General features: G+C 36.2%; 1 pseudogene, besides 2 other annotated features; it reads left to right on the top strand.

Annotated features, from left to right (window-relative positions):
• Positions 34,701–34,995: a silencer, noted in NCBI's record as "tiled region #14356; HepG2 Repressive non-DNase unmatched - State 24:Quies". NCBI's record gives its function as "represses a minimal TATA promoter and a strong SV40 promoter by Sharpr-MPRA in HepG2 cells {active_cell/tissue: HepG2}" and the evidence as "EXISTENCE:reporter gene assay evidence [ECO:0000049][PMID:27701403]".
• Positions 39,321–39,615: a silencer, noted in NCBI's record as "tiled region #1143; HepG2 Repressive non-DNase unmatched - State 23:Low". NCBI's record gives its function as "represses a minimal TATA promoter and a strong SV40 promoter by Sharpr-MPRA in HepG2 cells {active_cell/tissue: HepG2}" and the evidence as "EXISTENCE:reporter gene assay evidence [ECO:0000049][PMID:27701403]".
• TMEM248P1 (transmembrane protein 248 pseudogene 1) lies at positions 50,518–51,703 on the top strand (annotated as a pseudogene).

Below are 72,089 nucleotides of genomic sequence, written 5' to 3'. Positions count from 1 at the left end.
TTTCAATAATGCTACTTGGAAGGAACTATGCTGGTTCTACTGAATGTTTCTCTGTTCCAACGAAAGGTCGTAGCTATTAAGAATTCAGAGTAGAAAGGGGACTTTGAAAGGCAGCTTTGATGCATTTCCTTCTAAGAATTCTACAGAGTATCAGAAAACTTAATCTCCTCAGTGACTACAACAACCTGACATTTTGCACTCTCTTCTTTCTGCAGTTTCTACACATCTGAGGTTAAAAATCATCTTCAATGTTCTCTTAAGCTCAGTCTCTTCATAGGCCTCTCATATACCTGAAATCAGCAATGACGACTGGGAGTAATTCTCCAAGAGCTTTAATTACATTTTTTCCTAAGGTAATGAACTCGAGTTCCAAGGGTTTTAATCCATTACTGGTTCAGAAACATTCCTGTTCAAAAGACTCAGCCATTCTTGATGAGCCTCTACGTGTTATAAAGTCTGATTGAGTCCAAAACTCAGATACAGAATAAATACTTGTTTTCTATTATTCAGTTTACTCTCTGACTGAGATCACATCCTACTATAATGACAGAAAGCATGATCTCCCCTCCTCCTAGGTTTCGGGTCTGGGCTTGTAGCCCTATTTCAAGCTGTTAAAGGTTTGTGTCATAATCCTTAGTCTCATTGGGCCCAAGGCTTCCACTGACATCCTCAGCATCTCTTTGTGCTTAATCTTTCAAATTCCCATTGCTTCAAATTAAATATTCATTCCACTTTGGGACAAGGCCCAGACATACTACAAGCGATTTCCATCCAGAATATCTGTCTCTCTGTCACATATCCTGGCACACTGCTGAGAAGCTGGACTGGGGTCTGGTCCTAAGCAAAACCATAGGCATCTCATTGTTTCTCAATAGACTGGGGAAATGTTTTTTTTTTTTTTTTAATCTCCTATGTACAGGACAGACTTAATCTCTACCTTCATTACTCGGAAACTACTGAGTTTCTCCAAATATTGCTTTCCAGTATACTCACATCCTCTTCTCTTGATATTTCTTTTTGGAGCATTTTGCTTAATATCAATGGACTCAAGATTTAAAATAAAACCAACCCATTATTCCACAAACCTAACAAGCAGAAAGCAAACTCAGCACTTTCCATCTTGTTAAACAGAAGGAAGGTAAAACAAAACAAAACAAAACAAAAAACAGAAAACTATAAAGCAATTTTTAAAATAAAATTCAGCCCCACTTGTCTTAGTGGAACATGTGGATGAGTTAATCTTTCTATTGTTTGAACACTTATTTATGAGGAAAGAAGCTGATGTTCAGACTTTTGTAAGACTAAGGTCACAAGCAGTGTCACTTCAACATCAAGCTATCAAAGCGTCTCACTAAGTTGGAGAATGGAGATATTTACCATCTCTATGTTGAAACCAGAATTTCTCCATCACTCCATCAGTTGACTAATGTATGTACACAGAGAGACAGCAACCTGACTGTCTTTGCCATTAAAACATATCATGATATTAGCATTATCACAGAGAGCTTATGTGCTGGAGAGACATAGGAAAGACCAAGCCAGATTTTTACTTGGATCTATAGAGACACTTCATTCTGAATACTCTCAAATATAATGGGAGTAGAATGAAGGAGGGCAGACATGGAGCAGAATTTAATTTCTTGAATGTTAGATGGAACATTATATGCATTTCAATTTAGGCTTTAAGATTAAAGCAACTTTGATTAGACTGCTGACCCCTGTGATATACAGGTTATGTTACTGGGCAAAAAAATTAAATTATTCTAAAAACAGGGCATCTGAAGTGGGAGAACATTTGTGTTTTAGAAACAACAAGAAAGATCCATGAAATGATGATGACCTGGTCTAGGACAGTAGTAATGAGAACAAACAAGTAGATACAATTTAGACACAGTTGTGAAATATTAACTTATTACACCTGAAACCTCAAGAAGAGGCACTAACTGAAGGTAATCGCTTAAAGTTTAACTCTTGGAAATGACTATGTGGTTGATGCTGTTAATTAACATAGGATGTATAAGAAGATAATGAGGAGGAGCAAATTCTTCACAGAAGAAAACAAATTCCATGTGGGATCTATGAATTTTTCTGATTAATGTCCTACCAAAGATATAAATTGGTAGTTAGGAATTTGATTAAGCTCAAGAGAGTTCATCAGTGGAAAATTAGCTGCAAAAAAAAAAAAACCAGAAAATGTCTTCAGTGAACAAATGGGTTCTCAAACAAACAAGTGAATGATGTATTTAAAAGAAAAGCATATAAAATAAAATAAAAAAGAAGATTCAATACGTAACCATAGGAGATACAAACATTCAAAGAGCAGGTTAAGGAAAGAAGCCTGAGAAGGACCGTTCAGAGAGACACGATAAAAGAAAACCCAGAAGAGAAGTGTAAATCTGACGCCACAAGAGGAATGCACTTTAGAAAATAGGAGGGCTCAATATTACCTTACAGAGAGACCAAATAAGACTAAATTGCACAAAGTTCTTGAGGAAGTGAAGACTCAGATTATAGACTATATTTTTGAGAATATTGGGTATGAAAAAGGGTGACTTGGGCACTCACCAGTTTTGTTCTAGGAGAATTTAGAAAAAAAAGAAAGAGAGATGGTATTATTTTTGGAAACAGAAACTGAAAATTTACCTTATCCAGATAGAATATAGAAAGAATGAGGTTTCCAACAGAAATTAATTCCGTGGTCTTGTTTGATAGTCATAAGATGAAAATCGATTTCACCGGCCCAGTGCAGTGGCTCACACCTGTAATCCCAGCACTCTGGGAGGGCGGTGGGCGGTTCACGAGGTCAGGAGTTCGAGACCAGCCTGGCCAACATGGTGAAACTCTGTCTCTGCTAAAAATACAAACATTAGCCAGGCAGTAGTGGCACGCGCCTGTAATCCCAGCTACTCAGGAGGCTGAGGCAAGAGAATCACTTGAACCCGGGAGGCAGGGGTTGCAGTGAGCCAAGACAGTGCCACTGCACTCCAGCCTGGGTGACAGAGTGAGACCCTGTCCCTCTCTCCCAAAAAAATACAAAAATTAGCCGGGCGTGGTGGTGTGTACCTGTAGCTGGGAGGCTGTGGCAGAAGAATCACTTGAACCTGGGAGGCAGAGGTTGCAGCCTGGGCAACAGAGTGAGACTCTGTCTCAAAAAAAAAAAAAAAATCTATTTCACCGCTTTTCAGAGGATCACAAACAACACGCAATAGTACATTAACTCTATAATAACCAACATGTTTCCCTGCTTCTGTAGTTTCCTTCCATTGTGTTTAATGTGCAGTCTTATTCTACACTCTTTCACTCATGATATCAGAATTTATTTTATCCCAGAGACAATGAAAAAAATACCTAATTTAAAAGCTTAAGCAACGCAATCTAATTAACTGCATGGCTAATTTTTTCTACAGTGAGTTTAGGTTTATAAAGTGCATCTCAAAATTGTTACTGTGACCATATCCTTACTTTATCTACCAGTTCTAATAACTAAGCCTCTTTTTTGAGTACCCGATTTCCCAGTGTCAGGTCACTCACTGCGACTTTTTTACTAGACCTCCCTGAGTTTCATTTTTGTCTGAATTATTACCACTGTGCTTTCCAGATGACTATCTTTGCCTGCAATGGGGACATCTAATTTCCTGTGTCTTGTCAGAGACCTTATCTCATTTCTAAATCATAACCTTTCCAATTCAAGCCTGTCTCAACAAAGACTCTCAACCTTGATTACGACTTGTTCAGACACTGCTTCTCTTTTCTCCTCTCCTATCTTATCAGCCTTCAGATTGATGGTTGTAGTGATGAATTGGTGGTGTGGTGTGTTGTCACATTCCAAGGTGACAAGTAGGGATCACGTTCTATTTTATTTGACAGCTACATGAGTAAAGATTAGTTATTTTCTAGGAATTCTGAGTTATTTTCTCTATCATTCTGTAAGCATTACAAGGAAAGAATCAAGATCAAACTTGAGAAAAGAAAATGAACGGTCAAGAAAACGAAGGTCAAGATTAATAGTTGCACTTCTTTTGAATATAGAAAATAGGAATATATAGAATAAGAAAAGGAGATAATTATAGCCAAAAACAAACAAACAAAAAACACACAAAAAGTCAATAGTATGTTCAATCCAGGGAAGAGACTCTAGACATGACACAAATAATATCAGCTGTGCTATGGCTGATTTACTCATGGTGTGTTGACGGTACTTTAGTTGGTATGTCATATTTGGAAAAACAATTACTTATCATTGCAAGACTTTTATAAAATGAGAGATAAACAGGCCGGACGCAGTGGCTCACGCCTGTAATCCCAGCACTTTGGGAGGCCAAGGCAGGCAGATCATAAGGTCAGGAGATCGAGACCATCCTGGCCAACATGGTGAAACCCTGTCTCTACTAAAATACAAAAAAAAAAAAAAAATTAGCCAGGTGTGGTGGTGCGTGCCTGTAGTCCCAGCTACTCAGGAGGCTGAGGCAGGGGAATTTCTTGAACCCAGGAGGTGGAGGTTGCAGTGAGCTGAAATTGTGTCACTGCACTCCAGCCTGGGCACCACTCTGACTCAAAAAAAAAAAAAAAAGGAGATAAACAATATTTTCTTTCACTTAGGAACTTGTGAATGAAGGATCCTATTACATGCTCACATGATCATTGATACACAGAAAAATATACACTTCAAGTATTATAGTTGCCAACGTGTATGTTTAATATGGGTTTGTTTAAATCAGTGTCCATGTGCGCCATTAGCAGAAAACATTTCCACCAGCTTGGCCCAGAATAATTGAGTGCATTTATACTCAACAGTGTACTGGCAAGCAACCTATATAGCATGCTGGGAGGACTCAGTTTGATGTGGGCCTTCTCCCAGCATCTATAGTTACTGGCAGTACTTCCATGTTGTTATATCTCAGACCTTCACACCCCATGGAAAGGTTTCTCTACCTTGGCTCTGCATAGGGAGGACAAACTTTGGAAATAGTTTGATAATCTGACAGTCCTTTGGTTGATTTTCATCGTATCTTTTTCTGATTTTGACATTTTAATCACCAGCTGTCATTGTATTGGAGTCCTCTCCCTTTTCATGGATGATTAAATTGATGATCTTCTTTGAAAATTGTGTGCTAAACTTGGATCACAGTGAATAGTAAGTAATAATCCTGTAAGCAATTATTTTATCTTAAAACATGAAATATTCTTGAAATATTCTCTTCAATAGAAGTCTGAAAATCAGGCAAAAGTTAATTAAGAACAGAAATGATAAAGTAATAGTTCAATACTTCAATATTTTAATTATTACAAGCTCTTAAACTTAATAATTAGACCCCATATACAATTTTAGAGCTCAAGTTACATGATTTAATAAAAAAGATATTAATGTTTAATGAGTAACATATTTTCATTATCTTACCAGAAGAAAAATATGGTAATATGCAACTAAGTGAATAGATCATATTTTTACATAACGCCTACAACTAACATTAGAGAGCTTGTTTTGAAAGAATAACCTAATAAAAATGGAGAAAGAACAAGTGGGTACTAATGTATATCAATACCAAACATAACTCAGTTACCCTGTCTGAGAGTCAAAATCTATTACATTCTATAAAACAGATGGATTTTCTATTTGCCAATTATAGTTTAGGTTTTTAATGAGGTCAATAAACACAAACTGTATGAATCTTTCATAATATTTTTTTCCAGTTAAATATATGTACTCTAAATGCCAAAAAGTACATTCCAGTATATAAAAATAATAGCAAAAATAAAAATTTCTGAGACCAAGAAGCAACAGTCACACTGAGAAAGTAATATTCCTGGAATTACATCCTACTGAAATCAATAGTACCTACTGCAATTTGTGTCTACTTTCTAAAATCTTTTTCTTTAATATTTAAAAATTCAATGATTAATTTCACATTATTTTGAAGGTTGGTCTTAGGCTTTTGTGTGTGTGTACTTTGCAGGTTAAGATTGTAGAAATAATATAGTGCAATTTCTCATAAATTCATCATCATGCTAAAATTACTTTTTAGTTTTTAACTTTTTTATTTTGACAAAATGTTACCCACTTATACTAAATTTGGAATAAAAGTTCATTTTTTTTTTTTTTTTGAGACAAGGTCTCACTCTGTCACCCAGGCTGGAGTGCAGTGATGTGATTATGGCTATGGCTCACTGCAGCCTGGACCTCCTGGGCTCAAGCAATCCTCTCATCTCAGGCCCTCCAACCTGGCCACTAGCAGGGACTACAGGCACCTGCCACCATATCTGGCTATTTTTTTTCTTTATCTTTTTTTTAGACATGGGGTCTCACTATGTTGCCCAGGCTGGTCTCAAACTCCTGGGCTCCTCCCGGAATATTTTGGGTAGTAAGTTGTCAATATGATACTTCATTACCCTGCAATATTTTCAGGCATATTTCCTACAAATAAGGCCATTATTCTATATAATCACCATATACCACCAAAACCATGAATTAACATTTATACTTCATTACCATTAATTCTTCAGATCACATTCAAATTTCTTCCAATGTCCCAATAATGGCTTATAAAAAAAAATCCAGTTCACAATCACATTGCATTAATTGCCATGACTTTATATTTCTTAACTCTGTGACGTTTCCTTAGTCTTTCCTTACTTTCCATGACCTTGACATTTTTAAGATCATAAGCTAATTATTTGGTACAATGTATTCCAATTTGGATTAGATTAGATTTGGGTTTTAGGTGTTGAGCAGTAACATCACAGAAGTGGTACTATGGTCTTCTTATTGTGCCTTATCAAGTAACATCAGGTTTTAATCTGTCCCTTTGCTGATGATGTTTGCTTTGACTGTTTAAGGCAATATGAGCCAAGCTTTTCCACCGTTAAATTATGCCATACCCCTTTGTGATTAACATATCTTTTGTAAGGAAGTAGTTTGAAACAATAAATATCCTATTGCTCACCAAACTTTCAATCTACTTGTTTTATATCTGTATTGATCATTATTTGCTATTGTATTTAATAGATTAAATTCATTAATATTAGTATTTACTTTGATGATCAAATTATTCTTTATTCAGTCAGTGAGTCCCCATTCAAGCTGACTTCTGGGGCTTTTTCCATCATCCTTTGAGCTCTTTTGACAGTACAAATGGTCCAAGCTCATTTTGTGCTTGTTGTGCTAAACTGATCTAAAATCCAGGATGCTTTTCACTACACTGTTTTACTTGTAAATGATCCACAAAAGTAATAAAGATGTTTTCTATTGAAAAACCAAACATCCAGAGTGGATTCATGCATTTTATAAAATTCATTTTCATTCCATAAATTGTGGTATGCAAATTTGAATGAGGCCCCACTCCTGGCTTCCTGGAATTAACAGTGGAAAAAACGAAAAAAAAAATAAACACATGGACAAAAAAACAACAAAAACAACTAAACAGAGCCTTTCATTGGTTTAGACCAAGTTAAGTTTTAAATGCCAAATGACTTATGACAACTCTGTTACAGGACAATGGATAAAAGATTGGAGATATGAGTAAGTGTTTAATTTTTTAAGTTTTTATGCTGATACCAGAATCTGTGTGTGAGGTTTACAGAGGGGATTATTTTCACAGTTTAAGACACCGATAATTCAAAGTAATTGACTAACATGCTATCATTGTCACAGAAGAGTTAGACAAATTTGGATGACAAATTTGGAAAAGATATAACACGGGTAGAAAACTTGTAAATATCTTGATTTACACTGCAGTTATTAGACCTAGGTGGCCGCTAAGCCTTGTATTTATATATACTTGCTCTATCAGAGCATACTTCTCAAGCACTGGCGAACCTAATATGCTGACCTCTGAGAGGAATTGGTTTACAGAATGATGAATAAATTCAAGAGAACTAAAGTCTCAGGGGGCTCAAGTATGAAGCCTGAGAGCAGTGCGACATGGGATCAGCAGCCAGGCTGGCAGTGAACAGAAGTAACCGTTATACACTTGTCGGACTTTATGAGACAGTTTCAATATAAATAGCATGAATAGCAGCCAAATCGAGTCTTTCCAGTCCTCTCTTGCCTCTATAGCTGTGGCTAAAACCTGCACCAATGACCACTGGGATTTGTAACATCCTTTTGCCAGCAACAGAATCCAGACAGTCATTAAATTGGATATAAGCAAGACAGGAATTAAGAATGGAGATTGGGTGGTTTAGACCTCTGATGAAACCAACTGGAAAAAAAACAGATTTCCCAGATGTAATATTAGGCCTTGGAGTTCAAATGACCAGCTGTGCCCTGAAGTAAATGAAGGTGAGACCATTTTGTGTGAGGGTGACTAGGTGTGCTGGGAAAAATAATTCTCACTACTGAGTGAATAGAAGGCATATATGTGTATTTGAACTCTCCCAGGCTCACTCTGACTATACATACATTTATGCATATACCTCTCACTCTTATTTCATCCTCACACTTTATATATGTATCCATAAAGTTGACTCTCAGATTAATCTTAATAATCAGCATATCTCTATTAAATAATTAGATGAATTATATTGTATGCAAGACAACTAAAGAAATATACCTAAAAATGACAATAGTTCCTATACAGTTTTAAAATTATTCTCAAAGTAAGTTCTATTGCATTTAATGGAAACAGAATTCCTTCAGGGCCTATCTCCTCCATGAAACCCTGTGATGTAATCTCTCTGGAGTTCATCCAGAGCAAGGAGAGTTGCCTCAGATAATGATGACTTAAAGATTCAAAATCCAGCCACTAAGAAGACTTCTGTACTACTTCAGTACCAAATGCAGAAGCAGAATTAGCATAAAATTAATAAAGTTGAGGTTCAGAGACCCTCACTTGCATGGACTCCTTCCACAACACTAAGAAGACCCTATCAATTTCATATTAATTTTGTTTATTATAGATCTTAAGTAAGCGCATCTCTCAAATTGGATAAATTTTAAGCCCTAAATGAATATATAGAGAGAAATTTGAATATACATATATACTCATTTAGGCATTACAAATATATACATTTTTCTTATAGGATATCTATCTATCTATCTAGATAGATAATAGGATATAGATAGGATATAATAGGATATAGATAGGATATCTATATAGATAATAGGATAGATGTATATTCTATTTTCTCCTAACAAATTTTATTTTTAGGCAAGGTATACAATTGTTCATTCATTCATGTACTCATTCATTCAAATTATGTCTATTAAACATTGGCGTTGTATGAGGTGGTAGGATAAAATTCATGGGAAAATAAAGTCACAGGATTGTCTCTTAAAGAGATTACACCCTAGTAGAAAAGAGAAACAGAATTATAAAAATGTAAAGAGTAGGAAGCTAAGAGTTTACACACAGTGTTCTCTGTACTCAATACATACCAGTTTGCAGGAAAATGGAATAAGAGTTCAGTGCACAAAAACATAGTAAGTCATTGGAACCTGCATTGAACTTCTGAGTGTGCTTTGACTATATTTACATCTGTGTTAAGAAATATTTGGAAAGTGATGCCTAAATTTACTAGAGGTCCTTGGGGATATAGCATAATGGGTACTAAAGATGGAAAACATTTGTTAAGTTAATGTCATTTAAACAAGAAAAAAATGTATTATTCATATTTCAATGTCACATTGTGTTTTGAAAGCCTAATGACCCTTCTTAATTAGGCTGTGGGAAGTCATAAAATGCCACCCAAATTTAACTGTTACTTCGAAGTTAAACAGAATGTGTTTTTTGTCTTCATTAGGTGGCTATCCTCTTTTCTGGTAGTCTAAAGCCTCAGGTCAATCTAGTACACAGCTTTTTCTTGCTAATTTCTATTGAGTTCTTACACTGAAGTTGAAAATAGGGCAACATAATATTAGGCTTTTAAAAATTTTGTGCTACTAGTTTTACTAGTAGTTAACTACTAGTTAAATACTAGTTTTACTAGTATTTAACACTTTCATAAATATATCAGATTAGGATTTCATTCAAACACCATGCAAAATTTAAATATTTTCTAAAATATGTCATATGTGTTATATAAACAGTATTTAGTCTTCTGCTGACATTAAGATCAAATTTAAATTAAAAGCAAATTTAATAAAGGTTGACAATTCTTCAAACAATATATATAATCAATTCTGGTTTTGAAATAAACTGCTTACCACTGCCTCAGTTATTCACAGAGAACATCATGGCCTTTGTAAACCTCAACTATATCAGAGTGCATTTTCCTCACTGACAACAGGTATGTTCTCATAGGAGAAGTATAATTTTAGCTAGTTATTTATTCAAGAATCACAAAATTGTGACTAAAATGTGTCAGGTAATGGGCTAGGCTCTGTGCTCACCGTAAACATGAAAGCCAGTGGAGACAGACAATGTTTTATTATAACATTGTGTTATAATAAAAACACAAATTATAATAAAGCAAGGGAAGTGCCACTATGTAGGTAAGAATAAAATGTGGTCACAGCACACTGAGGATGGAGCCAATTGCTCTGCCATGGATTATGAGGTAATTCTCCAAGAGGATGCAACAAGTTCAGCCTTTAAAAAAATCATTGGAGCCTTCAGGTAAAGAAGGAGATAAGGTTTTCAGGCAGAGGAACAGCTCAAAAAATGGCATAAAGCCATGGCAAAACGTGCTGTACTCAGGGAATGATGGAAATTCTGTAACTGGACTTGAGAAATTGTTCAAACAGGTGCCAAAGAGGCTGGGAGGGTAGACTACAGTAAGACTGAAGGGCTTGACTCAATCCTGTGGGCAAGAGAAAGCCAAGGGAGGTCTGAAGCTGGGAAATGAGGTAATCGGATTTATTTTGTTGACAGGCAGCTCTTTTGGAAATGTGGAAAATGAAATACAGGTAATGAAAAGAGCAGAAGTGAGTGACCAGAGGAGAGAGATTTGAAGCAGGCCTTATAAGACATGATATGCATCTGAACTAAAGTTCAGTGGAAATAAGGATGAAGAGGCAAAACCGGAAATTTAAGACATAGCTGGGATTCTCTAATAATTGACGACAAATTGATATGAGGTATGAGAGCAGTGGAAGGAATCACTTAGATTCTACCTGTTTACATGAAAAATTTGGGGTTCTCTTAACTGAGATATAGAAAGCAATAAGATCACTAAATAGAAATAAAATCTCAATTTTTAACATAATGAGTTTGAATTTTCTTGAATCATACCAAGCAAGACAGCAATTTATTTACAAACTGATACACTGATAAATTGTTTTGCTTTATCACAATTCTCTCTTTACCCAGCCTCAACTATTCCCTTGCAGTGAGAAAAGAAAAATAGTACAGAGCTGTCTTAACTATGTGAGGGAGCCAAATTTATCAGGCCCAGAGAGACATGAAATTGAGTATGGGACTTCAGTCATGGCCAGGCACCCATACCCAGGGGCAATTTTTTAAAGACTTTTTTTCCCACCTACCTGCTTCACCCAGCATCATCATGTTTCTGGAATTTGTGAGACAAAGACCAATATACAACCAATTAATAGCTTATGTTATTTTTCTTCAAATTCTTGATAAAAAGTTTAGGAACTGCCTCTTTTCTTCTTTAAAAACTGACTTATTACTGCTGCTAATCCTCGTACATATTCAGGACAAATTGAATCTATGTTCTTATGTGACCATCTTCAACCCTCTCAAATGAAAAAACCCTCTTCGAACTAGATTCTGGCCTTTTTGGTTATCTTCGGTTGCCAATAGCAATAGTAAATGGACTAAGATAGGTACCAATCAATAATAAACACTATAAATATTTATTAATAGAATACTGGTTAGATCAATTATGATACAGAGAAATAATAAAATATTTTTAAGAGATTAATAAAATTTGGTGCATTTATATATGTTGACATGAAAAAAAATCCAAGGGAATCAAAGTGCAAAATGAATAGTAAAAATCAGTGCCTATACTGTGTTACTATTTTAATGAAAGACCAGTATATTGAATTCTTAGGGCTGATGTAACAAATTACCACTAACTTGATGGTATAAAACAACAGAAATTTATACTCTTACAGCTCTGGAGGCCAGAAGTTTGAAATCAAGGGGTCAGCAGGGCTGTCTGTGCTCCCTCTACAGGCTCTATTGAATAATCCGTTCCATCTCTCTTTTACCTTCTGGTGTTCGCCAACTTCTTTGGCTTGTGGTCAAATCATTCCAATCTCAGCCTCTATTGTCACATCTCCTTCTCTTCTGTGTCTATCTTGCCCTCTGTGTGTAGCTTGTAAATACACTTGTCCCTGGATTTACGGCTCAAACAGTGCAGGATGATCTCCTCAAGGTAAGATCCTTAATTTAATTATGCCTGCAAAATTCATTTTTCCAAATATGATAACACTCACAGCTTCAGGAAATTAGGTCATGGAAATATCTTTTGTTGGGGGTCACCATTCAACCCACTGCAGACAGCTTCTTGTATTTGTTTCAATATGGACATTATCTAAAAGGATAGGCAAGAAATTACTGAGTTTTTGTTTTGTTTTGTTTTCCTCCATAAGAAGGAGAAATTCGTAATCCTGGCATGGACAAACAACTTAGTTTTCCTTGTGTGCATTCATTTATTGTTTGAATTTTCTTGTTTACCATGATTATGTGTTACATTTGAAATTAAATAAAATATAATCTAAAACTTAAAGTGACTGTAAAATTATTTGACTTGAAATTAAGTCATTTAATAAAATAACTTGCTTTTGAAAACCCCTTAGATGTACAGACTAAATAAAATATAGGCAGAGTGGCCTAGGAGCTTTGTGAAGGCTATCACATGTTAAAAGAAAAATAAACTGGATATGCTGAGTTTCACTCAATAACTAAAACTTTATCATTGGAAATGAATAGAAATGCTAATTCTAGAGGATCATATTTTTCAAATCAATTTCTGTCCTATTTCCTTGAACTTAAGAATTCTAAAATACATTGATGCCTTATCAAAAAATATCAGCCTCTCTGTCTCACAAAAGAGAGTGTTCATTCCCTCACATCCAGTCCACCATAGACTGCGTTACTGCTTTTACCTCTCCAGGGTTAGGGGTATCCACCACTGGAGAACTGCTATAATATGGAAATCCACGAATTTCTGTTGAGCAGCTAAAAGTGCCCTAGTGTCCTCACTGGTGATGAAAGTGACAATGAAAGTGACTTGCAGAATGACTTTAACTTAGTGGAAATGATGGATTCTTCAATATGTGTGACATTTGGGAACTCCCAGACATAATCAATGGAGTTTTCTCAGGAATAGGAAGACTTTTAAGAGTAATGAACCAATGGATTTTTATGATTGACTATATTGTGACATGATTACATTTTCCTGAAACAAATCTTAACATATTTCTGCATAGTCATGTACTTTTCAAGGTACAATTAATGAAAACAAAATAAGCCTAATGATTTCCTGCCTGTCCTCAGAGAAGTAACGAGTTCTCTACTATCAACTGATTTTTCATTTTAATTTACATTTTAATTCGTTTCAGTCTCTAGTCTTATGCTTATTTGTATGTAAGTTGTTACCAAAGGTTAGTATCCCTCTTCTGAGGAAATAAATAGGCAATTCTGAACTATTTTTAATGAACAGCAGTAACACTGGCTAAGCATAGGTCACATGCTTATCTGTGAAACAGGCAATATAGCACTCTGGTGCCCTAAGCCATGTGCCCAGCATTATTATGGTGGTTACAAGGGAAGTGAGACTATTGAATTAACATATCCAACAGGTGGGGAGGGCAAAACAGTCTGAACAGACTAAACTTAATGTCATTTCAGTTAATATAAATAAAATTATAGAGGCTCTCTTGGGAGGGTAAACGTAACACAGACACTTTGCTTTAAAAATCACGGGTAATTCTCTTTTCTTCACATTAACAAAATGTATATAGCAATAGAATAATGGTTTACAAATAAAAATAAAAAAAGAAGAAATGCTGGGATAGAGGAAGAAGCTGTAATTTTGTTTTATTTGACTGTAGGAGGTTGAATTCACAGCTTTCATTTTCACAGAAATCGATTTCGTTTTTTCTATTTTTGAGAACAATTAAGAATAGCAATATAAAAGAAAAAAACTAAATGGGCAGATGATGGCTGTAATACTGAAATGCTTGTTGTAGGCATATACACTTATGCATTAGCCTAGTTCCCCTTGATGCCTTCTGCCCACCCTTCTTTCCCTCTGTTATCAGTGACATCCTCAGTCAGTTTCCTCCAGCTGCTCTGTATGTGCAATCATTGCAGATGTCTAGGGGTAAGGCTTAACATTTTAAACTCAATGAGTAGTTACTACTGCAAGTAGCTATCCTTTTCCAGTGAGAATCATTTGGGGTCAGCCTGGCTTCCAGCCTTTATGTGAGTGAGAACACTGCTATTGCTGGATTTCTGTCAGTGACAGAGAGATTTTGGATCCCATTTCTTCCCTCTTCCCTCACTTCCTCCCCACTTTTACCATAGATCCCTTTCTTTCCACATTAACTGAGTACATGGCAGTAAGGGACTATGCATGACATTGAAACTACTTTTGTATGTGACCTAATTTTTAATTCCACATGAGCTGGAAAATCTGCCTTCCAAAAAGTAAACTATGCCTTTCAAGCAACAGATTCTGTTTCCAAAAGCTTATTTATTTTTAAAGGATGTTTTTCAGCGTTGTTAAGATATTGGCTGAGTTTTAGAAAATTTTGGAGATTTTTAAAGTAACTCTTATGGCTTTTCATTAATAATAGAAACATTTAAGATTGTTTGAAGATCCTTTATACATACACATATATATGTATATATTCATTTTTTTAAAAGCTAATTGAAGGGTCAGATAAGTGGTATATCATGTGATTACTTTTTCAATGGAAAAAAGTCTAATTTCAGGAAAAATTGTGCTTTTTTCTCATCCTGTAAACAGTAGTGATTACTTCTAGAGAATAAATGTTATGTGATTAAATATTTGTAGTCATTTACACATACTGTATTATTAATTTTATCAGGTTCTTGCTGTATCTGTCACGTCAGCTCCACTGAGAGACTACTTGTAGTTAGCTATGAATTATCTGAACTCCCTACCATGTATGTAAGAATTTCTAAACCTGTGAGCCTGTCACTAGTGGAAAGGATAGCAAGGAAAAATAAGGGAACAAGTTTTTCTGCCTATTAGTAGGAGGTGCCAAAGTGAATTAAGAAATGGGATCTTTGGCTGGGCACGCTGGCTCACGCCTGTAATCCCACCACTTTGGGAGGCTGAGGTGGGTGGATCACTTGAGGTCAGGAGTTCGAGACCAGTGTGGGCAACATGGTGCAACCCTGTCTCTACTAAAAACACAAAAAAAATTAGCCGGGCATGGTGGCATATTCCTATAGTCCCAGCTACTTGTGAGGCTGTGGCAGGAGAATCACTTGAACCCAGGAGGTGGAGGTTTCAGTGAGCAGATATCGCACCACTGCACTCCAGCCTGGGCGGCAGAGCGAGACTCTGTCTCAAAATAAAAAATAAAAATAAATAAAGAAATGGGATTTTTTTTCAACCTACTTATGCCAACTCCAAAACCAACATACGATTCTGATATAAACCTTCCATATTTTAAGGATCATACCTAATTGAGGCAGTTTACTGCCAGAAATATATATATTTTATTCCTCAAGTGTATTTAGATGGCCAAAAGATTGAGAACCATCAATAAATCAGGAAAGTAAAGAGTGTTAAGCTAGTTGTTTAGCAATTATTAAATAAAATATTTTAAAAAGTAATTTTTTTTGTATTCACAACACATTTTGGGGGGTACAGTGAAATATTTATTCAAACTTCATATTCATCTTAAACTATTACATGAATATTTTCAAGGAAACTTCTAGGGATGAATTATCTTTGTTAGAATTTTAAACATTTTAAATTATTTTCTCAACATAGTATGTCATACTCATATTATGGAATGATTTTATTTGTTCAATGCTAGTCTTCCCAATACACTATAAGCTTTAGGAGTCTAGAGATTGTTTATGTCTGATGTTCCATCCTCAGCATAGTGATTGGTACATTATAAACATTCAATGAAACTTTTAAATGAAAGACGTTTATTGGGTGAAAAAGAGATCTTCTCAATTCATTTTGAACTTTATTTATATTACAAAATAATAACATTATGCAGAAACTCTGCCAACTTACTTTGCCAGAAGGACAATTTAACCTAATTATATTTCTTTAAAACAGACCTCAGTAGGAGATAGCTATCAAATTGAAATAGTATGGTAATAATACCCAAGATCTTGTAACACTGATAATGAATAAAATGCATATAAAAGATCTTAAAGATATATATTAAACCAATAATCTTCTATTATTGAAAACCTATTCTCCAAAAGTACTTATTTCTAGATTGCAGAAACATATTATTTGCTTCAAATTTAAGTGGATGCCTTTATGGAAAAGTAAACACTAAATCCACAATACCTATCTGTTACACTAAATCCACAATACCTATCTGTTAGAGTTAATCTTTGAAGACTTCAAAATAGTCACAGGTCATTCCATACTTAAAAGTATCAGATTAATGACAGCTCTATTAAACATAATCATCAAGTTCATTACCACAAAGTATTTTTTAGGGAAGAGGACCAGAAGCCTGCTGCTAAGACAAGGAAGAACTGTTTCTGTCATCAGAGTGGCAATAAACAAGCAAAACAAAATTACACTTGTGTAAACAAGTGCAAAATTAATGGTTCACACACTATTTTTCTTCCACTGACCCTTTTGGTAGGCCAAATGACCCCTTAGACCACCTACGCTCAATTCCACCACACACGGACACATAGTTTTTGGGGTTTTCTAAATTTGAGGTCCTTCCCTCCCCACCCTGAAAATGTGATTTTTATCATTTAAAGTTATAGCAAAATGAAGAATGGGAAACAATTACTAGGAAGAAGGAAAGAAACAATCCAGCAGCTTCTCATGTGTTGGTCAGCAAGGTGCTAATCACATACCTAATTCAGATAATGCTTCCAATTTAGCTGTAAAATCAGTGGTAGGAGATTATGAAAGAAACACCAATAATAATTATAGTGCTTGTCCAAATGCCCTTAAATTTTACTTTGACCATAAATTCCTGCACCCAATAAAATGCCACAACAGCAGTTGCTATCTATTATTTGAGATTTCTCAGCAACTTAGCACTTTAAACAAAACTACAGTTAAAAGTAAACCTATGTTTTTCAACCCCACCCCTTTCTTCATCTTTAATGTTTTCTGAAAACCTAACTGAATCTTGGAACTGAAAGTAGTTGTTTTTTTAATTACTCTCTTTGTTTTCTACATTCACTCTCTGCCTAAAATCGATCTCCCTTCCTCTTTTATAAAGTGGAGTTAAACTAAGTCTTAATTTGTACCTTTAACACTGAAATTGAAAGACATAATGGAACAATTTCACTTAAAGAATCTGTATTTGAAAGTATTAAACAACATACATTAGTATATTATAATTGATTTAATAACTGGAAACAATTCTATTTCATTATTCTATGAACATTTTTTCAAGTTTCCTGTATTATTAGTATATGTGATATAGTGTTTTGCTTAGAATCCATGGATCTGTTTTCCATGGGTGGTGGTGTTAAATGCTCTTTCTTTTATAGCTATTAGGTAATCTTGCTAAGCAAACCTCTTATTGATATTTCAAAAATGCATTTTCTCCTTAGAGAATTCACAGTAATTTAGTTTATTTTGTGAAGTTCTGTGAGTACTTTAACGAGAGAGTTCCCTTCAAAGGCAGATAAAAACTAGAGGTGATAATGAGTGCATCCACATGGAAAGAAGAGGCATCAAAAGCAAAAATATTGTAATATAGACATAGCTCTACACCAAAGGATGTTTCCTTTTTCTGATCTTAAGATTTGTTACAGTCTTACAACTAATGTTCCCCAAACATCTTGTCTGGTATGTTTCCAGGTTACGTGTTGCAAAAGAAAAAAACCTCAGATTCTATCCACTACCAAAATTAAATGCTTTTTAATACTTGTTCTTTATGTATATTTCTAAAAAATAAACAACTTTTGTTCTCTACCACAGATAAAATGTGTCCTTTTGAAGAACTCTGGATAGGAAGTATTTTACAAAATGCCATATGACAAATAGGATGGAAAAAAAAATGTGCTGAAAGAGAATCAGTCCAGACCTCCAATTTGGGTCGTCACAGGAGTATATTTCCTTTGTAGAGGAATCTGACAAGCATTCCCTCAGAGACATAACTAAGCAGAAAAATAGATGTTAAACAAAGAAAAATGAAGCCAATTAGAAGCAGAAGAGAGAAAGCGAAGCAAGGCAAGTTGGTTTATTATATTAAGAAAGAAATGAGAGCATTAAGATAAATATATATAATATTAAAAACCAGAAGTAAAAAATGTATTTAATAACAATATGAATGTTTGAAATTAATTTTTCATAGCATACAATATTTCATTTTATGAAAGGAAAACATAAACAAATATATAAGGTAACATATATTACCTTATCTGTTTTATTCCATTATAAAGAAATGCTGGAAACTAGTTTAATGAGGGAAGGGGGCAGAATTGTAACTTCTACACATATTTTTTACTAAATATATAGATTATTACATCTATGAAAATGTATTTCAAGAGTTGTTGAATAATTCTCCACATTAGCTACTTAAGTTAATAAGAAATTATGTGAATATAAGTAAATTACGTTAAAATTATGTATTATTTAATCATGATTTAAAAATCATGTCTATCCTAAAGGAGATAAAATAATATAATAATCTGGGAAGCATGAATTGCTTACTCTAAGTACAATTATAAATTAAATCAAATCATCAATGCAAGCTGTGTTTAATTAAATAAATAATCTAATCACTTTTCCATTATTAATATAACATATGACCATAAAATAAAATTTAGATCAGAAACATTTTCAAACTTTTAAAATCATTATCCAAAAAAAAAAATCATAAAAATGTGACCTACTTTTTCCAGTCTCTTGTCTATACCTGATTTATGTTTGTTCTTATTTTTGGCTTTGCTGTTCTAAGGTTGTTTGTTTTTACCTACTCGTAATCATATGTCACTGATCCTGTTGCTTTTACTAAAACTTTTATCATAAACATTTTCTACACCAATATGAATGAGCATAGAAAGCACTTTTAGTGACAATATAATCATGTCATATGAATATAGCATGTTATTTATTATTAAATATGCTCTTGCTTCTTTTTGTTTACTTAAGATTTTAGTTCAGTATAAGACTCTTTGGGATAAATTTATACACTAAAGACACAATGCATAATGGTACTATATAAACATAATCAACCTTTTATGTGTCAGATATATATATATATTTGCATGCATATATATTAGCGTCATGATCAGTATATAGTGGTTAGTAGAGGATAATAAATAGATCAGTAAAATATATTTTTATGTTAAATATATTAAAAAATCATGTCTTCCTGTTAATAGACTACTTAAAAATAGAATAAATAAAAATAACATCACTGTCAATACCTGATTTCATTGTCTGTAAGTGCTCCTGAGAAGGGGATGTACACCATGCAGGCTTTAAAAGACAATTTTAATGTGTTGGTTTATACTGTGAGTGAAATTGGAAGCTTCTACAAGGTTTTGAACAGGGATTTGACATAATCTAACTTACATATTACTTGATTCTTTGAGCTGATTTTGCAATGCTTATAGCTCAATCATTTCTTTTATTATATTAACCATCAGAACAGCATGAGCTCAAATTTTGCAGAGAAAGGTATTAGTTGCATGAGTTTGCTAGAGGATGCCTTGCTTACCAAGTATCTGTTTGCTAATTGGCTCCCTAATTCAGTGTCTCTCTCTGTGTGTATGGGAGGGGTATATATGATAAGCCTATGGCATTCATATAAAACTGAAACTTGGTGGGGCACCGTGGCTCATGCCTGTAATCCCAGCACTTTGGGAGGCCAAGGCCGGTGGATCACCTGAGGTCAGGAGTTCGAGACCAGCCTGACCAACATGGTGAAACCCTGTCTGCACTAAAAATACAAAAATTAGCCAGAAGCCGGGCGCGGTGGCTCACGCCTGTAATCCCAGCACTTTGGGAGGCCGAGGCGGGCGGATCACGAGGTCAGGAGATCGAGACCATCCTGGCTAACACGGTGAAACCCCGTCTCTACTAAAAATACAAAAAATTAGCCGGGCGTGGTAGCGGGCGCCTGTAGTCCCAGCTACTCGGGAGGCTGAGGCAGGAGAATGGCGTGAACCCGGGAGGCGGAGCTTGCAGTGAGCCGAGATCGCGCCACTGCACTCCAGCCTGGGCGACAGAGCGAGACTCCGTCTCAAAAAAAAAAAAAAAAAAAACAAAAAACAAAAATTAGCCAGACGTGGTGGCAGACACCTGTAATCCCAGCTACTTGGGAGGCTAAGGCAGGAGAATTGCTAGAACCTGGGAGGTGGAGGTTGCAGTGAGCCGAGATCGCACCATTGCACTCCAGCCTGGGGGACAGGGGGAGACTCTGTCTCAAAACAAACAAACAAACAAACAAACAAACAAACAAAAAAGAAAGAACCTGAAAGTTTCCATTGACCCAAACCTTCAAGCCATCTATCCATGTAACTTAACAATACAGAAGCATTCCAGAACTCTGCAAATTCCCACTTAGACTGGAAGTATACTGACTTCTGGCATAGAGATGAGACACAGTATTTCCTTAGTGGAAAACAAGACTGGAGTAGTATTCTGCTTTACTCTAATAAGCGCCTAATAGCCAGAAATTGAATCAAGAAGAATGCCTTCAAAGAACACAGCACACAATTTTACAGACTAAGCTCTTGAGGCTTGAGAACAAGAGATCATTCGCTATTCACTTGTGGATTTGCTCTTAACTTTCACAAAAATTAAATTTAGAAGTTATAATATTCCTCCAACAACTTGAAAATACTGAGATAGTTTGAGCAAAATACGGTCACAACTTACATTTTATGCCAAAGTGTTAATATTTATTTTATCCAAGAGAATTTTCTTAACCAACACTTAAAGAGCACATACTGTTTTTTTTCTGTGGAAAATACTTAATAAATGTTTTTATAAATTGGAAAATGATAAAAACAAAAGTAATCAACCAATCATGGATTTCCATGTGCTGAAACAGAAAAAACGCACAAGTAGTTTTATGTCTTAAATTTGTACAGCAGTGTGAAAATTCTATATTTGATTTCATTTTGGCATTATTTGTTTTACCATTTTTGATTTATTGATTTTATTTTCTTCCTATCTCACTGCTTCCTCTACAAAAAGAAAATGTGTTACATTATTAGTTATAAAGAACACTTCAGTCATTACTACTACATTTTATCTTAGATTATTAAATATGTAAAATACATGCATTCATTATGAATAGTTAGGTTGTAGATAGCATATATATAATTATAAAACCAACTATTTCAAGTTATTAATGTCATCTAAACTTTAATAAAATACAAATTAAAATCCCAAGGTTTTCCATATTTTTGTCGTTTTTGACTCTTCATTTTTAAACATGACATTTTTCATCTCCAGTTGTTCAAGAACTTATGAGAACCTATTGATTAGTATCACAATTTTTGTACCAGTTTTATTTCATCAAATTTTAATACCATTATAAAGAAAGAGAATTCAATTCAGAAAAAACGTGACCTATAAAAATTAAACATATTCGTTTAAACTTTATTAATTATATTAAATGTATTAAGGAAAAAATTTAAACACATGGAAATGAAATTTTATACAATGGATAACATCTTCAAAGAAGATGTATGTAATATCAATAAGAAAATATGAAATAGCTATGACCTTGCTACTGCCCTCTGGACAAGAGATTTTCATATGGCCAGGCAAGTTATCTCCTTTATTTTAATGGTAACCGGAATTCTATACTTTTTTCAGGATTTAATATGCATATTTATAATAAATTAGTATTTCTGTTTAAGGAGGCAGTGCTTTATTTCAGGAACTTAAGTGCAAGAGCATTTAACTGTGAAAGAAAAGCATGTAAGTAAATTTTAAATAATGTGGACTTCAGAGAAAAGTTAACAGTAATAATAAAAGAATGTAGTTTAGGAATAAATATGACTCTCAATCATGCATAACAGAGTGGACAATCCTCTCACTATGACTGCCTCATTCTACATTTGGCTTACCATGTCTTGGACACTTTCCTTGATCACTTCTTTCTGCATAAAACATGCTGGGACAAATGCTGGAATCCCTGGAGAAAGAATAAAATGGATCAAGAAAGAAAAAAGGGAGAGAGAAAGACAAAAAAAAGAAAAGAATGAAAGAAGGAAGGAGAGATTGGGAGAAAGAATGCTCACCCACTACTTACATTAATAAATGTAAATTGATCACTAATTTGAATGGCACTTAAATATATTACACTTAGCATTTCAATTATTTTAACTTAAAATATTATATACTCATTAAAAATTCTACTCAATGTCACAAGCAATTTAAGAACCATCATTTTTTGTTTTTTGTTTTTTGTTTTTTTGAGATAGGGGTCTCATTCACCCAGGCTGGAGTGCAATGGCTCGATCGCTCAGCTCACTACAACCTACTGGGCTCAAGTGATCCTTCCACCTCAGACTCCTAAGTAGCTGAGACTACAGGCATGTGCCACCATGCCGGGCTAATTTTTGGATTTTTTTGTAGAGATGAGATTTTGCCATGTTGCTTAGGCTGGTCTCAAACTCCTAGGCTCAGGTAATCTGCCCATCTCAGCTTCCCAAAGTGCTAGGATTACAGGAGTGAACCACCATGCCTGTCCTTGCTTTTTATTGTTATACAAGCTATAGCAAAAGATTATTTTCATAGAGTATCAAAATATGTGTTTTTCTTGTTTGACAAAGGGTAATACTTTAACTGATAGAAATTAATAGAAACAAAATGGCTTGAACTAGGGTCATGTAATATGGTTTGGGTATTGAGTTCTTACATAGTTGATATGCTATCATAAATATAATAAATTTAAATAGAAAGGAATCAGTAGTTTGGTGCATGTAATAGAAATCATATTTGAACAAAGTTTTAAAGGGCTGCTATCATTTGCATTTTAATAATATTACCTTCTCCTTAGTCAGCCCCAGGTACTTGTCTACTTCAAATTAATTAAAGTTAGAGTACGAGTGCAAGAGGAAAATCAAATACCAATATTCAGATTAAGATAATACAAATATGATTTTTCAACAAGTCATTAGACTTGAATGTGAAGCATTTCTGAAGAAGAAATTACCAATCATAATTTCAGCTCTATGAACTAGATGACAGAGGGAAATTCTAGGCTGACAGGAAGAAATAAGCGGACACTCCAAGTCCTAGGGGAGTATAGAGAAAATACCAGGCAGGGAAGCTTTCAGATATGTCTCATTTCTCTTTTCTGGGTTTGGCATTGAGGAGGGGAGGTGTCACTTAGTTTGATAAGGAGGCTGAGGACAAGGAGCTCTTGTCCACTTCTCCATTTGGGACGCTTGGAAGAGACTGGAGCAAAGGACCTTGTGTGTCCATTGGGTGGAGCAGTAACACTGGAAATGGAGTAAAATGACCACAGATAAATAGGGTCCGGAACGATCTGCCAAGTTTCTCCTGGTTCCCATGTGGCTACAGAGAGTGGAGTGATTAGGCCAAGGATCCCGATGGAGAAAGTGGCAGAGAATGGGCAACACAGCAAGAACTGAGTCAGGACAGAACCACTGACTGAGTCGAGAAAAATTATATTTTATGTTCATCAGCCCCAGATGTCAGCGGCAGATGCCAGCAGAACATCCTGAGAAGGGACTAGGCCAAACAAAATCCTGCAGCAGACAGAGAGCACCCACTCTCCAGTGGTCTGCAAACCAGTAAGTTTCTGATAGATGGCTCTAAAGACTCTCCCTTTCTTCTCTTATATGTTCACAAGACCTCAACAATTGACTCAGTCCCTGCATTCCACCTGCATTTAGCTGAATTATTTGACAATGAAAGCCACATATGACAAGGGATTTTACTAAAGAAGATCTCTAAATCTTCCTTAGTTTGCACATGGCAGAAGGTGTGAGTTAACAGTAAATCAGCAAAAATTTAATTTAATCCTTTCAGACCAATTTGTGAAACAAAATGCCAAATAATCTTTCCTTTTCTTTTGTTGGAATTCCCTCCAACTGCACTCCACCACTGTTCAACTCCCTGGAGTGTACAGAGCAGTTGGTAATGAGACAGGCACAGGCACTCCAGCCTAATCCTTCACACAACAGGCTGACTCACTTTATATGTGTTGAATCTTACTCATATTTAATATTTAAATGGAAAAGAAACAAATTATTTCTCTTTTACATACACACGAACTCACAACTTTGCTTCCATAATTTGGGATGAGATCTGGCATGTTCAGGGTGGTATGCCTATAGACTGCTTCCAAGATTTCAAATTCTTCTGAAGTTTTTACAGACAATTTGGCTAAAGATGAGGGATCATTCCATTGACTATAATCATAAATGTATAAATGTTACTCCGGCAAATGACTAAACAGTAGAATTAAGTGCATTGTGTTCATTTTATTACTATTACATCAAGCAAAACAAAATGAGATTATTCTGTTACTTATTGAAAATTTGCTGTAGACTTTATCTTGTCCTGGGTCTTGAAAAAGAAGAGCCAGGTAGAAATGGCCTCTGCTATCAAAGAGTTTATCATCTAATGAGTGACACACTCATAAACAAAAAGACAAATGACTTACAGTAGGAACAATTCAGATGGAAGTGAAAGAAAAGTTGAACTAAATTAATGTAAGCATAAAAAAGGAATTCAGTTTCACAAACTCAAAGCATCCAGGGACAATCTGACTTCAGGTATGGTTTGGTTCAAGGCTCAAGTAATGTGCCTTGAACTTGGGTTTTCTTATTCTGTTTCACAGCTGTGGTTTCTCAAATGTTGGAACTGGCCTGTACCATCGTTACTGCAAAATAGTTTAATTTAAATGTGCCCACAATTGAACCAACTACTGTGCATCTGGTGAACTCTACCCCAATCAAATGATTGAAAATGAGTGACGGATATTACTCCACAGGAAATTTCTAGAATTGTTATGAAGAGGAAATCAATGCTGAGTGACAAAAATGAAGGAAGGAAAGAAAAGAAAGAAAAGAAAGAAAGAAAGGAAAAAAGAAAAGAGAAAGAAAGGAAAGAAAGAAAAGAAAGAAGAAAGAAGGAAAGAAAGAAAGAAAAAGAAAGGAAGGAAGGAAAAAGAAAAGAGAAAGGAAAGAAAAAGAAAGAAAGAAGAAAGAAGGAAGGAAGGAAAGAAGGAAGGAAAGAAAGAAAGAAAGAAAAGAAAGAAAGAAAGAAGGCAAGAAAGAAAGAGAGAAAGAAAGGAAGAAAAAGAAGCAGTAGAGTGATTAAGGGATAAGGCTTGCTAACTCAGACTGCATGGGATTAAATCCTGGTCCAAACAAGAAAATGTTTTCATCTCTATAGATATTTTTTCTTCATGAGTTGAATAACAATAACAGTACTAATAGCTCAAAATCATTTGAAGATTTGGTGACACAATCAATTGCTTCAAAGAGAATAAAATGCCTAGGAATCCAATTTACAAGGGACGTGAAGGACCTCTTCAAGGAGAACTACAAATGAGAACTACACTGCTCAATGAAATAAAAGAGGATACAAACATATGGAAGAACATTCCATGCTCATGGGTAGGAAGAATCAATATCGTGAAAATGGCCATATTGCCCAAGGTAATCTATAGATTCAATGTCATCCCCATCAAGCTACCAATGTCTTTCTTCACAGAATTGGAAAAAACTACTTTAAAGTTCATATGGAACCAAAAAAGAGCCCGCATCGCCAAGTCAATCATAAGCCAAAAGAACAAAGCTGGAGGCATCACGCTATCTGACTTCAAACTATACTACAATGCTACAGTAACCAAAACAGCATGGTACTGGTACCAAAACAGAGATATAGATCAATGGAACAGAACAGAGCCCTCAGAAATAACGCCGCATATCTACAACTATCTGATCTTTGACAAACCTGAGAAAAACAAGCAATGGGGAAAGGATTCCCTATTTAATAAATGGTGCTGGGAAAACTGGCTAGCCATATGTAGAAAGCTGAAACTGGATCCCTTCCTTACACCTTATACAAAAATTAATTCAAGGTGGATTAAAGACTTAAACATGCCTAACGTTTAAAACCTTATGCAGCCAAAAAACACATGAAAAAATGCTCACCATCACTGGCCATCAGAGAAATGCAAATGAAAACCACAATGAGATACCATCTCACACCAGTTACAATGGCAATCATTAAAAAGTCAGGAAACAACAGGTGCTGGAGAGGATGTGGAGAAATAGGAACACTTTGACACTGTTGGTGGGACTGTAAACTAGTTCAACCATTGTGGAAGTCAGTGTGGCGATTCCTCAGGGATCTAGAACTAGAAATACCATTTGACCCAGCCATCCCACTACTGGGTATATACCCAAAGGACTATAAATCATGCTGCTATAAAGACACATGCACATGTATGTTTATTGCGGCACTATTCACAATAGCAAAGACTTGGAACCAACCCAAATGTCCAACAATGATAGACTGGATTAAGAAACTGTGGCACATATACACCATGGAATACTATGCAGCCATAAAAAATGATGAGTTCATGTCCTTTGTAGGGACATGGATGAAATTGGAAATCATCATTCTCAGTAAACTATCGCAAGAACAAAAAACCAAACACCGCATATTCTCACTCATAGGTGGCAATTGAACAATGAGAACACATGGATACAGGAAGGGGAACATCACACTCTGGGGACTGTTGTGGGGTGGGGGGAGGGGGGAGGGATAGCTTTAGGAGATATACCTAATGCTAAATGACAAGTTAATGGGTGCAGCACACCAGCATGGCACATGTATACTTATGTAACTAACCTGCACGTTGTGCACATGTACCCTAAAACTTAAAGTATAATAATAATAAAATAAAATAAAGAGTTAGCACAGATATGGTACAGATAATAAGCAGTTCATAAGTGTAAACTGTAATGGTTGTTACTTAGTTTTCTAACTTCATTTTTTTGCAGCATGAATTCTGTCCTTTATTTCTTCCAATGATAATTACGTTTATCTATTGAATTGTAATTCCCTTATCATTTTTCTTATCTCAGAAACCCCTAATATTGTCTCATAGTGAGGTCTCTTCCTTTTATCCTTGCATCTCTACATTAGCCTGCTTTTCTTATGACTGTTGCATCACATTTCACTGAGACTGTACCTGTGCAGGTTGAATTATGCAACAGTAAAACGCAAACCCAAAATATCAATGGCTTTCAACAATCCATGTGTTGTTGCCTACACTCATGTTACATGATCATTTGGCTGTGTTTGAAGCCACATAATCTTCACTCTGGGAAATTACTAGGCTTACAGCAAAAGAAACGGGAAATATGAAATATATTAAATCTTTTTAGAAATAGCACCCATTACCTCTCACATTTCATTAGCTAAGCAAATCATGTGGTTAAGTCTGATATCAATAGAGTCAGAATATATAATTCTTCTATGGCGAAGACTAAATATTTTGACATTTGTAAGTAATGTAATTTACCACTTTCTTTTTTGGGGGGAAAAAGCTTTTTTGTTCCTTTTTCGGGAGAAGAAGCAAAAACTCTCAATACATGAAAATCATTTAGAGATATTTTTAGATCTCAGTTTTACCCACAATACCGTCTTTCCTAAGAATCAAGTCATGCGCCTGTGGTTGATAATTACTATTAGAAATGTCAATAAGTCACTTTAATTTTATCTATTTGTCTATTTATTAACACAAGGTCATATGGTTGATCCTATTCAGAGCTATGCCCTTCCTCTTTGTCAGTTGTTCTCAAAATACAGATCATGGTGGTCTGGAGGACTCCAACAGATTTTACTGGGCTTAATGAAATCGAAACTGTTTTCATAGTAACTTAATCATAGTAATAGATAGGATTTACCTATTTCACTGTTTTAACATTTGCCCTGAAGGTATAAAAATAATGCTGAGTAAAACTACTGGTGTTTTATTATGGACCAAGGCAGTGAAACCCAAATATGCTATACTCTTCTTGGTCCTTTCGTTCTTCATTGCCACTCAGATTTTTTAATCCAGTTTTTCTTTAATGTATCTTTGATGAAGCAGTAAATATCGATCATATTGTTACATTTAAATTGAGCACACACGTATTTAATATTTTTTATGATAAAATGTGTAATGTTTTTCTCACATTGCAAAAGTGAGAAATGAGAAGAGCCCCTTGCACAGTGGAGTTGTGAGCTGAACCAGCTACTTTTTTTAATGGACACCATTTTAGCTTTAAAGAATGACTGACAGAAAAAAATAGTTATTGAGACTTGCGTATTTGTCAGACATTTTCTCAAAAATGAATGAAATGTAATGTTAAACAACTTAATGTTAAAACAACTGACAACATTTGTTTCCAACAACCAAGTCAAGATTATAAGCAAAAAAATCGGGTTTGGAAGATTTGTATTTGCTACCATAAGCCTGACAGTTTCCCAATGTTTCAAGTCTTATTGTGTCCAGAATTTGTGGGTTCTTGGTCTCACTGACTTCAAGAATGAAGCCACGGATCCTCATGGTGAGTGTTACAGTTCTTAAAGATGGTGTGTCTGGAGTTTGTTCCTTCTGATGTTCTGACGTGTTCAGAGTTTCTTCCTTCTGGTGGGTTCGTGGTCTCGCTGGCCTCAGGAGCGAAGCTGCAGACCTTCGCGATGAGTGTTACAGCTCTTAAGGCGGCTTGTCTGGAGTTGTTCATTCCTCCCAGTGGGTTGGTGGTCTCGCTGGCCTCAGGAGTGAAGCTGCAGAACTTCGCAGTGTTACAGCTCATAAAGGCGGCACCAACCCAAAAAGTAAGCAGCAGCAAGATTTATTGCAAAGAGTGAGAACAAAGCTTCTACAGAATGGAAGGGGACCGGAGCAGGTTGCCACTGCTGGCTCGCAGCCTGATTTTATTCCCTTATCTGACCCCACCCACATCCTGCTGAGCGGCCCATTTTTACAGAGAGCTGATTGGTCCGTTTTACAGAGCTGATTGGTCCGTTTTGACAGAGTGCTGATTGGCGCATTTACAATCCCTGAGCTAGACATAGAGTGCTGATTGGTGTATTTACAATCCTTTAGCTAGACATAAAAGTTCTCCAAGTCCCCACCAGATTAGCTAGACACAGAGCACTGATTGGTGCATTTACAAATCTTGAGCTAGACACAGGGTGCTGATTGGTGCATTTATAAACCTTGAGCTAGACACAAAGTGCTGATTGGTGCATTTACAATCCCCAGCTAGACATAAAAGTTCTCCAAGTCCCCACCTGACTCAGGAGCCCAGCTGGCTTTGCCTAGTTAATCCTGCTCCAGGACCATGGGCAGAGCTGCCTGCCAGTCCCTCACCGCGTGCCTGCACTCCTCAGCCCTTGGGCAGTCGATGGGACTAGGCGCTGCAGAGCAGGGGTCAGCGCCCATCTGGGAGACTCCAGCCGCACAGGAGCCCACTGCTGGAGGGGCTCCGGCATGGCCGGCTGCAGGTCCCAAGCCCTGCCCTGTGGGGAGGCAGCTGAGGCCCGGAGAGAATTCGAGCATGGCGTGGGCCGGCTGGCAGTGCAGGGGGACCCGGCACCCCCTCCACAGCTGCTGGCCTGGGTGCTAAGCCCCTCACTGCCCAGGGCTGGCAGAACCAGCCGGCCGCTCCTAGTGTGGGACCCGCCGAGCCCGCACCCACCCAGAACTCGCGCTGGCCCATGAGCAAGGCGCACAGCCCTGGTTCCCGCCCACACCTCTCCCTCCACACCTCCCCACAAGCAGAGAGAGCCAGCTCCGGCCTCGGCCAGCCCAGAGAGGGGCTCCCACAGTGCAGCGGGGGGCTGATGGGTTCCTCAAGTGTGGCCAGAGTGGACGCCTTGGCCTGAGGAGGTGCGGAGAGCAAGCAAGGGCTGCTAGCACACTGTCACCTCTCATTATGAGATGAGTTTGGCAGCAATATTTATAAACTCAACTTTTAGCTACTGGGTAGTACACTGTGTTCAGATTTAAGATAATTGCTTCAAGGGTCGGGAGTGGTGGCTCAAACCTGTAATCCCAGCACTTTGGGAGACCGAGGCAGGTGGATCACGAGGTCTGGAGTTTGAGACCAGCCTGGCCGAGATGGTGAAACCCCCTCTCTACTAAAAATACAAAAAATAGCCTAGCGTGATGGCGGGTGCCTGTAGTCCCAGCTACTCAGGAGGCTGAGGCAGAGAATTGCTTGGCAGAAGTTGCAGTGAGCCAAGATGGCACCACTGCACTCCAGGCTGGGTGATAGAGTGAGACTCCATCTCAAAAAAAAAAAAAAAAAAAAAAGAGATTGCTACAACTTAGTGAACCAATATCTTCCAATTGACCAATGCATGGTATTAGTTTGTCATCCAGGGATAAAACACCCAAAGTAGAAGCGAAAATAATGGGGTTTTAATGTAATAGCACTAAAAGATAAATATATATTCAGGCTCCACATTACAAATTACCTTTAATAAATTACACACATTGAGTTTTGTCTAACATCTAAAAACAATACCTACAATTATCTGAAAAGGCTAGTACAAATTTCATCTTTCCAACTGGGTATCTACTTGCCTCCCTTCCTTCCTCCCTCCCCACTTCCCTCCCTCCCTCCCTTTTTTTCCTTTCTTCCTTCTTCATTCTATCTTTCCATGGTGGATTATTTAGACCAAAAGCTCAAGGCTAGAGTGAGAATGAAGAAAGAAACTTAAGAAAGTACTTATGTAACATAGTTTTCACCTTATATTGTGAAATATATTCTAAAAACAAAATACAGTACCAATGTCTTGATGAGTACCTGTAATATATTTTTTTTAATTGTGGTATTCTGGTTCAATGTATTTGTTTTCTATTTTGTTTATATTAGTTTATGCTTGTAGATGACAAGCAACCAAAACTAAATTAAACATCGAAAATTTAAAGGAAGATAGTGCAATACCTCATAGACTTGGAGAACAATCTCAAGTACTATGCCCCAGAAAGACTTGAACAAGATCCCTTATGACTTATTTTTGAGTGTTTGTCCTCTGGGGTCTGCCATTAATCTAATCTGACTGCAAGCACATGTAGCTATGAGCTTTTATTCCAATTTCCTGAAAGAGAGATTGATTGGTCAGTTTGGGGTCAGGGATACACTGGGGTGGAGGTGATGGAAGGTAACATTGGCAGACATGGCCATTGGGCTAGAAGCATTGCATCCAGGCAGTAAGTTGTAGGTATTAAGAACATGAACTCTGTAGTGACACTTCTTTACTTCAAATTCTAGCTTTGTTTATTTATTCACTTTCAGACCTTGAGAAAGTTACTTCATTTTCTGTTTTTATAAAAGAGAAATAAAAAATAATACTTAACTCGGACAAGTTGTTTAGAGAGTTACATAAATTTGCATTTGCTAATAATTTAACAAAGTACCATTTAAGTGCTTATATTAATTTATTAGTGACTATTTTAAGTAATTATTGCTGTTTAAATTAATAATTGAGAGGTAAGCAGATATGCTGGTTTTTATCTACTATACATTTATTTCATATATCACTATTAATCTGTATTGTACATTATTTTACTTTGCATTTGAAAAATCATACTAAAAACTGAAAGAGATTTCTATAATGGAAAAATCACTAAGGAATGGGATTCTAGTCCTATTAAATCATATAGCAATCAAAAGACAATTTGAAGCCCGTCACTGTTTGACAACAAGTTGGGTATTATCCTGTAGAAATTTAAAAACCAGAATTGTATAAATCCAGTACAAGAAGGAACCCTAGGGAGAACTTGGTCTTTCCCGTCACTTTTTGATTGAGGAGACTGACTGAGGTGTTTGGGTAACTATCTGAGATCTCGCAATTGTAGCAAAGTCAGCACTAGAAAGCAGTATTCCCTCTCCCAGTCAAAAAACTAATGTGTTTCCGGTCCAACATTGTGCCTTCCTAGAAGCCTTTCATTGCACCATGCTTTTCACTACATTCAATCACCCCCAAAACACTCTGAATTTAGACTTTGATACCTTAGCACAGTGATTCTATCTGCCAAACATTGGTTTAGTTTCAGCAGTATTGCCATCTTTGCACAGGAGAGTTTCTGTAACTATTAGTATTGAAATGCAGAATTGTATTACTTTTTTTTTTGAGACAAGGTCTGGCTCTACTGCCCACGCAGGAGTGCAGCATGCAGAAACATGATCTCAGCTCACTGCAACCTCTGCCTTCTAGGTTCAAGCCATCCTCCTACCTCAGCCTCCCAAGTAGCTGGGATTACAGGCACATGCCACCATGCCCGGAGAATTGTCGTATTTCTAGTAGAGATGGGGTTTCGCCATGTTGCCCACTCTGGTCTCGAACTCATGAGCTCAAGCGAGCTGCCCACCTCAGCCTCCCAGAGTGGTGAGATTAGAGGCGTGAGCCACTGCTGTATTACTACTTAATTTAAAAGATCAAAAGAACTAAATAAAAGTGCCACAACTGGTTATTAAAATCATTGGCTCATAATATTAATTTATTTGAGGTAATGATAGGAGTTCCTTGTACTTTTCAATCTGCATCTCAAAGAGTGATCATCTGTTCCAAAGTATTCAATGAATACTTGTGAAACTGAATTGAACAAAAGTGAATTGAATTGAATTGAATTGAATCGAATCAAGTGATCCACCCACACTGGAAACTGTATTTACTCTATGAGACCACTAGGAGGAGATGCAATTTAGAATATTAAATTATTGCTGGGAAACCACAGATGACATCTTTTCTCCACCCTGAGTCTTATTTAGGTATTGAAATTTAAACCAATGTTGTAGTTGGCATTCGAGAAGATGAAAACAGGCCATCACTAAAGAAAAAAAGATCTTTTACTAGGTTAGGTAAAACGATAATGTATTCTTTATTTTGAATAAAAATATGTCAGTGCTGAGGCACCAGTGTAGGTTTATTGGGGAAGGGATAGTCTGGGGAAGGCCTTGAGAATGTCCCTGCAGTGCAAGAAAGATAATTGTCCTTTTTTAAACAATGTTCTTCAGAAATGAGAAAACCTATCTTGGTCTGAATTCCCTATAAACAAAGAAACAAACAAAACCCCGCCTGGTTATTAATCTTAAAATGCTATATACAACACAGATGGTGGTAATGAAAGATGCAGTTCAATCCTTCTCTATTAATGAAAAGTTTTAAACTGTGTAATTGCTGTACTATTTCATTTCATCCTTTTCTGTCATTTTAGTAATATATCTAAGCCAAACAAAGAAGTGTCTACAATAAATTACTATAAGAGAATACTGTTTTCTCAAGCATAAATCTGATGAGAATGGAACTTTAATGATTCTGACTGTGCCTATGTAGCCTTACATGGAACCATTAGATCAACAAAGCCAGCTGTTTTTAAGTTCCATCAGGAGTCAGTATTAAAATAAAAGTAAATATTAAGTCTGAATCTAATTCTATTTTATAAATATTGTCAATTTTTTAAATACTTTGCTTGATTCTCTTTTTAATTTTAACTTCTTCGACTTGATTATAAAATATTTTTTCTTCTTTTGTATGTCAGATAGTATGTTTCTCCCTGGAAATAAGGTTCTTTAAACTACCCTCATGATTCTACCTACCACGTTTAACCTCTAAGGGCTCCAGGATATATCAAAGAAGAATTATGGCAGGACTATAGAATGATTTTCTATACATTTACTTAAGCATATTATAAATGTGAAGTTTTGCTACTTAAGTAGGATCTTCAGAATTCAGGATGTTCTGAAAGATTTGGGCAAAAGGAGATTTATACATACACCGGATCAAATTTCCAAAACAAAAAATATAGACAGACTTTCTCAAACACTAGCTTCTACAGGATGATTTGCTTTATTTTGGGATATCATAATGTCACTTTCTGCTAGTATACATTATATATACTGATTCATGAAGCAATTTCACTATCAGAATTCTCAGTATAATCAACAACAATGGAGAGGAGGTGGAAGCCATGGATACTTATTTAGCACCTACTATTTACCATACACCTACAGTTTATTTTCCTGATCCATACTCCAGAAAGAGCCTCACAACTAATGAATTTTATGGGAAAGGGAGAACATATATGTGTATACATATATTTAATAAAAATAAAATTTAATAATTTACATTCTCTATATAACTATCTATATAATGTAAATATAACATATATAAATATATATATTTATTTATTTATATAACTTCCCTAGGAGCCAGAATCAAGAACAAAACACTCTTAGTCAAGATATTCTTTAAATAGCAGGAATTGTTTGGATGTCATGGTTCTATTTTATTTAAAGGGGGAGTATATTTCTAAGTAGTCAATCTTTTTTTCTAATCTAGCTGGAGATGATGGAGTCAATGTGCTTCATAAGGAATGTCCTTACTCAAAATGATCATGGTGTCACAACCATTCTATTGTTTCTGGTCAATTTCTATTTTAACTCAGTACATTTTAAAATCAACAATTATTGAAAAGGAAATCTGTATTGTTCATGACAGTTACACCATTCTTTTCTAAAACAACAGAGACTTTATTAAAAGCAAAGTTGCATACGGCCATTTCTTGAGTTTTTAATTTTATTACCAGTAAAAAGAACAAAACATCAGACAAGACTATTGTCCGATCCATCTGGTGCTATATTTCCTCCACACAAGACTTGTATCACACACACAATATTTCAACTGCAAATGTTGTTCAGCTTTTAAAACAATTGCCTATCAAAGCATCCAGGTCCCATTGATAACGGAGCAAAGCCTTTCCTGCAATTGTGAGCCAGGAAATGCTGGCCCCTTGGCAAGTCTCATATGTCCTGTTGCTTGTAATCTCCCTCCCTCCTTGCTGGAATGTGTTATTTTTAAGCAGCTAGACTAACAGGAAGAGAAAGTTGTACTTCTTTTCATGATATGGAGGCAGGCAGGGGAAGGCAGTAAAGCAAGAAACTGTTTCAGGAATTGAGGCTGATCAGATCTTAAAACCACTTACCAGATACCTAGCCACAGCTGTGAGAAAAATCTCCAGTTCCAAACAGTTTGGAATCAGTAGTAAGTCCACCATTCCATAGCCCAATACATTTTGCAGGCTCTGTGGACTGAAAAATTCAGACACAAACTGTACTGAAGGTGTATAGAACTTCATTGTTCTGTATTTACATGGATTAAAGAATGTGTTTCATTTTGCAGAGCAGCTCTGAGAATAAATCACTCTAAAGAGAACCACAGAAATAGAGACACATTTTATATCATGATGATTGCTGAATGTTGAACCAACATTCAATGGAACATTATACTGAAAAGCATAATTGCATAATTTGAAAAAGAAACACACTCTCATACTCACCTATGTCAGAAAGAGTATTACATATTCAATCTATCATATCTGTGTCTATAAAAATGATTTCATTACTTAAATAATTCATTTTTTCCTCTAAGTGTTTGCTTAAGGACAGGTCAGTGTTAAGAAAACAAAAATTGACCAAGGGCGTGATGAGTATGAAGGGCACTTTGCCTTGCTCATCTCAAACAAAGCATGTTTCTGCCTTAGATGTTTTGTTCTTGATGTTCTCCCTAGAATGCTCTTCCCCAAGACTGGCAAGTCTCCCTCTCTCCTTTAATCAGGCTTCTGCTCAAATGTAACTTTTGATGACTATCAAATCACACACACTACTCTATCTTCATGGACTTCCCCACTTTATGTTTTTCATAGCCCTTAGCATCACTGATACACTCTATACATTTACTTGTTTCTCCTGTGCTTATTTATTAACAATTTCTCCTCAAAGGAACGTAAGGCCCATGTGAGCAGAGACTTTGTTTTGTTTACTATGGCACTCCAAGCATGAGGAGAGAGCCGGCCATGGCAAGTGGCAGACGCTCAATAAGAAAATGTGGAATGGTTGAATAAGTTAATTTCTAGATACTTCTTAGTTGGTCATGGAGTACACTTAATTCCAGTTTTCTTTCCTCTTATTCATCTAAATAGTTCAAATAAATTGAAATTATAGCAATATATTCTAATGTATATGAAAGATTTTCCCTAGATATTATTAATACAAGTCCATGAAAGTCACAAGAAAAAAAAAATTAGTATGTGCCCACGAAGATAACCAACTACTAAACACTAAGAAAGGAGCTGAGATATAATTAATTTATCATTGTTATTCTTTCCCTCATCCATTCTTTATTTTCCCTAATAATTTAACATTAAATGATCATGAATTTAATCATGCAAACATTTGCAACTGCATACCAAAGAGCCAATACCCTTTCAACCCCACAAACTTTACTAATATGTAGTTTCCCTCAATGCCTACGAAAAGCCTCCAGTATCTATCCCAGATTTATTCATCAATTTTTGGCAGTGTTTTTTGTTCATTCTTTTTTTTTTTTTTTTTTGGAGACCAAATCTCACTCTGTCACCCAGGCTGGAGTGCAGTGGTGTGATCTCTGCTCACTGCAGCCTCTGCCTCCCAGGTTCAAGTGATTCTCCTGCCTCAGCCTCCAGAGTAGCTGGGATTACAGATGCATGCCACCACGCCCAGCTAATTTGTGTATTTTTAGTAGAGATGGGGTTTCACCATGTTGGCCAGGCTGAATTTGAACTCCTGGCCTCAAGTGAACCGCCTTCTTTTGCCTCCCAAAGTTCTGGGATTACAGGCGTGAGCCACCATGTGGCCTTTTGTTCATTCTTTAGAAGTCAGTTATAAGTACTAATGGATTTTAAGTTGATTGGTATTTAGAATATTTCAGATATCGCTCCCTTCGGCCAACATTTAATGCTTTCAGAATATCTTAAAAAATAGAAGAAAGAAACATAGAAATGATAAATAAGTATCAAAGAGGTACAATTTTATTAAAATTGAATTTCTATTTAAATTTTAAGCCCTCAATTGGGTTTTACAGGTTAAGGGGAAGAAAGATTGATCAGGCAATTTTGCTTATTTCAACACATGAAGTTGCTAGTACATTGGTTGACTCTGGTTCCTCTGTCATTCTGGATATCAAAGCAAGCCAGAGTTTCTTTTTTGTTTGTTTTTTTGCTTGCTCTTTTGAGACAGAGTCTCTCTCTGTCGCCCAGGCTGGAGTACAGTGGCATGACCTTGGCTCACTGAAACCTCTGCCTCCTGGGTTCAAGCGATTCTCCTGCCTCAGCCTCCTGAGTGGCTGAGACTACAGGCGCGTGGCACCACACCTGGCTAATTTTTTGTATTTTCAGTAGAGATGGGTTTTCACCGTATTAGCCAGGATGGTCTTGATCTCCTGACCTCATGATCCGCCTGCCTCCGCCTCCCAAAGTGCTGGGATTACAGGCGTGAGCCACCGTGCCCAGCCTCCAGCCAGAGTTTAATATGCATTGTGGTGCAGCAGAAAGGACAGTGAGTTTGTTCTTCTACTTTCCTTACCACATTTTTTTTCTGCATTAGAGACTTGGACAACTTAGAGAAGGCCTCCCCAAATCAGTCATCCAGTAGGAAGAAAAGATTCAATAATGAGGTAAACTTTTCCAGTGTTTTTCACGAGCCTTCCCCATCTGGGTCTTAGATTGACAGAACTGAATCTCCAGGAACTAGCACTCTCATGTGGCTCACATGGGCCTCCACCCCTCTCAGGTTTGCACCCCAGACATGTGGTTACTGGACAGTTCAAGAACTTGAAACTCTCTGACAATACTCTATTTAGTCTTAATGCAGAGCAAAGTCACATGCCCCTGCCTGTATCTGATCCCTGTGTAAGACGCCAGATTCAACTGAACCTGACAAAACGAACATTTTTCATTCATCCACACATTCACCAACTTTGAATGTTAAATGCCTATAACCATTTTCTGGGCCCTTTCCTGGGCTCACTGTCTTCAAAGCCATGGCTTTGTTCATTCATTGTCTCTATGTTCTATGTTTCCTTGTTGTGTTAAACCCAGACAAGTCAGCTCCGGGTTCATATACCTAAATGACCACTTGAGATCTCCATTTGAGTTTCTCACCAACGTCTCAAGCTCAACACGACTCAAAACTGCTTTCCTCCAGTGTATCCTTGCTCAGTACTAAGCACTATTGCCCATACAACTGTTTAGTCCAATATTCTAGGCCATCCTTATTTCCTTTCTTTTCCTCATCTCATACACAATCTATTACTGGTTTCTATTGTTTATGCTTCCCTTATATTGCCTAAGTAAGTACAATTCATTCTTGTCTCATTTAAAAGCTACCACTGAAATTATTTCCTTCAAAAATATGCCAGGGTTTACTCTTTTATTTCTTAAATTTATTTCACATATTATTTTCAATACATTGCTTTTATAAAATGCAAGTCATAAGCTTCAAATTTATGCTATAAATTCTTTATTTTCTTCCCACTTCCCATGGAAACATGATCCAAAATGCTTAATATGGCCTACAATGACCTCCATGATCTGGCTTTGCCTAATGCTTCAGTCTCATTTCTTAACACTGCCCCCTGCAGTCTCTCAGCTTTAGTCATAATGCATAAAAATGCCAATTCATGTGCCCGAAATGTTCCCCACTCCCATCACCTAGGTTACCAGCATGCATTCTTCAGGGGTCACTGTAAACATCATCTCCTTAGAGAAGTCATGCTGATTTCCTCTTACATGCATTTCCACCAAGCTTTTAGGGCTTGAAAAATTTTTTAAACTTGTAATAATTGAGCATAATATAATTTCTCTTAATGCTTACCTTTTCCTTTTTACTACAAGTACCATGAAGGCAAGAAATCATGCCAAGCATGGTCATTTCTGTGTCCCAAAATATCTGTCACAATGCCTAATATATAGTAAAGACTCATTCAATATTTGATAAGTGAGCGAACAAAAATAATCATTATTATGGCCAAGTTTGTGGTCCCCAAGCTGCTGTTTCAATTTTAAGAAGCCCATTCAAAATTCTTAGCTGCCAAGAGAAAACTTGAGTAATGTCTCTTTGCAAATCATTATACTCTTTCATTTCTCTCTGTGTTTAAAAGCTATTTCTTTATCCTAGAAAAAAATGTCATTAGCAGTTCTGTAAATATCAGCTAAGAAAAAAGAAAATAATGTATCAAGAAAGTAAATTGAGGAAGATAAACAAATCAAACATATCATGGAAAGAAAAAAGTATAAATTGTGATTTAAGAAAATGTATTGAAATTTGAATCTATGAAAAGTCTAAAAGAATAAATTTTCTATTGGAACAATAACGGAAATAACATCAGATTTATAATTTTTTAAAAAAAGCAGTTAAAACCAGGCTCTTCTTGACTGGAGGGAGAAAATAAGAGGCTGGTAAATAAACCTGAAGAGGTAACTTAGAAAGGTTTGTGTAATAGGAATGAAAATGATTTTTCACATGTCACAAGAAAGAAACATCCATTGGAATCCACTCTGAGGGTAATGAGCAGCTCGATTGGAATGTGAGCGGGAGGATGAGATGTCACAGAGCAACACTGAGAAGTACGGGCAGGCCTGGCCAGACAAATGCAGTGTTAAAAATCACACAGTGGCAGAGCTGATAAAAACACATGTGTTTTCTCTCCTAGTACGTAAGACAGTAAATGCTGCCATTTAACTTCAAGTCTTACACTTGAAAACCCTGATATTGCAGATGTAACATAAATTAAGAGAAAAGGATGTGACTTTATTGGTTAAAAAAAAAGCAAATGCAAATTTAGAAAGCTCAGCATGTAGAAAATTGAAAACAGAGAAGGAAATTGTTTCTAGATAGTATTCTAATTCACAAGGTTTAATTTTCAACTGATAAAATATAGCACAGCCTTGACCCTGAAACATTTGATTTAACAAGCAAAGTGCTTTGGAGGAAAGCAATGTATTTTCATAGCTCTCATAGGGAGCAAGGCGATTAGCTCAGTTAGGTAAAATGTTATTGGTATTAATTAGTTTTTAATATTTCTCTTTATCACTAGGCTTTCTGAATGTTTTTAATTTGGCTCCCTAACTTTAAACCCTTTAATAACCTCTCACTGTGCAGGTGCAAAGCCCTGCCACGATCGGCTGATCTGCCTTCTACCTCCTGCTCTCTTTTTTCACCACTCCTGCCCTACCCCTCTGCTTCCTCCTCACTGTTCTCGGAGCTGTCTCTTGAACATATCAAGTATACTTTTATATCAGGGCTTTTCTCCTTATTCCCTCTAACATGGAGACTCTTCATATTTTCTGCACCACGGACCCTTCCTGGAAGGAGGTAAAGCAGATAGAGGTTTCTCAGAAAGATGTTTCATAATGCATACAAAATTCACAGAATTACAAATGTAATCAATTCTATTGAAACAAAAGTATCAAAAAGATTTTAAAGCAAATTTTTATAGTAACATATATGCTTTTTAATTAATTCATCAAACTGAGATCTAGCAGCACATCTAAGAATAATCATAATGCCAAAATAGAGATGACAGTAAATGATATTTCAGGGTATCTTAACACTGTTATATAAAATACAATATCTGTAAATTAAGTACCAACATTACAGGTGCTGCTAGGACTCTTGTGGATTACTGATAAAATTCAAAATTGAAGGGAACACTAAATTTCACATACAGGTTATTGGGAGGAATATTTCCATATTTTTTTCCAAATCAAGTTCATAGGCTACCTGAATTCTAGGAGGGAGGCCAGACTGAAAACTCCTGCTTAATGAATCATCATTTTCCAAGATATCTATGTTACTCAGTTTTCACATTCTTCAATTATCTACCTACGTGTCTCTTTATAATAAGGTTTTCTCTGAGCATCCTAGTAAAATAGCACCCCTTTGTTTGCAATTTTTTTTTCTTTTAGATGGAGTGTCTCTCTGTCACCCAGGCTGCAGTGCAGTGGCACGATCACAGCTCACTGCAACCTCCACCTCCTGTCCTGGGTTCAAGCGAGTCTCCTGCCTCAGCCTCTGGAGTAGCTGGGACTACAGGTGTGTGCCACCATGCCCAGCTAATTTTTTGTATTTTTAGTAGAGACAGGGTTTCGCCATATTAGCCAGATGGTCTTCATCTCCTGACCTCGTGATCCGCCTGCCTTGGCCTCCCAAAGTGCTGGGATTACAGACGTGAGCCACCGCGCCCGGCCATGTTTGCGATTTTATATCCTCATTATTTTATTTTTCTCCATAACCCTTATTGACCTACCATATATTTACTCACTTACATATTTCCTGTCTCCCTAATGTCGTTTAAGTGCAAGAGTGTTTTTTTTTCTTTCAATCACTGCCATATTTCCAGCACCTAGAAAAGTGCTTGGCACACAGTAACAGTAAGCCATCAATAGATATTTGTCCAATGCCTTGGATGAATATGATTGTTTAGCATGACTTACAAAACTTTTTAAGATCTCATTTCTGATTATTTTGCTAGTCTCACCTTCCCTCCTTGACTCACTGTGCCCCAGCCACTGTTGTCTTCTTTCTGCTTTTAGGAGGAGCAAGTGCCATTCTGCCTCAAGACCCTAACCCAGGCATCTGAATCTCTCCTGAGTGGTCTCCCTCCATTCCTTTTCAGCTCCACTTGGCCTAGTGAACTCCGACTCATTCTGCAAGTCCCAGTACACCTTCTTTAACAGTCTGCATGAGGCAGACTCTCACAGTTCACTCTATATTTCTTCCATGACACTCTTCCCAAATGTAACTAAAGGATTACTTGTATAATTTTTCCTTTAGCATTTGTTTTTCAAACTAGACTGCAGCTCACTGGAAGCAGGTCACTGAAATTTAGAAGTGCCCAACCAACATCTTTTAAATGAAATCAATAAAGCAAAGATGTCACAGAGACAACTCTCTACAGATTCTTCTAAATGTAAAACTTGGAACACAATAACAAAGTTAGTTGGCCTAGCTTGAGCAATCATTGCTTGCACCTGTTGTCTTTGAATTACATTCTAACGAGATGGCAGAAATCACTCATAAATATTTATGAAGACAAAGAATTTGGCACAAACTAGCACTGGGTTCCAAACTCTAAGTGATGTTATTTCTTGTTCAGTAGCTATCCAGTATCACAGCCACCAGTCCCATCCTAAAGTGCTGCCAAAAACTTGAACTCCAGAAGGAGTATTTTTCCCTCTAGCTTGATTATAAAGCCTGAATTTAGATTCAACAGTTTCATATAATTTAATCTTAAGGGAAATAAGTTCTTTCATATTATCTTAAAACTGCCCATTTTCAGTAAACAAAATACTATGTAAGAGATATGTTGCATATAAAAGTAAGCAGTGTAAATGAAAGGAAGGATATTTTCCTTCTCTTTAGTCCTACTGTTTACAATCATGGTTAGGACAGTGATGTTGGTTAGGACAGTGATGATGGACAGTGATGATGATGATGGACAGTGATGATGAGGATGGAGTGAAGAATATTCAATACAGACAAGGGAGTTAAGGAAAAAATTGTAAAACCCAAAGTCAAACCAAGCTAACAAAATCAGCAATACCATTAGAATCCCCAAGAAGTAAAAGTTAATACATTTGAGGAGTAATTATGAACACAATTCTTCTCTCCAGAAAATACCTCCAGGTTCGTTATCATCAATACAGACATTTTATTACATTTTTAGAATACTTTATTGCTATCTATCCAATTGTGATTAAGTCTTAGAGGATTTTTATGCCATGTTCCTGTCTTTATTAACTGTCAGAAGACTATACCTCAGTGCTGGTATTTTGAAGGAAATATTGCAGAGTAGTTCAGGACTCCAGCTGTCATCAGTGCACAAGATGAAAGACCCGAACATAAAGTTAAGTGAGATCAAGTCGGTTATTCTTAATTTTAATGTCAGATAATTATTCGAGCATAGAAAAGTAACTGAATTATAGTGTTGGCATTATTAGTAGGGAGTAATTTTCACTTCCATCTAACACTTTGGGAAATGAGGCAAATAACACAAGAATCTCTTGAAAGTTACAGAAATATTCATAATTGTAAAGACATTTTCTTCTTTTCACAAATTTGGAGCCCGTTTAGAGAGCTTTATAAAGACAACAGCCTGCTCTTGAAATGGTTGCGAGCAAAATGAATTAAACCACTTAGAAGACAGAAATTATCTTAAAGAAATTACTCCAAAATGGGAGGAAGGTTAATTGGTGTACTCTTCAATTATTTTGCAACAGTTTGTAGGTGTTAATTTAAATTTTTTTATAGTAAATAATATACTCTATTACCATATCTAAGAAAGAGAAACAGTGATGAATGATAGAATTACACATGTCCAATATTAATTCCACTGGACATAGTAAAGTCATGACACTGCCTGTTGCACCAGAAGGAGGCCAGGGCTGGTGTGTTGCTGTGTTTACATGCACACATATAATTGCCACTAGCCGTTGTTCAATGCACTTTCTATAATGCGATCACTGAACAAGAATTAATTCTATTCTGTATACTCCCTCACACACACGCACACACACATGGGTTCACAAAGCTAGTTTTGAGGAAAGTCAGAACAATAATTTCTACGATAACATATCTACACTGAACAATATAAACCACTAAATTTCATAGCAATAGGGGAAAAGTGATGTAATTTCTAGTAGAATAACAATATTTATAAAAAATCCTTTGGTTTGCCTTGATTTCAAAAAAAGTGCACATAGAGATTTTTGTTTTGCAAATCCAATCATGAGTGTTGTTCACTTGTGCCCATCTGCATTAAATACATTTTTGTTTATCTGGTTAAAAACCAACTGCAAAACCACTGCTTATCAAAATTAATATCTGAAAAATCAAACCAGTAATCTGCCTCACTGGCTTCAATATATTCAATTAACATAAATACTTCATGTTCTATATGGCAAGTAGTTTTCTATGCAACAGGAATACCTCTGTAAGAGTCAGGGAGAAGAAAATTTATATTAGAACAATATGGAATGCCTTTGAGGAGCAAACAATAGAAGCAATTCAGAAGAGGCTGATTAACTTGTCTCAGGAAGGGAAAGGAAGGGTTCATAAAGAAGCCTGCATTTGCATATGTTTCTGGAAAAGAGTATATATTGTCTAGGTAAAAATAATGAGACAGCATCAAAGCCTTAAGAAACATGACATTGTAACATCTCCCCTATACCAAGATCATAAAGTAACCTCCACATGTGCCAGAAGGGCATATATATATATATGGAGAGAGAGAGAGAGAATATATAGAGAGAGACTAGAGAATACATGTATAGAGAGACATATCAGAGAATACATTATGAAACATGAATATACATTAAATCAACTATGCACTTTTCAAAAGAAACAAAAATAAACCACCATACTATTTATTCTATGACAACATAAACAACAAAGCAACTGCATAAAGAAAGACACTTAACATTCAAATAAGCTATGAACATCTTTTCATCCTATTTGAATACTGTTGCCTCAGTCTGTGCTGGCTGCTGGTAGGTCAGGGACAGAGGGTTGCATAGACATCATGGAGGGCCTGCTAGCCCCACTCTGAGACTACTTTAGTCTAGAGGAACACTCAGGTAGAGAGAAAGGGCACAGAGTGGTCAAAACGTACAAATAGGTAGCTTCAAGTATCTCTCAAGCATTGAAACTATTTCTGACAAAGATTTCACTGGGGTAGATGACCTCTCTCAGGGTGAGAACAGGAAGGCAACGTTTAAGAAACAAGGGACTCAGCTCTTTCTTTCAGTTGAGCTGTTTTCTCAGTGGCTTTCGTTAAAAATTAGCTAATTTTTGAGTTTGTTTTCCTGAGTAGGTAATTTAAACTAAGGAGAGAATCTGTGCAAAATAGGAAGGATTGGATGTGACTGTGTGGGGAAGACAGAAGAAAGAGGTTGCAGTTGCAGGGAGATCTTAAAGGGGTAAAACTAAAAGAATTTAAGAGTGTGTGTGTGTGTGTGTGTGTGTGTGTGTGTGTGTGTGTGTGTGTGTTGGAAACAGTCTCACTCTCCTTGCCCTGGCTGGACTGGAATGCAGTGGCGTGAATCAAAGCTCACTGCAACCTCAACTTCCTGGGTGCTGGCATTCTTCCCACCTCAGCCTCCCAAATACCTGTGACTACAGTCACGCACCACCATGCCTGACTAATTTTTGTATATTTGTAGAGACAGGGTCTCCCTATGTTGCCCAGGCTGATCTCGAACTCCTGGGCTCAAGTTATCTGCCCTCCTCAGTCTCCCAAAGTGTTGGGATTATAGGCATGAGCCACTATGCTCAGCCCGGAATGTATTTTATAAAAGTTTATGTTAAGGGGGGTTGAAATATTTGGTAAAATCTACATGACTTTAAAATCTACATAACTTACTGTGGTTAGATTGTTGGTTTTCTGACAAGTTTTTGTATTAACTTCAATGAATGTGGAGCAAGAATTGTGACTACTTATGATAAGCCAGACAAATATAGATTCTAACTGTATTTTGTAAAAGAAGTATTATGTTATTTATTGAAAAAAATATTAGCTGTGAATGAAACTGAACATTTGTATGTGAAGCTTTTACTAGAATAGCTAAAGAAAATAAACTAAATCCCTTGTTGTCTAGGATATAATTAAACAAAGTTGAAATGAAGAATTATAATGATAAGAAATTCCCATTTTAGCTATTTTTTGGTGGGATGCAAAGATTTCTTGCATTTTTTTGTAGAAGGAGCTATAATAATGTCATATGTAGCCAATAAATATTGTCAAAAATATCCATTTTGCTTTGTTTGAATCACAGTAACTTCACATTGAGTGCTTACTATGTGCTTGTAATACTGTGCTGCAGCTTTGCCCCTGTCCAGTTATTTAATGGGAACTTTAAGATATGGTAGTCCTGCGAGCTCCAAAGAAGTGCTGGACTTTCACTATCTCATTTCATCCTCCCTCTGTGACTGTGAGGCAGGTTCTGTCATCCCACTCTACAGATGCAGAAACTGACATGCAGGAAAAGTAACTAACATGCCTCAAGTCCTAGAGAGGCATGAGTGGCTGAGTCAGGATTCAAAGCACAGCAGTTGCTCTAGTTTACATTCTTGTTGCAACAATGCTGTGTCCAGACCCAAAGTCAACTTGTGATGGGAAGGAGTGCCCTGGAGAGGAGTCAGCCAGGGAAGTGGAAGTAAGATTCAAGACTGACTCACATAGATATGAGGCCTTAGGAAAGCTGTTTAATAGTCCTGCGATTTAGATGCAGAATCAGCATTCTTCCAAAGTTTAAATGAAATTGCAAACGTAAAATGAAGTGTTTTTTTTCTCCTAGTAAATGCTAGCTCTTCCCTACACAAAGTGACTTGTATAATTTCACCCAAGCTACCTATAAATAGACAAATATTAAGATTCAATTATAGGTTAATATTTTACAATAGAAATCTGACCTCTGCCTATTTTCCTTTTGTTTCATATTTATGCATTTATGTACTCAGGTGCTTTTTATTCATCCTTTTTGGGGATTCCAAGCTTGTTACTGCCAAGGTGATCATATTCTGAGAGAAATAACTCTAAAAAGGTAATTCTTGAAAATGTTTTTAAGACTTCCTTTAGATTTGAGTTCTTTTTCTAATTCAAGGAATTTTGCTGCTACTGTTTCCATTCCACTGCTTTGTTGTCTCCTTGGCTTTACCTATTCACTTACTATACTGTAAAACTAAGTTGTAGCTGGCTGTCTCTGCTTATACAGAAATCCCATGACTCCACTCCTGTTGCTTTCAGTTTCCCAGTGTTGCACTAAATTCTGGTTTCTGGCTGCCTTTATTCCTCCCTACATGTTTTTGAGGTATAAACCCCAAGTACAGTATTATCTTCGTATCTGTCCCAGCCTGATTCTCAGCTCTGTCTTTTTCTCGCTCCCTAAGTGGGCTCCCAGGAGAACATTCCTCTGCCTTATGATTTGGGCAAAAGGCTACCTATGCCATAAGAAATAACTTGTTAAGGTTTTTCCGTCTATTCTTTTCCAAAGATTGTGACTTCCGGTGTTTTCTGAGCCACAGTTCTCAGTACATTGAAGATGGGTTTAATTCCAATTACTATTTTAATGTCCAATCTTCCCTTTTACTTTATTTAACACATTTTATCATTGCCCCTTTAGAGATCTGTTATATTAACACTAAGGTTTTCTTCAAAATACAGTTGACCCTTGAATAACAGGGATTTTCATGGCGCAGGACCATTTATACACAGATCTTTTTCAACAAATATATTAGAAAATTTTCAGGAGACTTGAGAAAATTTGAAAAAACTCACAGATAAACCTCATAGCCTAGAAATAACTAAAAAAATAAAAAGTTAGATATGTCATGAATGAGTAAAATATATGTAGATATTATTCTATTTTATCCTTTACTACCATAAAATACGCACAAATCTATTACAAAAGTTAAAATTTATCAAAATTTATACACACACTTATTGACAATACATGACCTCATTCACAGTCCAGAGAAATGTAAACAAATGTAAAGATCCAGTATTAAATCAAAACCACATAAAATTAACTGCAATACATACTGTACTACTGTAATAATTTTGTAGCCACATCTTGTTGCTATTGCAGTGAGTCGAAGTGTTGTGAGTATCTGCTGAAAATACCTTGTGATGTTAATCGTCTCTATGTGAGCAGTTCCTCACTACAGTAAACTGTTTATCACAGTAAAAAGAGATCTCTCATTATAGTCATATATTTGCCATGTTTAGTGCAATATCATAAACCTTGAATAACATGATAGGACTCAAAATAAAGTGCCATTAGTGATGCAGGAACTGCTCCCAAAAGCAGAGGAAAGTCATGAAATTGCAAGAAAAAAGGTTAATTGCTTGACATATACTTTAAATTGAGGTCTGCAGTTGTGTTTGCCTGCCATTTCAAGATAAATGAATGCAGGGTAAGGATCATTGTTAAAAAAAAAAAAAGATACATGAAGCCCTTTCTACAACTATGCCAGCAGGTGAACAAACCTTGTACTTTTTGCAAGATATCTTATTATCTTATATTGAAAATGTAGCTTTTATGTGGACACAAGATTGCAATAGGAAATGCTCTTTCTTTATAGCAATAAGATAGAGTCTTTAGACTTTAATATGGTTAAAGCCTAGATGGACTCTAACATGATTTGATAAAAAACGAAGTCATTTTATGACAAGCAAAAGGAAAGTGCAGAATCTAAAGCTGGAGGATTTAATGCCAGCAAAGGATGATTTAATAGTTTTAGAAATAAGTTTGGCTTAAAAAATATCAAAATAACAGCAGAAGCACTTTCTATTGACCAAGAGATAGCAGATGAATTCCCACAAAGAAAAGTATTGAGGAGAAAAGATATCGACCTGAAGGGGATTTTAATGTAGACAAAAGTACCCTATTCTGGAAAAAAATGTCTTAAAGGATATTAATAATGAAGAGAAGTGAGCACTAGGATTTAAGGCAGAAAGGGATAGGCTAACTCTACTGTTTTATGTAAATGAAGTTGAGTTTACGATCAGGACTGACCTTTTGTATAAAGCTGCAAACCCCCAAGCCTTGAAGGGAAAGATAAACACCAGCTGCTAGTCTTTTGGTTTTACAACAAGCAGACCTGGACAAGAACCATTTTTCTGGATTGGTTCAATTGATGCTTTGTCCTTGATGCCAGAAGGTACCTTTCTAGTAAAGGGCTGCCTTTTAGCATTCTTTTGATTAGACAAACCCTTGGCCACTCAGAATCCCATGAGTTCAACATCAAAGGCATCAAAGAAGTCTATTTGCTGCCAAAGATATCTCTAATTCAGCTTCTAGATCAAGGGGTCATAAGGATTATTAAGGCTCATAATAAATGGTACTCTATAAAAAAGATTGTCCAAGCTGTGGAAGAGAAACACGATTGAGAGACCACGAGTCTGGAAAATTACACCAGTGAAGATGCCCACATTTGTGATAGAAAAAGTCATGAAAGTTATCAAGATCAAAACAATAAATTTCTGCTGGAGAAAATTCTGTAACATCACAAGATTTACAACATAGCCAATCAAGGAAATCATGAAAGAGCTTCTGGATATATCTAAAAAAAAAGTAGGGAGGAAAGGGTTTCAAGATGTGGATCTTACATAAATTCAAGAGCTAATAAACATCACACTGGAGGTATTAACAGAAGGAACTTGATGGAGATCAGTATTTCCGACCCAGTCCCAGGTGATGAGAAAGAAGTCATAGAAGAAGCAGTGCCAGAAAACAAATTGACATTGGACAACTTGGCAGAGGGTTGATTATTTAGGGCTGCTTTGGACTTCTTTTACCACACGGACTTTTCTGTGTGAGTGCTAAAACTAAAGTAAAATGGTGTAAAGATTATTGGTACCATGAGAAACATTTTTAGAGAAATGAAAAAGAAAAAAGTTAGAAATTACAATGTATTTCTTTAAGGTTACACATAGTATACCTAATTCTCCTGCCTCTTCTTCCACCTCCTTCACCTCATCCACCTCTGCCACCCGTGAGACAGCAAGACCAACCCTTTCTTTTCCTTCTCTTCCTCAGCCTATTCAGTGTGAACACAACCAGGACGAAAGACCTTTATGATGATCAATTTCCACTTATTGTATAGTAAATATATTTTCTCTTCCTTATGATTTTCTTAATACCATTTTCCTTTCTCTAACTTAATTTATTGTGAGAATACATTATATAATACATACACATCATATGTGTTAATTGACTATTTGTGTTATCAGTAAGACTTCTGGTTAATAGTAGACTATTAGTAATTAGGTTTGGGGGAGTCAAAAGTTGTTCATGAATTTTCAACTGAGCAGAGGGTCAGCATCTCTAACCCCTATGTTTTTCAAGGGTCAACTGTAAAGTAATATTGAAGCAATTATATAACCAATATTTTAACCAAAAGTTTCAGTTAAGGTACCCTAAGCAACCAACGTGTTTACCAAAAATCTCCTTTTACAAAGATTTTATAAATTGCAAGGACGTTACTATTGTTTTAGTGATGGAGACCACAAGAAAAATTTCTCTCATATCTTGGAATTAGTAATCCCACATTGTATTTTGCTGGTGGCACAAATAAGATTTCAACTTTTGAACATTCTGACATAAATCATGTTTCTTTTTTCACATTACCTGTTTAGAAGGCTTTGAGATAAAAACGTGATCTACATCTAGCACGTGAATACTGTCTTTTATGCACCTCATCATATTACCTCTTAATTTTCTATCCTACTATTTTCTATCCTACTGTAACTCTATGTCTCATATTCCTTACTTAATTTAACTTTATCTTGTCCTGCAGACATCTTAGCCTCTATTAAAACTTTCTAAAATATAACAGGTTATATTCATTACATTTAATTAAAGACATTCAACAAAGGAACTTCTGTGGGAAAGTTCAAGATTGAGCAATTTTTAAGAATATTTAAATGTGGTTACAAGAGTCAAGCAGACCCCGTGTTGCAGCTTCAGGAACTCAGCTGGTCTCTGGTCCTCACCTTGGCCCTATGGACCCGGCTGGACATTGCCCCCAGCACAGTGGGGAGCCTGGTGCCCAGTGGCCCTGGGACTGGTGCACACCATCGAGCAGCTGGCTGGCTGGGCCTGCAGGCACACAGGTGCCAGCCAAGTTTGGGTGGAGCTTATCAGAATAATTTTTAACATCAACTCCCAGGAGAATCTGAAGGTATACATCATCGGTCAGCCTCCTTGTTGGTCTTTATGATCATTGTGGGCACCATGGCATAGCTTTCCCAACCCTGGACTGTTTCTTCAAAATCAAGGAGATTAAGTCACCAGAAATGGCAGAAGATTGGAATACTTTTCCGCTATGGTTTAATGATTTGGACTTGTGTGCACCAGAAAATGAAACATTAAGGCATCTCAAAAATGACACCAAAACTTTGGGAAGCATAATGACCATGCAGGCCAGAGCATCGCCAGAACATCCACCAGGTCTTCCCAGGCCCTGGAGGATTCAGGCCCAGTTAACATCTCAGTCAAAATCACCCTAACCCTGGACCCACTCAAATTATTTGGAGGGTACTCTCATGGCATCACTCATCTGTATTCAGTCATTTTAGGTCATCAGATTGGACTTTCCGACAGAGAAGCCCACGAAGAGGTAAATATTACCTTTACTCTGCCTGCAGCTTGGACATCAGATAGCTGTGCTCTTGATGGTCACCATGAGCAGATGGTGTTCACAGCCTGCATGATCCTCACGGACAGCCCGGGTGTGTTCCCCATCACTGTGCAGCCACCGCACCGTGTTTCTGACACATACAGCAATGCCACCCTCTGGTGCAAGATCTTTAGAACTGACAGAAAGGCCAACACAGAATACGCTCAAGATTACAGTCTTTTCTGGTGTTAGAAAAGGCCCATTGAAAAAGACTATCATGTTTTTAATCCCAAGCATACAGTTATTGCTCCAGATGATGACTGTTCATTAATAAATTTGCATCTAATGCATACCAGTTACTTCCTCCTCATGATGGTGATAATAGTGTTTTGCTATACTGTTATCAAAGGCAGACCCAACAAATTGTGTCAGAGCAATCCTAAATATTGTCCTGAGAAGACAGCTTTGGCTGACACCTAATCCCACAGTTTCTTGTTTTCTGAGAGAGACTGAGAGAACCATAATCCTTGCCTGTTGAACCCAGCCTGGGCCTGGACACTCTGTAATACATTATCTTACAATGTTGGGTTATTCCAACCAAAGACATTTAAAGTGCCTGTAACTTATTTGTATGTATGTATGTATTTATTTATTTATTTTGAGACGGAGTCTCACTCTGTCTCCCAGGCTGGAGTGCAGTGGCGCGATCACAGCTCACTGCAACCTCAGCCTCCGGGGTTCAAGCCATTCTCCTGTCTCAGCCTCCTGAGTAGCTGGGATTACAGGTGTGTGACACCATACCCGGCTAATTTTTTTATTTTTAGTAGAGATGGGGTTTCACCATGTTGGTCAGGCTTGTCTCAAACTCCTGACCTCGTGATCCGCCTGCCTCGGCCTCCCAAAGTGCTAGGATTACAGGTGTGAGCCACTGCGCCTAGCCTATTTGTACATCTTTATAAAAATCAATTTGGAAGTTGGTCCAATGATGCAAATGCTTTGCACTGGGTGCAACCAGAGTCTTCCACCTCACCTCTGGACTTGGGGACCTGGTGGGATATTTCCACATAGCACTAGAGAGGATTTGTGGATCTTGCCATGTTAGAGCAAGTCATGATGTTTCTACCAAGGCCACAGACACGTTTCATTGCTGGTGGAATTAAGGAAAAAGTCATCAATCCATTTTGTGGATTTTACATGTCTATGGCTTAATAATTACAGTAAAAATAATACCTTTTTTTCCCATTTTGCTTGCAAAAAAACCTAAGTTTTTTTCTTTTGAAGAAAAAATAAAATAGTTGCATTTTAAAACAAAAAAATGCAGTCATATCAACACTTTAAAATGTAAAAAAAGAAAGAACAACATCAAGTAAGTAGAAATAAATGTAAATCCAAAAGGACACTCACATTTATGGCCAAATTCATCCCAAGCTCACAATTTTTTTAAAAAAACTACCATGTTTAGATCAGGCCTTGATAAGCCAAATCTAAATAAAGTTTTATTGGAACACAGCTACATTCATTCATTTACACATTGTCTGTGGCTGCTTTTTGCCTATAGTGGCAGAGTTAAAGAGTTGTACAGAGAGCGCATGTCCTGCAAATCCCAATGTTTACTATCCGTCCCATTACAGAAAAAGTTTGCTGATACCTGCTCTAGATGATTGTGTTAAATCTGCTCAGTTATTTTCAACCAGTGTTGCACATGTGTAGTGCCACCTACAGTGAGTCCAGGCCCAAGCTGGAAATGTGTTATAGTGTCTGCTAAAGACATTTCTAACTCTGGTTTCTCCATCAGTATTAATTACAACACAGTCCTCTGAGTTCAAAAATACTTGCACATCAGGGATAGTTATATTTTAGAGATTGTGTGCAAACTTAACTCACATGCCTATTTTTGTGGGGTAAATAGCCAGACAATATATGATAAATGTGTTATATAACAAAACAAATTACACATACGTGGGGAAAATGTCCCATTTTCCTAATAGATTCATACATTCTGTAGTTCATATATTTATGGTACTTTTCTGTTTTTTTTAAAAAAAGTAAATTAGGTTTGTCAAGAGGCCAGAAATTATTGAGCAGAAACAAAATGAACAACCTCTGTTCTGATCAGCTTAATCCAACTACATATCTCACAAAAGCAAAGCCATCTTTTTCCACAAGTATCACATGTGTCTGTCTGCCTGTTTGGGAAAGGCCTATGAAACCTAAGGGGAGTTATTATGTTACTGATGAAAAGCTCCAATCTGTAACGCATATGTGCATTTCAGTATATAGTATCTGCTTATTTTCATTAAATTGCATTAAATGCTTCAATATGTAACACAGTCTTCTTCCTTAGGAAGCGTATACTTGTGGAATTCTTTGTGGTATCCCTGGGAATCCCTTTACCGTGTATCCATGGCATTCTGCCTTTACTGGGCTCATTTCTTCCTACTCCCTGGAATATTTATCAAAGGAAGTTTTTCCTTTCCTACTATAAGGTTTTGCTTTTTGTCCCCAAGCTACCATTTTTGAACTGAAAGCAAAGGCAAAGAACAATATATTTGAGGAAAGAATCTAACACTACTAGAAATTACTGCACAGTATCTGTTTTCTTACTTAAAGGCAGAAACAGAAGTTTTCTTCTCTCATCTTTACCCCCAAACTTCTGTAGTTTAGACCTAGGTTAAGGCCCAAAGTAGCAGAACAAAGAAAGCAAATATTTTCCAAGTAGGGAAATTTCATCATTCATACCTATTCACCATAGTGAATATGGAAGGGGAATAATTATTTTTGTATGCACTTCTATTCTCTGCTACAAGGCATACAGTCTACATATGAACTTAAAAATAGTTTATCTGAAAACCTTTTTCCCACATTCTTTAATTATGTTATTCCCGAAAAAATAAATGCAAATGTGCCCCGACATTTAAACATTACTTTATAAATACGCTTGTGTAAACATCAGATAACATATGTACAGTGGTTTTTCTCTTCACTATTCTAGCTTAACCATTCATCTTTTAAATCACATTGACAGTAGTGGGCCAGACAGATAATATATAATTAATAAGGTTTCTTTTTAGTCAAAGTAAAATTCATGTCCCAAATGCGTATCATTTCCAAATTTTCTACTTCACTAGCTGAAAGCCATCAATGTGTTCATTTTGAAGGCAAATGACCTATTTCTTTTGAAATATAAAAATCAAACAAGCCCTTATTTGTGTTTGTACTGGGAAAAACATTAATATTTAATATCCATTAAAAGTAATTGCAAAACTCACAATTGTTGCACCAAGCTAGTAACAAAGGTGAGACATCAGAATAAAACAATTCTAAGTGAAATTCAATTGTTACATATTAATTTAAATACAAATTTATTCAGGAAGTTTGCCACCTAGAAAGAACAAAAACTTCTGAGGGTGTATGGCATACTTTGATACCTAAGCATAAAAGAAAGTGACTCTAGAAATCCAGTAAGTGTAGAGCTTGATGAGATTGTTTGCTTACATCTGGATGAGTCATTATAACAAACAAACTCACAGTTACAGTTTTCAAACTTGTGTTTATATTTATCCAAGGATTCCTGAACCTTTGTCACTTCCTACGCCAACTGGAGGAATTTCACAGAAGGTGGGAGGGATGACAGCCACAGACCTAACACTTAGGCGCTCATAAGTTATGCTGTATATACCTATCCTTCTGGTTTCTTCTGCCCCACTTTTGGAGTGAGAAGATCCACACCAGACAGCAGGAGAGAGAAGAATATTTTTTCAAGTCCAGATGTTTATGGGTATTTTGAAGCAAATAAGCAATTCTCATCAAGTTTAGGTTTAAGAAGTGAAACATACATTAAAATAATATTCATTTTGACTTAAAGGTTTATTTTCTCCTAATAGTTCATCTATGTAAAATAAATAATTTAGAATTTATTTTCAATAGTAATGGTAATGTCAATAATGGTACTGTTAATAATTAATGGCATAAAAATAATATATTTGCCAGGCACTATTCTAAGCAATTTATACACAATAAACTTGTTTAATCTTCAACACTTCACAAGTCTGAAGCAAATATATATATGTGTGTGTGTATATATATATATATACACACATATAAAATAATTTGTCCAAGGTCACACCGAGAGGAGAAGCAGTCTGTCTCCAGATCCAAACCATCTCCCAAGTTACATATATATATATATATATATATATATATATATATATATATATGTGTGTGTGTGTGTGTGTGTATATATATGTGTATATATGTGTGTATATATATGTGTGTGTATATATATGTGTGTGTATATATATATAGTTATATAGCTATATATATATTATAGAGTAGAGGAGAAAAGGAAAAACTTCCCTTGATAAATATTCCAGGGAGTAGGAAGAAATGAGCCCAGTAAAGGCAGAATGCCACGGATACACGGTAAAGGGATTCCCAGGGATACCACAAGGAATTCCAGAAGTACACGCTTCCTAAGGAAGATGACTGTGTTACATATTTCGTTAACTGTGCAAGTTAACGAAAATAAGATATATATCTATATAGTTATATATAGATATATATCTTAAAATGTTAGAGTTTTATCTTCATCCCTCTAGCTTTATCATTAAGCACAGGTTCCATAACAAAAGAGATCCTCAAAAATATTTGCTTCATTGAATGAGTCCCATCTTATCTGAGAGACTGTAGTCTGTAATGATTAAAAGCATGAACATTTTAGCCAATTGTCCAGGTTTTGAATCTAAAATGTGACTATAGGGAAAGGCCAGTCCTATTTGACCATGTGACCATGTCACAGTGTGACCATGAAGGTTATATAATCTCTTTCTGTCTCAGTTGGCTATTCTACAATATGGAGATAATGATAGTACCTAACTCATAGAACCTTTGTGATAATTAAATAAACCAATATAGGTAAAGTGCTTAAAGTAGTGCCTGGCACTTAGGAAGAACTATATAAGTACAACTTAGGATTATAAGTGTTGGATGTTCAATTTCCAGTGAATGTGAACTTATTTGGAAATAGGGTATTTGCAGATGTAATCAAATAAAGATGAAGTCATACTGGATTAGTGTGAGCCCTAAATCCAATACTGATGTCCATATAAGGAGAGAGAAATTTGTAAATATGGAGAGATGCACAGAGGAAGGCTGTGTGATGACAGAGACAGAGATTGGGGTCATGCTGCCACAAGCTAAGGAACACCAAGGAGCCCATTGCAAGCCAGAAGCTAGGAGGAGGCAAGCAAGGATCCTTCCATCAGAGGGAAGGTGGCCCTGCTGACACCTTGCATTTGGACTTCTAAGCCACCAAAACTGTGAGACTTAATTTCTATTGTTTTAAGCCATGTAGTTTGTGGCAATTTGTTACAGCAGCTCCACAGAACTAAACAATGACTCTAGTCATTGCAATCTGTAATAAACAAGTGACTGAATTCAGCTCACCTAGCAACTTTGGAAATAAGCCTATATAAGTGTAACAGGATTGTTGTGAAGGGAGTGAATAGCAAAGCGATGTTATGAATTTACAGCATTTATAGTAGTCATTCATTCATCCATTCAAATATGCTTATTCAACTAATTGGTAACCAAAAGAGTGAACAGAATGACATTTTCTTTCAGGGAGCTTATGGTCCATCCAAACTAATGCCCTGGAGATTTTCTCCTGTTTTCTTCTAGTAATTCTACAGTCTCTAGTCTTACATTTACGGTTTCATCCAGTTTGAATTTATTCTTGTATAAGGAGTAAGATAAAGGTCTGTTTTCATTTTCTCCATGTGAATATTTAGTTTTCCAACATCCTTTATTGAACAGGCTGACTTTTCCCTATTGTGTGTTCTTGACACACAATTGTGTGTGTGTCTGTTTTTTGCCAATACTATGTTGTTTTGATTACTATAGCTTTGTAATATATTTTGAAGTCAGGTAGTGCCTGTAGCTTTGTTCTTTTTTTTCTAGATTGCTTTAGCTTTTCTGGGTCTTTTTAGTTGTACAGAAATTTTAGGATTTTTTTTCTATTTCTGTGATGAATGACATTGGAATTTTGCTAGGAATTGCATTGAATCTGTAAATCTCTTTGGGCAGTATGAACATTTTAAAAATATTAATTCTTCCAGTCTTGAACATGGGATAGCCCTCCATTTATTTGGTCTTCTTTAGTTTCTTTAATTAATGCTAATTCTATTTTTTTTATTTATTTATTTTTATTTTTTTGAGATGGAGTTTCGCTCTTGTTGCCCAGGCTGGAGCACAATGGCATGATCTCAGCTCACTGAAACCTCCACCTCTCTGGTTCAAGCCATTCTCCTGCGTCAGCCTCCCGAGTAGGTAGGACTACAGGTGTGCACCACCATGCCTGGCTGGGTTTCACCACATTGGCTAGGCTGGTCTCAAACTCCTGACCTCAGGTGATCTGCTTGCCTTGGCCTCCCAAATTGCTGGGATTACAGGTGTGAGCCACTGTGCCCAGCTTATTTTAAGTAATCTCTTCATCCAAGTTCATGGGCCAAAATTCTATGAAACTCCAACTTAAGAACACCTAGGACTTTAATACTTCCTTCTCACTTCTACAAAATGTGGAAGGCAAAGGTAGGGAGGGCATATAACTGACAGGAATAAACCTAGTTATATATTCCTTTAACTTGTATGGGCTTGAGTCTTTTTCACCTCACATTAAATACTCTGTTTTCTACAAAATGTGTCCATCTCATTTTCTGGTATTAAGATTCTCCATATAAGAGCAAGAAGCAGTCTTTGTGAAGCCAAGAAAAACGTATGTTACATCTTTCACTCAGAGCGATGGGTAAGAAGTATTGCACTTGATCTAGAGCAATAACCAATAATACCAAAAAGCACATTTCTGTACAACTGTACAATTCCTCTTGAACAGGACACTGCTTAATATATAAACCTTGTTTGTCATGATCGAAAGATTTAGGGATTTTATAGTTTCCTACATTTTTTTGGTTAACAAAATTCTTGTAAGTGACAAAATGTCAGGCAAAATTCTAATTTGTTCTTACCATAACTTTAAGATGGCACATACAGATAGTTTTAAAAAAACTCCAAATACTTTCCAGAGATTAGTTTTTGATGAATGTCTTCTAATAAATGAATAAGAAAATAATACTTTAGAAGTATACTGTCCTCTTGTTCTAGAAAAACAATAATCACCTTTTAATTTGAAACATTTTATATCTTAGGAAATGTTTTAAAATATTTCTTTTTGACCTTCAAAGTAACCCTAATAGATGAGTTTTACTAAGAGGTTATATAAAAGGGTTTTCAATACTAAAGACAGAGTCTATTATCTGTGAGCCATAGACTAATTCTGGAAACTATGAAAGTTATAGAGAAAATTAGAAAAAACATTCTTTTCTCCAAATTTAGAAGGAAAAGTATAAGCAAATTACAAAGTAATTGGTGTAACCTGGTGCTTAATGTTTAAGGTATCCATCTTAGACTTTTGGGGCTTCTGTAATAAAATACTGTAGACGGCCAGGCACAGTGGCTTACGCCTGTAATCCTAGTGGATCACTTGAGGTCAGGAGTTCGAGGCCAGCCTGGCCAACATGGTAAAACCCCGTATCTACTAAAAATATAAAAACTAGCCAGGCGTGGTGGTGGGCACCTGTAATCCCAGCTACTCGGGAGGCTGAGGGAAAAAAGAAGATACTGTAGACTGCATGGCTAATAAACAACAGAAATGTATTTCTCACAGTTCTGGAGGCTAAGAAGTCCAAAAGTGAGATGCCAACAGACGAACTGTCTGGTGAGGAGCCTCTTACTGGATTATAGACAACCATCTTTTTACTGTGTCTTCACATGGTGAAGGGAAAAGGGAGTGCTCTTGGGCCTCTTTTATAAGGACACTAATCTCGTTCATCAGGTCTCTTTCCTCATGATCTAATCACCTCTTAAAGGCCATACCACCTAAAAGGATCACTCACATTGGGGATTAGGATTTCTTTTCTTTTTTTTTTTTGTTTTTTGTTTTTTGAGATGGAGTTTTGCTCTTGTTCCCCAGGCTGGAGTCCAATGGCGCAGTCTTGGCTCACTGCAACCTCCACCTCCCTGGTTCAAGTGATTCTCCTGCCTCAGCCTCCCAAGTAGCTGGAATTACTTACAGGTGCCCGCCACCATGCCCAGCTATTTTTTTTTGTATTTTTAGTAGAGGCGGGGTTTTACCATGTTGGCCAGGCTGGTCTTGAACTCCTGACCTCAGGTGATTTGCACGCCTTGGCCTCCCAAAGTGCTGGGATTACAGGCATGAGCCACCACGCCCGGCCAAGCATTAGGATTTCAACATATACATTTTGAGGGGACACAGATATACATCCACTGCAGTATCTTATTGAGTTTTAAATTTGTTGTTTTAATATTGCCCTTCCTACCTTCTTTCCTTACTCCCTTCCTTCCTGCCTGCCTTTTTTCTTTATTTTTTTTCTTTTTCTCTTATGAACAATAACAAACAAACTCTGAATAAAATCATCAAAACAGAAAAAAAGTTATATGATAGCTCTTAGAAGCTCAATAGAATTAAAGATAAAATTGAAATAGGCTCAGAAATTTCTGCAAGCTTAGCAATGCCAGGGCTGTGAATACCAGGAACATGATGGGGAATTCCTTAGGGTGTTCCCACTTTGCATCAGAAGTAAATACTTTCTATTCTTCACTCTTTACTTAGGATTTAAGTTACCAGGGAGGGCTAAAGACATTGCATGCTAGGACACCTTGAATGAGCATCACAGCAAGACTCTATACCATTCACAAAGCAAAGTCAGGATGCTGTTACCAAAGAAAAAGCACAGGCAATGAAAAGGAACAAAGAGTAGATGTCCTCTACAGTGTCTTAATGAACTCTGAATTTCATAGTGTAAAATGCAATATCTAGGCTATTATATAACCATTTTAAGTTATTTTGATCATACTTTTGTATCAGTATTTGGTTAAACTATGAGCAATAGAAATACAAAACAGCAGTAGTTTAGATACATTTGAAGTATATTTTATCATGTGTAAAAAGTCCAACAGTAAGCAATCCAAGATTGGTACGGTGGCTCTGTGCAAAATGTCCTTGGAAACCCAGGCTCCTTCTACCTTATTATTACAACATAAATGTACTTGTTTTATTCATTTCTAAGTTAGCTTGTGGTTCAAGTTAGTTAAACAAACTCTAACCCTAGACATCATATCATAAAGTAGCAGAAGGCACCAGCAGTCTATCGCATGCTTATGTAATTATCTGCATTGGAGGCCAGAAAAGCCTGTCTTTATAGGAGTGGTGTTATTCTCTGTTAAAGACTTGAGTCTGTTAAGATACAGGAAGGAGAGAGAGAGAGAGAGAGATCTGAAGTCAATTAAGAGTCCCAGCTGTAATTGCATTTCTATTTTTCACAATTTCACATGAATTTATTCTAATGTATATATCATTTAACCAACAGAACATGCATTTTCTTTAGTTTTCAAACCACAACTGAGAAACAGGGCCAACAGCACATGGGTGTGTGTGTGTGTGTGTGCGCGCACATGTGTGTGTGTGTTTGGAGAGAGAGAGAGACAGAGAGAGAGAGAAAGAAATTTATTTTAAGAAATTGGCTCATGTGACTACAGAGATCACCAAGCACTAAGTGCAAAATCTGAAGGACTCGCTGGCAGGATGGAAACACAAAATAAGCCAGTTCTGTAGTTCATCTCTGGAGGTTATATGCTGTAGAATGTCCTCTTGCCCAGGAGATGGCCAGTCTTTTGTTCTATTAAGTCCTTCAATTGATTGGATGAGGCCCACCCACATTATGGAGAGCAATCTGCTTTACTCCAAGTCCATCAATTTAAATATTAATCTTATCTGAAAACACCATCACAGAAATATCCAGATTTGACCACATATCTGAACTCAGTGGCCCTGACAAGTGGACACATAAAATTAACCATCACAATAACAAATACAGTGCTCTTTGACTGTCATAACTTTACTCTATGTACAATTTAACTATCCAGTAGTAAAAGTGTGTATATGTGTGTGTGTGTGTGTGTGTGTGTGTGTGTATTCTTATGCGTTTGTATCCTTAAGGTCCATTGCATTGGCATTAGTCCATTCTCACACTGCTGTAAGAACACACTTGAGACTCGGTAATTTACAAAGGAAAGAAGTTTAATTGACTCACAGTTCATCATGGCTGGGGAGGCCTCAGGAAACTTACAATCATGGCAAAAGGGGAAGAAAACACGTCCTTCTTCACATGGTGGCAGGACAGAGAAGTGGAGAGCAAAGCGAGGAAAAGCCCCTTATAAAACCATTAGCTCTTGTGAGAACTCACTGGCTGTCATCATGAGAACAGCATGAAGGAACCGCCCCCATGATCTAATCACTTCCCACGAGGTCCCACTCCCAACACATGGGGATTACAATTCAAAATGAGATGTGGGTGGGGACAGTCAAACCATATCACACACACATATATAGATACACACATATATATGCATGTGTGTGTATAAATGTATGTGTATGTGTATATATATGTGTGTGTATATACATACATATATACAAATGTATGTATGCATTCTTAAGAATACCAGTCAATAAAATTCTAACTTACATGAGATCAATAAGCCATCACCAAATGGGGGAAGAAAGAGAAAGTAAAGAGGCTATTTGGAATGCTCCTGCCCTATGTATACCTCAAGAGCTCATAATGAAAACTATTAAAAGGGAAAGAGGAAAGAAGAAAAGTAATAAATGCTGTTAGCAAACTCTTGAATTATATTTATAGTACACAGCAAAAATATATACAGCTGTGAAGTTTAATGTATTTACCTTGGTAAAATGGCTTGTAAAACATTAGAGAATGAAATTTTAATATAAACTTCTCAAATTGAAATTTTAAAGCAGTATTATTACTTAGCCCCAAGTGGAAATCTGTTAGTTCAGTCAACAAAAGTCTATTAACTATGATATGTCAGACATTACGCTAGTCTCAAATTACACAGCTAAAATATATTTGTTTAAATAATATCTATTCATTATAAGCCTTGAGTAAGTACTTGGGAATCAAAATGTAATATTTGGAAGTGAAAGTGAAGTTTATGAATTTGAAGTTGTTCAAGAACATCACCAGGTAGTGTTGGTACCAATATTTTATGCTGCTTCCCATATCACATGCCACAAACGGCAATTGTCAGTCTATATCAACTTCAGGAATCACTTAAAGAATTGAACTAATAGGAATTCAGCATATATTTCTGGAAGATAAAGCCATTTTGAGGTCCTGAAAATCATTTTATTACTTGTGTTTTTTTTCTGGTTAAATTATTTTAAAGATTTATTCTCCTATCCACATATCAATGTGTTTTCGTCCTTGCAATAGTTTGCTGAGAATGATGGTTTCCAGCTTCATCCATGTCCCCACGAAGGACATGAACTCATCATTTTTTATGGTTGCATAGTATTCTATGGTGTATATGTGCCACATTTTCTTAATCCAGTCTATCATTGTTGGACATTTAGCTTGTGCGCATGTACCCTAAAACTTAAAGTATAATTAAAAAAAAAAAAAAGAATGTGTTTTCTGCTGCTCACTCCCAGAGATGAGGCAACTAACCAGACTTAATCACTTTTACTTAATTTTAATATGGTAAATTAAATATTAGTTTTTAAATTGATCTACCAGATGAGATGACTGCAGGCAATATGGACCTGAGAATGAGTTCATGTTCTCTTTTTGGGCCATGGCAAAACAAAAGTATTTCATCCATGTGGAAGAATAAAGAGAAACATCTTTCATGTTATGTAGCAGAGGTTACTGTACCCTTCCATTATGTTTGAGCCAGTGTATGTTTTGGGGATATATTTTATGGTACTTATTCTATCCTAAAAAACACACCCATTGATATTCTCAGTCAGTCATTACATCAAGCAAAATAGATGATATGCAGACAACTAGAATAAGAAACAAAAAAGACAGAGACATTGATCTGAGTATTTTATATTTCTATTGTGAGTTGTATTTCTTTGAATTTTGCCTTTAAATCTAAACACCCTTACACCAAAATTTTAATTCTTGTAAAGAAGAGAAAGACAATTTGCTTAGGTTTGTACAGCACGTGTATTTGTTCCTATATGCACACTATTAGGTAATTCCAAAATCAGTATTAGAAGTTTATTTGTGCCATCCAGAAAAAAACAATCTGCTAGCAAAGCAATGTTGTCTTTTTAATGAAAAGTGGAATATTACTCTAATTTTTTCTCAGATATAAGTTCAGATTTTGTAATAATAATAAACCATTTGAACATAAACCAGGCACACTAACCTTTAGAAATGAATGTTACAAAAAAATTCTAAAAAGAAATACGTAGAATATCACATAAATCTAGTGAAAAGATGCTATTTTCTGATTTGTTTAATATAAATAAATATTTCACATCAGATTTCAGAAGACAAAGTAAGAGTATAGCATCTATATTGTTAATATGGTTTGCCAAATACATTTCCTTATATAATTCTCTCTCTTAATCCTTACTGATTTACTCTCCCAAAAAGAATAACGAGAGTAGTATGAATTCCCTTCACACATATTAAATCATTTATTAAGTTCTGATACTTATATAAGGCATTAGAAAAAAATAGGAATATAAGGCAACAAAGGGAACTTGTATTCATTCAACAGGCTTTATAGGATCAGACAAGACAACCCCTGTAAATGTAAACAGATGGTTCACAGCTTCCCTGGTGGCTGCCTTTTCCCAGGCAATCTTCCCCTGTCCATGTCTTCTCTAAAAGCTATTCTCTGTCTGGAATTAACAGATCTGGGAGATAAGGGCAGGTGACACATCCTTCCACATGATAAAGGAGATGTACAGACTACTATGAACTGCAACCACAGTAAATGTTACCAAGCATGTGCTTAGTGGCTTTTTAGTAAAACTATGGATGATAACATGCAATGTTCACAAACACTTATAATTTGTATCTTTTATCAAAGTTATAACTAAATTCATCTTTTACTCCTTATATTTTAGATTGTTTGCATTTGGTCCTTATAGGATCTTTCCATCTGAAACTGGTCATATTAACCAGTCTGAAATTAGCTACATTTCTAGGAATTAAAGACTTAATGATTTATACTTTTAAATAAAGACCATAATAAGTCAGAGTGTACATTTTAAATTACTCTTAGACTGAAAGGTTGTTATTGAGTTTGCTAGGCCGCAATAACAAAATACAACAGAATGAGTGGCTTAAATAACAGAAATTTATTTTCTCATAATTCTGGATGCAGGATGTCCCAGATCAAAGTACAGGCATGTTTGGCTTCTTCTAAGGCCTCTCTCTCTTTGGCTTGCCAATGGCTACCTTCTTCTGTCTTCACAAGGTCTTCCCTCTGTCTGTGTTGTCTATGTCCTAATCTCCTCTTCTTATAATGATCCCAGCCATACTGGATTACTGCCCTCCCTAATGGCCTCATTGTAACTTAATTACCTCTGTAAAGGTCATGTCTCCAAATATAGTCAAATTCTGAGGTATGAGAGGTCAGAAGTTCAATGCATATATATTTTAGGGGACACAATTCAGCAGTCCATAACTAAGGTGTAACTTAAACATTCAAAAATCTTTGGATAGTTAAAGTTAGCAGCTAAAATGTAAAACTAAATATGCAGATCAAATATAAAAGGCAAAATAAAACTTTCTAAAATACCCAATTTAGTCAGGTTTCAAGATTTCTAGCAGACTAGTTTAACTAGCCTAATAATTTTTTCTGAAAAAATTCCAAAACTAATAAAGAATCCAATATTTAAAAATGATTTTTTATATTTTGAATTTTTATAAAATGGAATTTCTAAAACCTACCAAATGTGTGGCACTTGTTTGCATATACAAAGGACTTTTAAAATATCATGTAGTATTATTTAAGTAATTTCTTTCTTTCCCCATATTCAGAGAAGTATTCATTCTTTGTATAATCCATAACGAGTCACAATTACTTGAGCTATTTTCATATCAATGATTATTCTCTTCAATATACAACTCAAAGAAAAGGAAACACATTCTCTAAAAGTTAAAATTTACTCTTAAGAATTAGGAACATTTTTGAGGACACAGTAAAAGAAGAGGAGTAGTGACATTTTCCTCCCAAATGTCTCTACTATTTATAGGGGGAGGTTTGGGGCAGTAAAATTATAAAGTTTAATTTTTTAAATGATTACGTTGACCTATATTAAATTGGAAAAAACTCCTGAGGATAAAAATTTAGGCTACTTTCTGCCATGTGATTTATTTTTTTAGGATAAGTTTGGTAAGAAGAAAGAATGAAGTATTAACACAGCATATCTGAGTGAATGAGTTTGGTGGTGGGAGTGGACGTGGCTGAGAGTTTGGTTAAGAGTTTGTTGAGGAATATCTGTTGGTGGATTAGAGGATGGAAGGCAGGATGAAGGTGTGGAAATGAGAAAAGTTGGAATGGGACATTAAACAAAATATCTATTTAAATATATTAATTGAGACTAGCTTTTTAACTCATACTGACACAGAAGCACAAACCCTTTTACTAAATCTATTTCTTTTGTTTTAGGTTTTCAAAAACCTCTCTTCCTGTTGATACTGTCTAAATGAATCATTACAAATAAAGTCAAATGCATTGAAATGCTCAAGATTAGGCTCAGTCATTTGAAAAAAAATAAATGGAAGGGGGGTATTTTAAATACATAAAGTGAAGACTAGAATTCTGATACTACTCTTCCATCATTCAAAATAAATATATTAGCCAATCCCACACCATCATTTTGCTGTCAAAATTCTAAATAGCCCTCACAAACCTGCTCTTACAAGCGTATTTCCAAATGCTTTAGTAATTTTTGATGCTTTTACTTTGGCTTTCTCAAAAGTGTTTTCAATTTAAACAAATTTTAGGATTTGAAGGAGACCCTTATTTGAATGAAGTTTTCCTAAATACAGTGAGAGGCTTCTTCCTAATTCTCCCTGATGCTATCTTTTTTACCCTTAAACAATAGTATTCTCCCTGATGCTATCTGTTTTACCCTTAAACAATAGTAATCCAGAGGGAGGGCATATAGTATAGCAATTAAAATTAGAATATTCTATTAAAATAGGCATTTGACTTAGACAGCTCTTTCCCATTAGTTACTTGTGCAATTTGTAAGCAAGTTACTTATCCTGTGTTATGTGAAAGGATGCTTAGTGGGTTGAATGAAATAGTGCATATAAAGCATTAGCATTTTGCCTGACACTAGAAGGTTATCCTCCTTTTAGACTGTATTACTGTTTTCTTACTGCAGTTTATTCTATATCCATTATTTTAAATTATATTTTAATAGTAAATGAAGTAACAGGATTGTTTTATCTACTAGCTCGCATAGTAAAGGGACCCAATTTATCAAAGACTTCCATCTAAGGTGTACTTCATGTTAATTTAGGCTTGCCCTATGGATGGATGATGAGAGGCTCTGGAAATCACATGGAGACTTTCAGGTAAACTCTGGGAAGGTAATTTCTGATAGCGCCCAAGAAGCCTAATACTGCTGCCTCTCTGCTATTAGCTAGTGAGAGCCAATCTCCAGAAAAAGCAGCAGTAGGGAGAGAGACATCTCTCCTGTGTAATCTTAAACCCTTTGTGCATGCAGGGTGAAGTCTTTGAAAGGCCAAGGAAACCTCTATGATGGTATTGATACGGGAGTGCTGGGAAGGGAAGAGTGTGGTCCCATTTATTTATTTATTTATTTATTTATTATTTTTCGAGAAAGAGTCTCACTCTGTCTCCCAGGCTGGAGTAAAGTGGCGCGATCTCAGCTCACTGCAACCTCCAACCTCCGCCTCCCAGGTTCAAGCAATTCTCCTGTCTCAACCTCCTTAGTAGCTGGGAGTTGGGGTGCAAGCAACCACGCCTGGCTAATTTTCGTATTTTTAGTAGAGACAAAGTTTCACCATATTGGTCAGGCTGGTCTCAAACTCCTGACCTCAGGTGATCCACCCGCCTCGGCGTCCCAAAGTGCTAGGATTACAGGCGTGAACCACCGCACGTGGCTGCGTGTTCTCTTTAAATAATAAGGAAGTCAGGGAGGGAAGTGCTGGGTAGAGGAGGGCATGGTCCCTGGCTAGGGCGCCACTCCCATGGACCTAGGTGAGGACGGACATTTCCCGCCCAAATATTGCATTTCCCGCTCAAATGTTGCATTTCCCAAGACAACCTTGGCCCACCATGTTCCCATCCTGGGCCTACAGAAACCCGAGAACCTAGCAGGCAGATAAACAGGCGGCCAGGTGTCTAGAAGAGCACCCTGGCAGAAGAGCACACACACAGGCACCCGCACGCCGGCGGGAGAAGGCAGAGTTTGGCAGGGGCAGTCAGGATAGCCGGGGCCGCGGAGTGGCCCAACTCCTCCTGGGGAAGAACATCTCCCTTCTGGCTCCCCCATCAGCTGAGAGCTATTCCACTCAATAAAACTTTACACTCATTCTCCAAGCCCACGTGTGATCCAGTTCTTCCGGAACACCAAGGCAAGAAACCCTGGAATACAGAAAGCCCTGTGTCCTTGTGATAAGGAAGGGGGTCTAATTGAGCTGGTTAACACAAGCCGCCTATAGACTACAGACGACAAACTAAGAAAGAACACTGTAAACTAAGAGAGAACCCTGTAACACACGTCCACCGGGACTTCAGGAGCTGTAAACATTCACCCCTAGACACTGCCGTGGGGTCGGAGCCCCATAGCCTGCTGGTCTATATATCCTCCCCTGGAGGTCTGAGCAGCGGGGCACTGAAAGTGAGCCACACCCCCATTGCATGCCCTTCAAGGGGGGACAAGGGAACCTTTTCTGTTTCAGTATCAGACTTACAGTAGGTGTGGAAGATGTTTGCAACCATGTATATGTTTCAGCGTAGCAAACACTTACCAGACATTAGTTTAGTTCATTTGCGTTCATTGTTGGGCTACAGCAATTAATACAGTTTTTGCCTTTCAAGACTTTAACAGTTGCTCAAAAATAAGACAGTAATATTGAAAAAGCAATAGGAGGGCACCAGAAGTTTATATATATATACACATATATACATATATATATTTAAACTATTTTTTTTTTTGAGAGGGAGTCTCGCTCTGTAGCCCAAGCGGGAGTGCAGTGGCGCTCTCTAGGCTCACCGCAAGCTCCGCCTCCCGGGTTCACGCCATTCTCCTGCCTCAGCCTCCCGAGTAGCTGGGACTATAGGCACCCGCCACTGCGCCCGGCGCCCGGCTAATTTTTTGTATTTTTAGTAGAGACGGGGTTTCACCGTGTTAGCCAAGATGGTCTCGATCTCCTGACCTCGTGATCCGCCCGCCTCGGCCTCCCAAAGTGCTGGGATTACAGGCGTGAGCCACCGTGCCCGGCCTAAACTATTTTTTAAAAGAGATAAAGTTGTTTTAACTAAAGTTGGGTTTTTGCAAGTGTTTGATTTTTTAAAATTTCTTACATGTTTAATTTCTAAAAATCTATTCAAGAATATAATTAGTAATTATGCTAACGTATTAAAGAATATTTTTGGTTTGTCTATTTATATAAGGCCATGCTGGCATCCTTGCTTCTCAGTTTGCAGTACCAATAGAGAGAATTAATTTTTTGATTGGGAGGCAAGTCATCTTGTTCTCCAGTGGACGTTAATTACTTGAAGGCAAAATTTCTGAAATAAAGCAAGAGTTCTTATGTTGTGCTTAGAGACTCTCAGAATTTATTAGCTAACTAGTGCATTTATGTAAACACAGGGAAGAAGACCATAACTTATCATATCTTCAAAATAACGACCAAAAATTAATACATGTCACTTACTAAGAGGAATAATATAAAGCAAAATGTCAAGCCCTTGAATTCTATTTTAGTGATAAAAACATCACAATGACTCACAGTTTTGCTAACCTTTCCTCCTTTAGTTCATTTTTACATTACCCTCAAATAAGTCCAAGTTTTCCTATTCTTTACTTCTGGAATTCACTCTTCTTCACCAAAAAAGTTGCATTTTCCATAATGTCTGCCTATTTTCCAGAATTTAAAAGTAATTTTTCATTTCAACACTCTTCTTCCAATTAATTTCCCATCACATTCTGCTTCATAATATGCTAGCCATAATCACTAAACCATTTTAACAATAACTGTTTTATTCCAAGATCAAGTTATAATATTTATTCATTTTGCCAAAAAGAAGACCTAAGGAAAAATCTTTAGATGGATTGTTATTTTACTCATGTTTAAATTTTACCTTATATAAAATAATACATTAAATTAGAAAATAAAATTTTTTTCTGTTTTTACATTGTATGAATTAACCTATTCAAATTTTGATTTCTTTCTTTGCCATAGGCCATGGTCATATCTAGAGCCTCTTTGTGGAACATAAAACACAACATTTTTCTTTAATGTGCCTTATCTTCTTTTCATTCTAACACGTTTGGAATATGACACTTTTGAAATCTCTGTATGTCGTAATATAATTTTATCCCATACTACAAATAGCCATTCACATTTGTGAACTCTACCGCCTTTTAACTGGATTGCTTTTTAAAATGACTGTTAAGAGTGAGGCTTGTTTGCAATATCAAACATTTGAAAATAATGTTTATGTTTGTTTGTTTTATTCCTTTTTTGTGATTTCTTTGGGAGATCTCTATACATATCTAAATATAAATATCAAATATATTATATAGATTTATATCAATACGAATATTTACGTAAGTATAATATCGAGGAAACAGCAACACTATGAGCATTTTAGTCTTGTGTGTCTTTCTTCAATAGTACTTTGTGGTTTACAAAAAAGTAATTGCTAGAGCATCTGGGAATTTGAGGAATTTGAAATATTTGTATGAACCTAAGAAAGTAATTTGCCAAGAATAATTGTGAAAAAGTACAAGTTGGTTTATTTTGTTACAAATAAGACATATAAATTTGGCAATCACTTTATTCTCAGTCATAAAAATGTCTCATATATATATATATATATATATATATATATATTTTTTTTTTTTTTTTTTTTTTTTTTTTTTGAGACAGAGTTTCGCTCTTGTTGCCCAAGGTGGAGTGCAGTGGCCCGATCTCTGCTCACTGCAACCTCCGCCTTCCAGTTTCAAGGGATTCTCCTGCCTCAGCCTCCTGAGTAGCTGGGACTACAGGCGCCTGCCGCCACACCAGGCTAATTTTTGTATTTTTAGTAGAGAGGGGGTTTCACCATGTTGGCGTTGAGTCATCGCGCCTGGCCAATAATTTTTTAGTTTTCACATACCTATCTGAAAACTTTAAAATATATATAAATTTGTAGCAATTAACCTCAATATTCCAGAATTAACTGTATTCATATTCTAATACTTGTTCAAGTAACATTGGGGGAAAGTACGTAGATTATAGAGAAATGTTGAGTGTAGCAAAGTTAATCATCCATGATATAATGCTCCCTGCTGGTATGATTTTCTATCATATCTTCATTTTACAAAAGTAAAGTTCATACCTCAATTTTGTTTTCTAATTATTCCCTTAGTTTCTTTCATTTCATTTGTTGTTCTTTCTCTTTTCCTTTTCCTTTTTTATTATTCCTCACAATTTTGCATGACTTTTTCTTAATAAAGTTATTTAATGTTGATGAAGACTGAGTATATCAAAATTCAGTTTACATTAATAATAATCTGTTTAAACTTCATTCACACAGGACAATATCAATCGTGATAAATTTTCTACTAGCCAATTTTTCAACACTTCTTAAAATTACCAAGTGAAGTATTCCTTGACACATCTTTTAATCATTATTGCATGTTATTCTCTGGATTGCAGAAAGGAATTCATAGTAATGTGTAAAAGTCATAATCAAGGGTAAAGTAATTTATTATAGAAGCCATAATAAAACATTATGTGTAGTAACTTCAATGAAGATACATACAGTATGCTTATTTTCCCATTTTTAAATTTTACCTACTGCAATTATTTTGAAGTGCATAAGTTTCCATGTTAGAACATTTTATAATTTTCCTTCAGGTCAGCATTTCTATCATCAGAATAAGAAACCATGAATGAGTCAGAGACAAGAGGAAATGAAGACAATTGTAGCACAGTTTATATGTCAGAGCTGTAGTGCCAAATGCTTTACAAGCCTTTTACATGTGTTCTGGTACTTTGCTAATGCAGCTACATTATCTCCAGGGCCTTTAACATCCTTTCCTTCGTGTCTCAAGTGGCCCATAAATGATGGTTAGAAGAACATAGAACTAAAAGAAGAAAATGGCCAGAGGGGTTTTCTGGTCATTTTTCCAGTTTGATCATTTAAAACAAATTCCTTTTCCTTTTCATTGGTTCTGCTTATTTTAGAGAAACAGTTTAAATTTTACAGAAACCCACAGGCTAACCAAATATCTAAGAAAGTTACACTTCTCTTCTGCTGTTGACAGTGATTTTAAAGGACCCGTAGGTACAGACAATGATATTCTTGCACTGGGTATTTTATGAGCAAATGGAATATAAGCTTCCCTCTCTCTCTCTCTCTCATCAGCAATGAAAATAAGGGTAAGAATGGACTAAAGTTCAATTAGAGATTGTTTAATTGACATGTTGAGTCAACACTGATTTTCTTCTCACAGATTTTAGCTACAAAATTAATAGTGTCTGAAAATGTTGTGTTTTACAATGTGTGTGAAAACTGTATGAGCCATATCCCTCCAGAGCTGCTGTAATCATGCAGACTGAATATTAAGTTTACCCTCCTCAGAGATTTTTTTGTTTCAGTGCATGTCCTACCTACTCTTAAATACCAAAATAGTTGCATGTATCTTTGTTTTGGGTGTGTGTATGTTTTGCATTGTTCTTCAATTTATGTTTTAGGGTAAAAATAAATGTGATTAAGCAAAGCATATAGACATCGACATTCAAAAGCACTCTTAAAAGAAAAACTTCAGACAAATTAAATGTAACACAGTTTATTTGAGCAAAGAACAATTCATGAATGGACAGCATTCAGAACCAGAGGAGGTCCAGAAAGTTCTGCTTCACAAAGTGAGCAGGG

The sequence above is a fragment of the Homo sapiens genome, chromosome 4 (assembly GCF_000001405.40).
Source record: "Homo sapiens chromosome 4, GRCh38.p14 Primary Assembly".
In the NCBI taxonomy this organism is placed as follows: domain Eukaryota; kingdom Metazoa; phylum Chordata; class Mammalia; order Primates; family Hominidae; genus Homo; species Homo sapiens.
Note: the sequence above shows the minus strand (reverse complement) of the source record. Positions and strands in the feature narration are given on the sequence as shown.